Below are 72089 nucleotides of genomic sequence, written 5' to 3' on the forward strand. Positions count from 1 at the left end.
TGAATCACAGAAGATGCTAATAAGACTTGGAGATAATAAGCAGATACAAGTCAAAGGCAAAGGCACAATTGCCATGGGGACTAACGATGGTAAAGTAAAATTGCTTTACAATGTCTATTTTGTTCCTAGTTTGGCACATAGTTTGTTAAGTGTCGGGCAATTGATGGTGGGTGGCTATGCTATTGTATTTGATAACGAAGCTTGTGTTATTTCTGACAAAGATTCTGGACAATCTATTGTTAGTGTGCAAATGACAGAAAATAAGATGTTTCCACTGACTATCTCTAATATGGGAAACCAAGCTTTTATTGCTAGGGAAGATAATGAATCCAAGATGTGGCACTTGAGATATGGGCATCTCAACATCAAAGGCATGCAACTTTTTAATAAGAAAGGTATGCTTTTTGGATTACCTCAAATTAGTTCTCTTGGTTTATGTGAAGGGTGTATTTATAGAAAACAAATAAGGAAGTCTTTTCCAAGTGGGCAATCATGGACAGCTTTAGAATGCCTTGAGCTAATTTACGCTAATTTATGTGGTCCTATGAGAACTACATCGTTTGGTGAGAGTAAATATTTTTTAATGTTTACTGATGATTTTAGTCGGATGAGTTGGGTATATTTTCTAGTAGACAAGTCAGAGACTTAAAATTTTCAGAAAATTCAAGGCACTTGTGGAAAATCATAATGATAATTTAATAAAGACTCTTCGTACATATCGAAGAGGTGAGTTCTTATCTAAAGAATTTAGTAAATTTTGTGAAGAATATGGTATTCACAGGGAATTAACAACGCCTTATACACAAGAGCAAAATGGTGTAGCCGAATAAAAAAAATCAAACCGTTGTAGAAATGGCTAGAAGTTTGCTGAATATCAGAGGACTTCCAAATCTTTTCTGGACTGAAGCAGTGGCCACATCAGTTTACTTGTTGAATATTTCTCCAACAAGGGTCATTTTGAATCAAACGCCATATGAAGCATGGCGAGTTAGAAAACCATCGGTAAATCACTTAAGAATTTTTTGTTGTATTGCATATGCTTTGATTAACTCTCAATTTCATCAGAAATTTGAGAAGAAATATAAAAAATGCATATTTGTTGGATATTGCAATCAATCAAAAGCATATCGATTGTATAATCCTCTTATTAGAAAATTAATTATAATGAGAGATGTATATTTTGATGAAAAATCAAAGTGGAATTGGAATACACAAGGTGAAAAGACTCCAATTCGCATCCCAATAGAGAACAGAATTCCAACGACAAAAGGTGTTGAATCATCTCCTTTGAAATCACCAACTCTCTCACCATCAAATTCAAGAAGTAGCAATTCATCCTCCTTACAAGAATCTTTTGATGAAGTACCTCCAGCAAAGGTTAGATCTTTAAGAGAAATATATGAGTCAAGTCAATTTGCTCTTTTTGTTATAGATCTTACAACCTTTGAAGAAGCAATAACAAAAGAGGAATGGAGGAATGCAATGAAAGAAGAGTTAATTGCAATCTATAAAAATGAAACATGGGAGATGGTAGATCTACCCAAAGGCAAGAATGTGATTGGTCTCAAGTGGATGTTTAAAACAAAATATCATGCCAATGGAACCATTCATAAACACAAAGCTCGACTTGTTGCAGAAGGGTATTCACAACAACAAGGTATTGATTTCGAAGAAACATTTTCTCCGGTTGCTAGATTTGAAACTGTGAGAATGATCCTAACATTAGCTACACAATTGCATTGTCCTGTTTATCAATTTGATGTTAAATCTGCATTTATGAATGGCGATTTGTAAGAAGAAATTTATGTAGATCAGCCAGAAGGTTTTATAATTGAAGGCAAAGAGACAAAGGTGTACAAATTGAGAAAGACACTTTATGGGTTAAAACAAGCCCCATGAGCATGGTATAGCAAGATTGATGGTTATTTTCGACAACATGGCACTACAACAAAAATGTTAAAAGACAACACCCCTACGACAACGGTTTTAAGAGAAAGCGTTGCATATTTGCTCAAAGACAACAGTTTTTGCCAAAATCGTTGTCTTTGAACTCCCTATTAAATATAAAAGACAATGGTTTTGTGAAAACTGTTGTCATTGAGAGACTTCTTTTTAAAACGACAACACTTATTACAACGGTTTTATAAACCGTTGTCTTTATCCGCGTTTTTAGGGGTTACAACAGTTTTGATAAAACCGTTGTATTTGACTTTGGTCTTTTTTTCCCCTCGCGCGCAGTTTTTGCTTTCCCTCTCTCTGAATATCTTTTTAGCGCCATGTATTCCCCTTCGCGTTCAACCCTAGCCATTTTTCTTTCCCTCTCCTCATACAATCTCTTCACGCCATCCTGTCGACCGATCGCCCGCCTCTACTGGATCTTCCTCCACGACGGTGTCAACAAGAATCCCCCTCCCCTAATGCAAAACCCTATCGCAAACTCCCCCACCAAACCTAAGACATTTGGTGACAGCCAGAGCAGCAGCTGCCTCCTCCAGGAGCACCGCACCCAGTGCCAAGCTGCGGACGTGGATCCTACGGAGGGAGCTCCGCGGAAGGTCCTCGTCGGAGGAGAGATTGTGAGTGCCAACTGGATCGAGGCCGAATACCACTCTGGCGGAGTGGCTTCACCAGGCAGTGGCGTCGGAGGACGAGGGCGGCGGAGGATCTCCAACAACTTCGTGGTGACGGAGACCGCGCCCTTTTTGATGGCTTGCGGCCTCTGCAAGCGCTGCCTCGGCTCCGGACGCGACACCTTCATGTATAGGTATTCCTCAACGTCAACAAAGGGGGGAAATGATTTTTTAAGGTTCACTTTTTTTTTTGTTATTTGGATGTCTCATCATCTCTTGTTCTTATTTTCTGCTATTTTTGATTTTTATCTAACATTTACTTTAAAAAGAAATTTCTGATTTGATTCCCTCCTTGCCATTGTTCGATTCTACTGTTGGGGTTGCAAGGTTGCAAACATAGTCCCATATTGAAAACACATGGAAAAGATCATGGGTTTATAAGAGAAAGATATCTCCATTGGTATGAGGCCTTTTGGGTAGAGCCCAAGAGCAAAACCATGAGGGCTTAGGCCCAAAGTGGACAATATCATACCATTGTGGAGATATCTATATTCTTTTCGATCCTACAATTGGTATCAGAGCCCGGACTGCCAGAAGGTTTAACCGCCGATTGTGCACAAGAGCTATGGTCTGATTGAACCATGTGAGTACAATATTGACCTTGAACAAAGAAAGTGGGGGCTCCTATGTTCGGATCAAGAGGACCAGACACCAGGCAGGAAGTCCTAGTAGGTCGGGTGGACCGAGGGGCAGGAAGTCCTAGTTGCGGCTAGGCAAGGAAGTCCTAGTAGGTCGGGTAGACCGAGGGGCAGGAAGTCCTAGTAGGTCGGGTAGACCGAGGGGCAGGAAGTCCTAGTAGGTCGGGTAGACCGAGGGACAGGAAGACCTGGTGGGTCAAGGATCGGACGTGGGAAGCCCATGGTCCTTTGTTTGAGGGGGGGATTGTTGGGGTTGCAAGGTTGCAAACATAGTCCCATATTGAAAACACATGGAAAAGATCATGGGTTTATAAGAGAAAGATATCTCCATTGGTATGAGGCCTTTTGGGTAGAGCCCAAGAGCAAAACCATGAGGGCTTAGGCCCAAAGTGGACAATATCATACCATTGTGGAGATATCTATATTCTTTTCGATCCTACATCTACTCCATAGGAAATCATGGAGATGATTTTGTGCACATATTTACTTACTGATCATACGCAAACCTGTGTGTATCTTCTTCTACTTTTTCTGATGAATGAAAGCATGTAGATATTTAAGTTCATGCTTACCCCATTGGAAATATTCAAGCTGTTGCAAATGCTCGTCATTTTGCATTATTGTTCAGCTATCTTTTTCAATTTATAGCAGCCAAATCATGTCACAAATCAGTAATTGGCAAGCTGTAAATCTTTGTTCAGACTTAGAAAAATACTGTGAACTACGAGAGATATTGTCTCAAATGTTTCATACTATTCTTTTCACTTTATTTGCTTAAATTGTTTAGATAGAATTGTTTGTTGAAAATGAAAAAAAAAATTGTAGTTGATATTGCTAGTTCATACATACATACAATCAGCATGTATATATAATTTATATTGGAAGAGCTTCTAAATTATCTTGTTTATATCTTTCTTGGATCCTAATCTTTGCTTTTTATTCTTTTTTATTTGATTTCTTCAATGAAACAGTTGAATGTGGAAAAAATTCATCAATATATATTTGGCAAGTTGTCCTTCACTTCAACATCCATAAATTCTGTCATTAATGTTGAGTGATACTGATCTGATCAAACTGTGTTTTGGTTAAGACCTTCATAAAGATACATAGAAACTGTTCTCATAGAATTTTTAAGGGTTTTTTCGATATATTATTCTTGATGATGCCTATTTTTCTTTCTTTGTAGGTTGTTGTATCAACATCCAGAGCATAGGAAATCAAGGGTATTCCTTAACTAATGGAGCAGAAGAACTAGTTTTTTTGTTTTTCTTGTTCCCCTATTGACGCCAAGTAGCCATGAAGGATTTAGACTCGTTGGATGATTATTAATAATTTGTAGCAAGCTAAAACAAATTTTATCAGTGCGAATCGATAATTAAGAGTAATCATATTTAGCGAAAATGACATATTCCTAACTATAGAGTTTTTTCACAGATAACCAAGCAACATAATGAAGATTGTAAAAGTCTCTTAAGATTAATGGGTGTGCCTACTATTGAGGTAAACTAGTCCAGTTTCACTTATTGAATTCTTTATCCTTGCTACAAGAATTTGAACTAACAATGTCACAGTTTTGCTTTCTCTTGCAAACATTTCCTAAAGGAGAAACGAATTTATTAGATTCTCAGAAGTGATGAAAAATCTTGAACATCTAGGAGTAAATTGCAATTTTCCCAATATATATACAGATGGAAAGGAGCACGCTCCTCCACGTGCCGGCTTCCACCGCTGCATGCGTCGTGCCTCTTTCTCGCCCTCCCCACGGCTTCTCTTCCTCGAATACCACCCTCTGTCTCTTCTACGCATCCGTAGCCGAAGCCAGGGATCTCCCGCTGCCGCCATCTACGCGAAGATAAAGCCCGGCAAGCCGCACAAGGCGCGGACGAGGATCGTCACAGGGACGCTCAATTGATCCTGTTTGGAACCAAGAGTGATCATCTTCCAGGCGCGCGGCGGATGGTGACGAACACGAGGGCGGCGCCTTGAAGCTTAAGCTCAGCGTCTTCCGCGACGGTGGAGGCGGTCGAGGAGGGGCGGAGCTGCTCGGCCGCGTCCGGGTTCACGTCCTGCACAGCGAGGAGGCGACATCGCCGGAATAAGCTAGCGCAATCCGAGGTTAAAGTCACTGGTATATGTCTCTCCGCCCATGCAAAAAAAAATTGTTTTTTTTTAGGCTTTTCTTCCTTTCCAAAGCTGCAACTTTCCATAGTTTTGAGAAATTTTCAGGAAAAACACACTACGATCACTCTGCTATGAGTAATTCTTCTCAGTACTCACCAGAAGAAACACATGCCCTGCCTATGGAAATCGTCCCTGATACTCATCATGCCGAAACACCTCCAAACAATAATGGAGACAGATTTCACGACCATTTGGAATCTTCCGAGACACTTTCTGGCGTCGAGAGTTCTACAGATTCGAACCACCTCGATGCCACATTTGAGGATGCTATGAAAACCATGGAAGCAAGGCATCGAACTGCCCTTCCAAAAAATCTTCAAGGAGGTGTTCTTCTCGACCAGACCTATGCAACAGAACCCAAGGATCTTAATTCTCTGCTACACGAGCCTAATTCACAATTCAGAACAGAGCTAGCACAGCATCAGGGAACTACGGACTACGAAGAGAGCTCATGGCGATGGAAACCCAACGACGATCCGTGTTTCTCAAGGTGCGTTACCTACACAAAAGCCGCCGCCAAGTTGGTTAAAGCAGTCGATGTGATAGAGGAACAGGTGTATCTCCTGGCGGATGGGAAGAACTTTGCAATCCTAAATCGGGTCACCACTCCAGATGTTCCATATGGTGATTGTTTTCAAGTCCTTTTGCTATACAAGATCACGCCTGGTCCGGAGTCATCTTTGGGCGAAAAAAGCTCGCGTCTTGTTGTTTCATGGGACATTAATTTTCATAGAAACACAGTCATGAAGAGCGTTATCGAGGGGACTGCTCGACAAGGATTCAAGGAGAGCTACGAGAGCTTTTCTGAGACACTATCACAGTTCATCAAGCCGCTCAGCTCATCGGATCAGTTGTTAGAACCGCTACAGTCGAGCAATCAATCAGACTGCAAACTGTTCTTGAACTACTTCTGTAATTTTACAGTATTTTCCACAGTTTTATTAGGTTCGTATATGCTCTGCCACATTCTCCTATCAAACTTAGAGTTCGATGGCTTAGACCTGCCCGACACATTCTGTGAGATGATCACTGGTGGAGTTCTTGCTCTTCAATTGGAGAGAGTTTTGAAGATGATTTCACACTTCATACGAGCAAGATTAAAGAGAGGTTAATTATCCCTCGTCCTGATTTTCTTCATAGAACATCTTTATATATATATTTTGCAGGGAATGATCATGGACTCGAAGAGCAGGGTGATGGATGGCAGCTCACAATAGCCTTGATCGAAGGATGTAGATTACCATCAGCATCTCCTGGATATCCAGATCCTTATGTGGTGTTTACCTGTAATGGTAGAAGTAGGACGAGCTCAGTTCAGCTTCAAACAGAAAACCCTAAATGGAATGGTTAGCTCGATGTTCTTCGATCCACCATTCGATCTGTAATAATTGCAACTCATACTCATTCAAGAATTGTGCAGAGATACTCGAGTTCAGTGCGATGCAAGAACCACCATCTGTACTTGACGTCAGAGTGTTTAGCTTCGACAGTCCTTTTGATCAAGAAATCCCCATTGGGCATGCAGAAATCAAGTTTCTGAAACAATATTCTTCTGCTGAGCTCGCTGATTGTTGGATTCCACTCGAAGGAAAACTCGCTCGATCTTCTCAGAGCAAATTGCATTTGAGAATATTCGTGGAAAATACTGGAGGAGACGAGATCATTCGCGAGTATTTACAAAAGATGGAAAAGGAAGTTGGAAAGAAAGTAAGCTTTAATCGTATATGCAGAACAGAGTGAGATTAATTATTTTGATCATCTCTTCTTGCACGATTTGTAGATGAACCCTCCATCATCACACAAGAACTCGACATTTCAGAAGCTATTTGGGCTGCCATCGGAGGAATTTCTCATCCATGAATTCTCATGCTGTTTGAAGAGGAAGTTGCCATTGCAGGTTTCGGTTTTTGTCGATGCTGATTAAAACGTCGAACCTTCCATTAATTACTCATCTCATCGTTTGTTCATCGCGCAGGGGAAAAATTTTCTATCTGCCAGGATTTTCGGATTTTACTCCAATCTATTTGGTTATAAAACCAAATTCTTCTTTCTTTGGGAAGACATCGAGTGCATTCAAGTGGTTCCTCCCTCTTTGATGGCGGTTGGCACCTCGGCACTTCTGATCATCTTGAGGAATGGTCGAGGACTCGATGCTCGGCATGGTGCTAAATCGATCGACGATGAAGGGAGGTTAAAGTTTCAGTTCCAATCATACAAATCGTTCGACAGAGCAAGCAGGTTTGCATTTAGAAATCAATGCTGTCCTTGTAATGCTTAACCAATATGTTCTTGGTTTTCAGGACAATCATGGCACTGTGGAGATCAAAAACCTGTGATGAACAGCAACACAAGACAGAAAACGACCAACTAGATCGATTCGTCTATTCTGACAAGAGTGAGAACGAGTCCTTCAGCAATGGGGACTTCGGTTTATCGGCCTCGAGTGGGTAAAGAACACCAAGTTTCAGGGGAGAATCACAAAGTATGTATGTGACGAAGTCACAAAAAGGTCAAGGGAGATCTTGGAGCTAGTCGAGATGGAAAGAGTCTGACAAGTCAGTTTCTTGTGATGAACTCAATCAAACTCATTGATTCCATTTGTTAATTTACGGGATCGATAAATTGTTGTGATTGACATCGAAAGCAATCAGACTTTCTCATACATATGATTCCCAATCATTAGCTAAACTGAAATGAGCAATGCCCCCATGTTCGTATAATTAATATGCTTCTTTGCGTTCAATAATTTTGTAATTGTCAACTTCAAAGTTTAGGTTCTCAGTTCATGATTCCTGTATCCATGTTGGAAAATTCCAAGTCTGTGGGCTGTAAAAGTCAACGGTAGATTGGTCAAGCAAGGAGATAAAGTTTGGTGCCGGAAGAAATGGTCGACGTAATACATGTAGAAGGTGATTCGTTCATCTTAACATCCTCGTTAATTCATCCCTAGATTAATACGGAGAAAGTAAATCATGAATAACTACTAACTATTAGTGCAGGTGATAAGGTATGAGAAGAGGCATGCTTGAACACTCCGAATACTCGATGTAATACAGCAACATACTTTCGATGTAGGATTCTAATCAATCAAGCAAAATAATAATGCTCGTTGACTTAGACCAAGTTGGCGCCTCAACACCTTCAAGGAGAAGATAAGTTACAGATAACTACTAGCTATTAATGTAAGTAATAAGGTATGAGAGGAGGCATGCTTGGACATATCGAATACTCGATGTAATATAGCAACATACTTTAGATGCAGAATTCTAATCAATCAAGCAAAATAATAATGCTCGTTGACTTAGACCAAGTTGGCGCCTCAGCTCCTTCAAGGAAGAGATAAATTACGAATGACTAGTAGACTTAGAATAGTAATTGATGAAGATATTTATCTCAACTATGTCCTAACCATTAAATCGTGCCAAGAAAACTCATTGACTTAGACCAAGATGAAGTAGAATGCGATAGTAGAAAAAAAAATTTCCAGACTTCACATCTTACTCTGAATATTTGTGAATATCCTAAGAGTTTGACATATCCGTGCTTCTCAAATTTACTTGATCAATCTAATAATAGGGGCGAAAACCCCATATTTTTTATAATTTTTTTTTTCAATTCAACACAAACCGTCATTCTTTATTAATCATGCCTAGATAATCAGCCAAGAAGTTGCCATTAATCTTAAATAATTTTAAATTTTAACCACATTCCTATTCAGTAGGATAGGTCCTCCATTGCCGAACTAATTTGATCTAAACTCAAATACATGAATTAATAAAGAATAATCCTGTGTACGAAATTCTCGTCATACGAGATTTCGAGGAAGGATCCATTATACGCAGTTTTATTTTATTTTTTACAAGAGATTATTTCTAGAATTTGAACTTGTGATTTTTTGATCACATGATAATAATTTTATCGTTGCACCAAGATTATCCTTCAAATACATGAATTAATAATAATAAAAAATTTGAAGTCGACTTTAAAATATAAATATGTAAATTAGTAATCGGACTCCAAAATTCTATGTCATTGCCCCGTGGCTCTTAATTTTCTCAAACCTTTGGAATTTATTAAAGTGTTTTTCCGGAATTTCATTTTGTCATTTCTTTATCATTTTGTTTGGCGGATTAGTCCATGGATTTGGTCAACTATGTAAGTCCTCATTTAGTGGGCGTAAGAATTCTAAGGAGAATGATACCCAAAAGATTCTAAGATAACATTTTAAAATATCTATTAAAATAAAAATAACAGCTTGACTGCTTGACTTATCTTTTTTTTAAATAATAATAAAAATAAAAATAAACAAATAAATACTATTTACTAAATTTATTTGCCGGCTTTTAATGCGTCAAGGGCTATAGAGAAGTTCCAAGTGTATTGACGGATGAAACGCTTTGATCTCTTCGATGCAGGCAAAGACTCGACGCAGTCAAGTGGCGACTGCGTCGGCCCATAAATGCGGCGTGCTCCGCTGCGACGACGCTTCGACGACACGATCGAACTCGGAGCGAGAAGTCACGAGCGGTTCCTCCTCCTCCTCTGCCCTGGCGATCATCTTCTCCGCCGCCTTAATTCGACCTCCAAACGCCGGTTCTTTCGCGTCCGATTTTTGCACGAGTTCCTGCGGTTATTTCCGCGAATGCCTTGCGGGTGCGTTCTTGGACCTTTGCTGGCTTGGTAACAGGTAAAAAAAAGGGAGTTTTTTTTCGCTTTGGGAGAAGACTAAGCGGCGTGGGGAGAGAGAGGAGAACATGCCCAGTCGCCCACCTTCCAAACGGCTATAATTAGTGGTTTGTGGTGTTGCTCACTGGAGTTAATATTATTAGAGAGAGAGAGAGAAGAAAAGGAATATCCTGCGCGGAGAGGAGGGAGGTGCTGCCGGCGATCGAACTGATCGGCACTCTATAAGCAGCTGCGTGGTCCAATCTATTCAAGAAACATCTTGGAGGAGGCGAAAAGGCGGATCTTTCCGGGGGGGAAATTTGCTCTCCTTGCTGAACTGTGCTTTCTTCAGTATGCCGGAGGTCGGCTGTCCTTATTGCTCCAAGAAGACGGATGATATTTGCGGGAGCGTCTGCGGCGGGGTAATACTCTTTCCTGATATCTAGGTTTCGCAGATCTAAACCTCCTCTTCTCCTTTTTCAAAATTGGATTTTTTTTTCTTTCCTTTCCTTCTCTCTCGCAATTTAGGTCATTGGATCTCCTGCGATACGTATTCTAGATCGAAAAAGCTTACTTGTATGTTGCTTGGGCTTCTTGAATGCGTGCCGCCGACCAATTTCACAAAATTAGGGATCTGTGTGGCTTTTTTATTGATTGAGTTCCTAATTGTTCATAGCATTCTCATCGACTCTACAATTTGTTTGCTTTGTTGCAGGCTTCGAAAGCAGCTCTGAGCATGTCGCGGCTCCGGTGCGCCCTCCGGGGCTTTGATCTCAAGGCATTGTTGCTTCTCTTCGTCGGTGTTCCCATTCTCTTGTTCATCATCTACGCCCATGGCCAAAAGATCACCTACTTCCTCCGCCCGCTTTGGGAGGCCCCTCCGAAACCCTTCAAGATGATGCCCCATTACCACCACGAGAATGCCTCCATGGAGAGCCTCTGCAAGCTCCACGGTTGGGGCGTCCGGGAAATGCCGAGGCGTGTCTTCGATGCTGTCTTGTTCAGTAACGAACTCGACATCCTTGAAATCCGGTGGAACGAGCTCAGCCCCTACGTGTCGGAGTTCATTCTCCTCGAGTCCAATTCGACGTTCACCGGCCTGATGAAGCCCCTTGTTTTCGCAAAGAATCGACGCCGCTTCAAGTTCGCAGAGTCGCGGTTGACCTATGGAACCGTCAGCGGCCGATTTGTGAAAGGAGAAAATCCTTTTGTGGAAGAGTCTTACCAGAGAGTTGCATTGGATCAGCTCATCAGGATCGCCGGCATCAGTGATGACGACCTTCTCATCATGTCTGATGTCGACGAGATTCCTAGTGGTCATACGATCAACCTACTCAGGTGGTGCAATGAGATCCCTGAGAAGCTTCATCTCCAGCTCCGTAACTACCTTTACTCTTTCGAGTTCCACCTCGACGACGACAGTTGGAGAGCTTCAATTCATCGTTACAAATCCGGGAAGACCAGATATGCCCATTTCCGGCAATCAGACGACTTGTTAGCTGATTCAGGATGGCACTGCAGCTTCTGCTTCCGGCACATTAGTGAATTCACCTTCAAAATGAAGGCATACAGCCATGTTGATCGCATTAGATTCGCATATTACTTGAATCCTGCAAGAATTCAAGATGTCATATGCCACGGAGCAGATCTTTTTGACATGCTTCCTGAGGAGTATACGTTCCAGAAGATGATTGCCAAATTGGGCCCAATTCCTAGTTCATACTCTGCCATTGATCTTCCCGGTTATCTAATTCGAAATGCCGAGAAATTCAGCTTCCTCCTTCCGGGAAACTGCAAAAGACAGCAGCGTGGCTAAGCGAGAATTCGGGGCGGCATTTGCATTTGGTGAGTTGTTGCAGAAAAGCAAGCACCGTCCAGAAACACTCGGAGATTTCGGTGTTGACTGAATGAGTTCAGTCTATTGTAACTAAGCATGGAGATTGTATGTGATCTGAAGCCTCATTTTTGTAGGATCAAAATGAGTGACATTAATTCTGGAGATTCATTTCAGTTGGAATCCATTATTTCATGCATTATTCTTCTGTTCAACTGACCTTTAAACACTGATTTGTAACATACTGTTTGGTTGGAATTTGATGCTGGTTTTCTCCTGCATTTTTCTGATTTTTTTCTTGGAAGACAGATTAATAAAGTGGCAGAGATGAGCATTATAGAAATGTCCCCCATTCTGCTTACTTTAATGGTTGTAATTGGAAAGCCAAAAATGCTTATCAAGTGCCTGCACCATGTGCAATGGTCCCTTTGACAGATTATCAAGATACCTTTTGTTCGGCATGTTTCTTCTTTTTTAAAAAAAAAATTGTTTTGATTTATTTCGAATGGCCTGTCTGGAAACAGAAAAATGGATGAATTATGAACAAGCTTTATTATTTAAAAATAATAAACAATTAATTATACAAACTGCAAATAATTGATCATATTTTTAGTTAATAATAAATGTAATACATGATATTATTATATTACAATATACTTACTAATCTAATACTAATATTTAATTAAAATTTATAAAATTGGTGCCCACACAATGCAAAGCATGAGTCTGTCCAAGATAAAACCATTACATTGATCACTCCTACCAGCTCAACCATCATTTAAAATTTATTCCAACAAGAACTTAGAATGTTTCTAATTAATTAGGTTAATATCTGAATTAGCTTTTTGTGCCTAACAAGTAGTTCATAAAGAAGTCATGTGGCCTTCTCATAATTAAAATAAATATACTAGAATGAAATTGGGCTGTTACAATGAAATGTTAAATGACTGATACAAAACAGTTCAACGTTACACCAACTCCTTTGACAACAAGCCATCATGGAGACGCCATCCATCAGGTTCCTTTCTAAACATTTCATGTTCTAAATATTGTTCTAGTTTTTTGACGACTTCAACAATCTTCCTATCTCCTTTTTCCTTGAGTCTGACCGCAGGCAAATAGCTTCGAGAAATAACATCAAGCATCTTCTTGAATTGATATTTGTATTTCCTGTACAAAGCAAAGCCTGCCATCTGCTACCATAGGCTGATTTATTAGCCCGTGAAGTTATGGTAATACGCATAAATAGAAGTTAATATGAAGTCTACTAACCTTCAAGAAAGCTTCCAAAGCATAAGCTGTGGATTTGTTTGCGGGCAAGGCATTCAGAAACCTCGCAAGCCACGACCATCCTTTCCCTAAGCCATGAGGATTTCTGATACCCTCAATCTGTGTCTTCAGAATAAAAGATGTTTCAATTAACATGAGATGCATTGTATCTATGTGAATCGGGAAAGACAGCATCTTGATACAGTTATTTTAATGGGTGAGAAGCATTAAGCATGTAAGAAAAAAGTATATATATATATATATATATATATATATATATATATATATATATATCAGCAATCAGAACTAATTTAGCAGGCATTGAGTTGTTATTACCTCTCTCTACGGTTAAAAGTTATTGTGGATTTCAGAACATGTACATCAAATAAACATACAAACAGCAGCCAGATTAAGAGATGAATGTAAACCTGAATTATGGCAGCATAAAGCTTCATATAAGATTGGACACGGTTCAGGTAACTCTCGGAGCTTTCAATTTTTCCATCTTTTTCATGGTAACCAATCATCTTCCAGTAGTCATCGTTCTGTGATGCTTGCTGGAATTAAGTGAAAAAGTTGAGCAAATGAAAAGGAGATACATTTTCCAAGCAAGATCATAAAGACTGCATCTAGTACAATTTGCACACGCTATAAAAATAATTCGATATGTGGCACATCTCACAACCATCAATAGCTCATCTTGTTTTAATGAACTTCACTGTGCCGCAATGAATAATAAATTTCACAAAAAACAAAATATTAAAACAATGGGGTTTCTATATAGTCCGGAAAAAGCTACATCCTTTCAAAAAGTGTTGTATCAAAAAGAGTCTAAACTGCACTTCAAATGAACTGAAAAAACTTGTAGGTATCAGGGTCCACTCTCCAGATTGCAGTACAATAAATAAATGTGGGCACACAATTTATAAATATTATGATAAAAGGCAAGGCTTTTAAGTACTAAGAGTGCATCATACATACCCCATTGAAAAATTTCTAATGAAGATTAAAACAATACCAAGGAGTTATCTATTGTCTAAACTAGAAAAACAAGGCAAACAAGATTCATAGAGTGCACAATCAATTGTTCAGAAGGAAATAACAAACTTACATCTGATGGTTGCAAATATTTTGGAACGGTATAGATGCAAACTTTATGAAACTCAGCCACCAGAAAATCCATCACATCTGGAATCTGGGAGAAACATCAGACCAAATAGATTAAAGATAAAAACAGGAACGAATTTTAATGAAGGGAATTAATAAAAAATGTATTAGATTAAACCAGTATCAGTTAACCAAAACTAGTAAAAGCTAGCTACAAAAAACTACAATGGTTCATACGGCGGTTTACATGGTCAGATACTATTCTTTAGTGAAACTAATTACAAACATTTAGGCAAAAACCCAACTCATATAATTTGATGGTGTAAATTTCATACTCTACATGAAAATGAATATAAAGTTGAATGAAACTGATTTTATTGTTCAGCAAAAAAAGTATAATAGTACAGAGGCATGCACTCTGGGGCATCAATGAATATAGAGAATATAATCACACTAGCAACTAGCACATGAAAAGGAAAGTCGTGTACCAACCTTTGATGTAACTAAAAGAATGACACGCCCACATGCAAAAACAGTGCTGTCAAAAGTTCCAGTTGAGTCTTCGCACCATGCAATCACCTAAAATTTAACATTGTTAAAATGACAAGACAAACATAATGCCAGAAGCCTAGAAGTATGATTTTTAATTCCAATCAGTAGGATCAGACACAATGTTAAAGATTTAATCACCAAAAGACCTCAATCACCCTGAGGCAGAACTAAGAAACAATAATCTCATGCAGAGACCAGAGAGGTGAAAATACACATTATTAAACTGAAAGATAATTGACATGGAAAGATTAGTGTCCATTTCAAAGATTCAAACCATACAAAACTGGAAATATTTCAGGAAAGAAATATTTATAACTAAAAGAAGTCTATCAAACTAGAAATAATTCTCCTATTCTCTAGAAAAGACAATTGCTAAAGTAAAAAAAAAACTACCTAAATTAACTTGTTTTCCTCAGGATCTATCAATATAAAGTTTTACAAACTCTAAAATTTTAAATAACTAAATTCTTCTTAATTTGCATCATTCTTTCTCCACAAAGGAAAACTCAATACAAATGAGTTGTCAACAACTTTACTAGGTTGTCATTTCCAAGTGTAAGGAACAATTACATCACCAGTTTGGTTCATTATAGTTTCTTCATTATCTTTCTTTAGTCATCCCTTCCAATGAGTGAGAAGTGTATCTTCTTTCTCCTTTTAGTTCTTAGGGAATTGAACATTGGATTTCTTGTCATCTTCCTTTTCAATCCTCTCTTCTGATGAAAAAGAAGAATATCGAAATTTATCATGAGGCAAGAATGGTGTCTGCAACACGATAACTAAATGTATGAAAACATTTATGCACAATGACTACAATGAATGAGCGATCATTATTAAGGGTTTGTGGACCTTGTTGACAACAGCAGAAGTTATGGTTATCAACATATGTTGAGGTGAAGCAGCTTAACTTTGTTGTGGGTAACAAGCATTGATGTGGAAATATTATAGCAGTTGCACTTGGGAGAGGTGACGACATTCAACCAATCCAACTTACGTATGTGTATGGCAGGTGAATAATGTATGTGTGTGAGCTGTATCCATTTGGGCAGTCAATAAAACAATTGAAGGGATGACTTGTACCAAATTTGAGCAGTGATTATAAGGTCTAATTATTGGTAATTACGCACAACTTGAAGACTAGCTCCCAAGAGGGATTTACTATAAAAAGTGCGAGTGCCAATGAAAAGGCTAACCAGAACCATGGGTGCACCTGTTTTGCAAACATAGTTGCAGAAATGGAGCTGGGACAGCCTGGAATATCCGTCGAGAGAATGTTAACAAGTGCATCTTTTTTTGTTCTGTGCACAATAAAAACAAAAGTTATATTGAGACATAAGGTTAGATAGGAAAATGAAATGAAGGCAACCGAATAAGATAGATGCTAACAACCAATTTATGTAACACACTAGGGCTCCAACAATAGTAGCACGATGGGAGAATGTAGAGTGATGAAGTATAATACAGTGGTCATAAAAGTTTTTAAAATGGAAAATATACAGGTATGGGGTATCCATGATTGAAAATGAAGACACTGAAGTTCATGGAGTCTAAGGGGAGCTTGCAACAGCAAGAAGCATCCAAACCATGTTATAACTGGGTCAAGCCTAAATGAAAAATGAATATCGTGAGTCAACTTTAAGGTTGCTCAGTAATTCTGATGATCCATATGTATAAGAATTTAAGAAAAATGCATTCCATTTCCATATGATATAGCATTTCCACTTTGATTCCAACCTCTCTTTCAAGTACAACATTAATAAGCCCAACTTTACAGTATCAAATTAGATACAAATATACAATTATCCCAAACTTTCATGGGATTATCAACTAACACTGTCAAGGAATGCTGCTATTTTTATACTTTCATGTAAGTGTTGCAAGCAGGAATATGCCGACAAGAAGCTCCCGTGGGTCCACCCTCTAAATCCCTAAAAATTGGCCAAATGAAATACTTATGGCATACCAGCTCAAGCAAACAACTGCCACTAAGATCTATCATCCCAACTGCTTAAGTCACTGGCTTATAGCCATCCTGCAGAACACCAAAAGTCACAAACCATATGGCCCAAATCAAGAAGCTCCAGGAGAGTTCAGACAAGCCCAGAGTGCATGGATAAACCAAGGTGCATTTTGACTTCTTTATCAATCATCAAAAACTATGTTAAACCACTTCAGGCAGTTTATGTCAAATCTTTATTTTGATAACCATTTGACTTTCTTACCTGAATCAACAAATGAATCTCAAAAGGCACACTTGAAAATCAAAATATGGTCCTGGCTTACACGTCTCCATAACATAATATCACCATGTACATTGGGGTCACAAAGACAGACTAACTTAAAGGTTCACATCATGTACAATCATAGAATGGTTTGGACATGTCAACCTATTTATATCTTGCATATAAATGGTATACATTATGCGGTTTGATGTATGTGACTCATTAACTATTATTATAATTCAAATCCTTGGTATATATATAAGGGACAAGATTCATGTAGCCAACTTCAAATAGTGGGGACAAGCGCAACTTGCTGTTGTTGATGATAATGACTTTATTTGTTGGATTTAAAAATGAATGTTCCTACAATCTCTAATGCTTGTACACAATAATTTGATATATATTATATCTAATTTTATAAATTAAAATGTTAAATTTACATGAGTTGCAAGTTAATGTTTATATTATAATAAAATTAAATAATCAGGTTGGCTCATGTCAAATAACAACCCAGAATTAAATAGGTTAGGAAGGCCGTCAGACCACTAGCAAATTAAACATGTCAAATTTTTATTTAACAAGATGAGCTAAATGTGGCATGTTCAAGTCTGGCTCACCTGCAAGTCATGTCAGGACAAGCCACTAAAACAATTTGCCATACCAAGTAGATAAAAAAAGGATTAGGAAATAGGATGCTTTAGTGTTGAGAGAGACTCAAAAGGAATAGGAACTAAGAGCTAGACAGTTCCAATGTCAAGAAACAGTGATGAGATTGAAGGGAGAACATTTATTTACCCACCGACAGTGGGTGATCCACCAATACCTTATCATATGTAAGCAAGCTCACCATAAGAAAAAGCCTACACGGTCAGTCTAACAGATAAACCAATAAAATATATTACGTACACCAATAGAAGAACAAAGAAACAGCTGCTCAATATATGCATGCATACATACTAGCAATATATTCTTAGTTAATAACTCTACTTGTGTAATTTACTAATACCAAAGAAAAATATAATTTAAAATTGTCAAGTATTTCATATTTTATTCTTCAGATTCTTTGAGCATTCCTATGTTGTCTTACCAATCCCTTCAAAATAGCAATTCAAATTCACAAAGCCTTTTTATTTTTGGTTTTATAATCAGTGTCCTCAGCTTCCTGCCTGATGTATCAATCCAAAAGCATTTTCAAAGGAATTAGTGACATTTCATATGCACACTTCTGAATAAAAATTATTATTGATTTTGTCCTTTAACTCTAGACGATCAATCAGATTCCATACTTATTAGCACTATTCATGGTTTATTTTTCAACCCTACAGATTCTATACTTATTAGCACTATTCAAGGTTTATTTTCAACCCTACAGCTTATTATGTAAGGTTTTGTAAAGAACCAAAATATTTAGTGATTATGTCTAGATCCTTCCATGCTATACTCCAAATGCTTCCAGCTTACCAGAACAAAACTCCTAAAATTTTCTTTTAAAATTGTAGAATACGAACGACCCACGCGTAAAGCAGCTACCAGTAATGTAGTTAACTGAAGAAAATGCAATGCAAGAGGGAAAAAAAACAGCTCAATAAACCAGAGGTTTCCTTTACCTGACATTCTCTACAGTTCCAGTTAATTGCTTTAGGATTTTAGAGATCTGCCTCCCACGTCTATCAAGTTCCTACCATAAGAATAAACACAAGATATCCATTATATCATATATTTCTGTGAAGACAGAAAGTGCATGTGATCATAGACTTTCAAAATGTGAAACCAAGTCAAGCAGTAAAGTAGAATAAAACTAAAGCATCACATCACATTGTTGAACCATTGTTAATTTAATAGATAGTTATAGGATACCTTCTGAGAAGGAAGATTAGGGTTCTCAATCACTTCATTATAAATTTTTAGTCTTTTGATTTCTGCTTTCAGTGCAGCATCAGTTGCCAAAACCTTGATCCCTGCCATCATAATTTGATCATGTGACAACAAACTTCCAATGAAATTAGTTCAGACATTCACCAAATACAGAAAATTGTTCAAAACTAATAGTCTAATACAATAGGTAAATGAAACAGCAATCTAACATTATAGCATTATCATTTTTGCAAGATCAGTTAACATCACCAGCAGCAATAATATTGGTTTTTTATGGCAAAGCAAGATCAGTTATCACAAAATTACAAACTGATACAGCATATATCCATTTCCAAACAATATTCTCATTTCAATGAAAAGTAAAGATAAATTATGTTTAATTCAAAAAATAAATTGGGTAAAATTACACTGTTCTAATCCAAGATACATCCTCACTAATTTAACAACAAAAAGTGAAAGAAACCACCACAATGGTCCAATGTAGGCATATAGCTAATAATAAATGTAAGACAGATTCTATCTAGCAAGAAAAGAATCAAGAACATAACATCGGTAGGAGCTTCTGCTTCATGTCTTAGCTACTGATCAAATTTGCCTAACAAGGTTAACAACAGTTTGAGAGGATACTCTTGTCACAGATATTGTCATCTTAGCAACCATCTCTTAGATACCAAATGTACCATTTTCTTAAGAGTTGCAAAGATTTCACACAGTGAACTGCAAACTAATAAATTCATCAGGCATAATTTATCAAAGAAATAAGTTACCATCTGTCAGCAGTGGCTCTTTTGGCATTTTTGGAAGTGAAGTTGTATCCTTTGTATTTGTATTATCATCGTCCGTAGATTTCTTTCTTGCATCTTCAGAAGCAGCAGCTTCCCTAATACTGACAGTTTCTGTTTCAGCAGATTCTTTGGCTGCTCTTTGTGCAGCCTCCATAGTTGTCCTTTCTGCTTCTTCAGCCAGTTTTGCAGCCTTCAGTTTTGCCTGAATAAAAATTGAGTCTGCCAATTATTCCACATCTAAGATTCAAAGCCCTTATATCTTTAGAAAAACATGCTAAATTCTTAGCTATCACACCACAGCTTTTAGATGTTAGACTATGTTCTACAGATGTGCCATAATTTACTGTGAAGATGTAATACTGAAGTACAGCAATAATAATGTCATGAGCGAGTCTACCATCATGAAGTTTGAGTGCTTATGGCATTGTTAGCTGGCACCAATTGTTGCTTAACTACTTTGCCTACCTTTGCAGCGGATGGAAATTCTACAAAAGAAGAATACAAGCAGGAAATAAACACAGTTGGCACCAGTGTTGAAAATGTCGTTCCGTGCTGGGCGGAACGGGTGAAACTTACCTTTCTGCCCGCGCACCGAAATCGAAACCAATATAGCTACAATTTCGTGGGATGTCATCGCGTGCACGCGACAGAGGAATCACGCGCGCTCGTCGTCGTGCGGCAATCAGGCATGCTCGTCGCGCGACAAAAGGCCTGTCGCGATTCCATCGCAACCGGCGCTGCTGGAGGAGTCGCGGGACTCCTCCATATGCACCGGAGGAGTCGCGGGACTCCTCCAATGGCGGTGGAGGCCTCGCGGGACTCCTCCAACGGCGGCAGAGGAGTCACGCAACTCCTCTGACGGCCCCGGAGGAGTCCTGCGACTCCTCCAGTGGCGCCTGAGGCGTCCCCCGTGACTCTCCGGCACTGCCGGAGGAGCGTGCAACGATTTCTCAAATTTAGGTTTTAAAAATTAAATATTTTGATTTAATTAATTCAAACATTTCCTAAGATAAGTGTGATATTTCGAAGAGGCTTTTATAAAGCCTAATTAAATTATCTCAATAAAATATAAATATATCTAAATTTTTTTTAAAAATAAATTTTATTAATTAATATTCTGAAAATTAATTTTACTAATTTAAATTTTATTTAAAAATTCTAAAAAATAAAAATTATAATAAATGAGATTAATATTCTGATATTTTTAAATTATTTTATATTTTTTCAGTTTTACTATTTAATTAATATTTTAATTTTTTTAATCATTTTAAATATATATTATTTAAAATAATAACTAATTTAAATAAATAAATAGTTAATTTATACAATTATTATACCTAACATAGTATTTTTTAATTAATTTATATACTTATTATAGAAAAAATATAGAATCAATTTAAAATTTAGATTCATGAATATTAGGATGTTTAACTTTTTTCACTTTTAAAATTATTATTTCCTGAACATATAAAACATATATTTTAATCTTAGAATGTCTCTACTAAACTATTAGGAAATATTATATGCCCTTTATTTAAGAAATTTTGATAAAGGTCTGTTAAGTTTATGATTCATAATAAAACACTTATAATCTTCTACCCCTATGATCATTCTAAATTGAAATAGTTGAATTATTATTATTAGAAAATTATTTCAAGTTTAAATTAAAAAATACCGAAATCTTGTCGGCACGGCATGATACGATACCGAAACCGTATCGTTCCGATCTGAGACCGAAACTTCGACACGAGTCGAGATTTTAAACCTTAGTTGGCACTAGCATGATTCCATCTGTAATGGCTATACCAATTAACCACCAAACAAATTGTGTTGTGTTTTCCCGTTTATGAATGTTATAGTGATATTTAACAAAGAATTTGATTGTGGATTATGGTGTTAGCCAGATTTTGAGATAAAATACCACTCCCCAAAAAAATCCTCCCTGGGATCTCCCCTTGGGAGGAGGTAGTCAGGTGGTTACTGAGAAAATTTAGTATTTTGAGAACTAGGGATCCGAGTACTTGGATGGAAGATGTGAGGAAAAGGATCACAAAAATAAATCTTACTATTTTGGAAAAACAAAAGAAACCTAATGCATCTGCAAAACAATAATTAAACTACTAAAACTTCATTTAAAAAAAACAAACCTCAGCTTCTGCTTTAACTTTTTCTCGGCGATGTTTTTCTTCAATAAGGGCCCTTTTTTTGGCTTCTTCAAAAGCAGCATCATCCCTTAATCTCCTTTCTTCAATTAGGGATCTTTGTTCGTGATCCCTTTGAACAGCAGACAAGTGACTATCAAGCATTTCAGCACTAAAACAAATTGAACTAATTAGCTGAGGCCAAAAGTTTAAGGACTGCATTCCCATACTCGGAGTCCCGATAGTTAAGAAAACAAAAATTAGTGAGCTCTAGAAGTTTCATATTTGCCACCCAATCAAGGGAAGGAAACATAACACAAACAGGCAACAGAGATTATTCTTGGCTCTGGGATAACAAAAATCCACCTAACAACACAATAAGCTCGGCAAGGTACCCTACAAATCAGTGTGTTAATTTAAAACTGAACATGCCAACTGTTTGATTTCAGGGCAAACTTCTGTTATCATAATCAGACATGAGCAAGACTTCCAATTGGAATTGATTCTAAAATCTAAGATAACTCAAATCCAACCTAAACAAATATAAAAAAATTTAAGCCTGCTTAATAGTCATTTGGATTGAATTTAAATAAACTTTATCCAACAGGGTATTTTGCGACAGGTCCAGATTAGAATGAGCTAGATATGAAATCCTATGTAAGCATCATAATTCATATAGCTAACATAGTAAAATAAGCACTTACTTGAGGAAAATTAACACTAGTAATAAGTTAATAGAACGTCAGTTTTCCATTTATAAGGCAATCATCAAAGAAGAGTGTTGTGCAGACCACAAAGTGAGGTATATATCGCAATAGCAACCTTCTTCCTCTGGTTCATATAAGGCTTGCTATGTAATAGGCAATTTGCTCTTTATTCCCAAATGTTAAAGTGTGTATATGAATGGAGGACATGAAATTTACAAAAGAGAATCAATGTTCAGCGCTATTAAACTACAAAAATTTCCTTTTTGCAGAAATTTAACAGAAATTGGTACAAGATTTGTGTTATCTAGAGGAAAAGATTCATACAATAAAACCGAATTCAAATTCATAACTTCAAGAACCTGACAAAATTATGATCTGTACTGAAGGATAAGAGTAGTTTTGTTTAATACAATAAGATTATTCTATAGAAATTTGCACTGATGGAATTTCAATAAGAAGTCAGCCCAACTATATTAAGAATTAGGTCCAGAACCTGTCAGGATTTATGGACCTTGTATATCATTTATAAGAAAAGATGAATGCATTGTAAGAGTGCATATTGTAGAAGGTAAAAACAGGCGTTATAAAAAAAATAAATGGTTTTGACTGCAAAAACATGCAACAAGTGTGATACTGACTACAAATTATTAACCCATACCAATTTATAAAAAAGTATCAATTAGCATCAAAACGGGAAAAAAAAAAAGATGGAAAGAAATTATACATTTTTCTTTGATATTGTCTGTCGAGCTTTCTATCCATCTCCTGTTTTACTTCTACATATTTTGAAATCTGGGTCATGGCAGAAGCTGATCTGTTGATTTCACTTCTCTGAGATGCAACCAAGTCTGCTAACTTGGACCTAAGTTCCTCCTAATATCTTAATCATCAGGATCAAATGATAATTAAACAATAGAAATATGATCTATATCAACATTTACTGGACTACAATGCCTACTGGTTATCCCCTTGCAAAGAAAGGTTGTATATGATGTATCAGAAAGCAAAAAAAAGCTTGCTGCGAATAAAAAGGCTGGAGACTGTTAGACAATTCATTTATTAGAAGACTAACATGACAGATTCAAGAACTGGAATCATCTCATTATGAGCTAGATGGTTATTTGATCTAGTTTATCTCTGACTTAATAGAAATTAAAAAAATTAACATAGTAGGAGGAAAAATGACTTTTATCTAAAAATAATAATAATTGAGGAATAATTATTTCGAAGGATTGAAATAAAATATGATTGATCATACTAGCATAAGGCTTGAAGAAAGATTTAGGACAAAAACGTCAAGGACTAAACTTATACAGCTATACGACATTTTAAAATAAAATATCACAACTTGATTCAAATAATGAGGGTGAGGACTGAGGAATATGATGCCTGCAATGAATTCAACAAGAATTATGCTTCCTACCAAATACTCAAGTATGCACATCAAATTTAAGTTGTTTAGATACTTGATGTTGTCTTTATTAATGAACTTCAAAAATAGTGGCCCAAATGCACTTTGCAGTTTTATTTATTATTTAGTAGCCTAGTGGGTGCATTTTTTTAATACATTTTTTATTTGATAAAATTCTCAACAAATATTTTATGATGACAATGATTCTGTTCAACTAAGTTGAATTTATTGTGGATTCAGATGGAACATATACACTATTTAGTAACTCAACCACACATCACCTGAACTTGTTTTAAAACCATGATAAGTGGCTCTAAGTTGAAAAGTGGAATAGATGAGGGATGCCAAAATGCCATTTAACCCAAAAAAATATAGAGAGAGAGAAGGATATTCATTTGACAAAGAGTTTATTCACACTTTTACTGCATGAATATACACTAGAAAACACTTTTCTATAGGATTTCTATTGTTTGAGTACTTGGTCCCATGAGATGTAGGTTTTTGGTAATTTATGACCTCTTACATGATCACCTGCTACAAGGATTAACTATCACTTCGCGACATTAAAAAGCATCCTAATAGCATATTCTGACACAAAACAATGCAACAATTCAGCACTTTTAACAGAAACAATTTCCTCAAAGAACACCTTGAGGGCAGCAATTGATCTTGGGGATTTTGTGATGTCATCATTCACAGTTACAGAATGTGATATGTTAGAACAGCAAACTTTGGGAAGGGAAATAATGGGAAATCACTTTTGAAGCCTAGAAGCAACATGTAAGCTATCTACGCTACAAATTGTTGGAGCTTCATTCCATTAGCGTATATGTGACAATAGCATGCCAAACTGGATAAAGTTTGGATTAGTGCAACTCATCATGCCAAATTGAATAAAGTTTGGATAAGTTAAATTCTTTGTACATATAACATATAGTAGCTGGTTTTCTGTATAAGCACAATACAAGAGACGCAATGTAATTGCATATACTAGGAAGCATGGCTAAAGGCATGGCAACTCATGAAGACACATAAGAATCCTTATATAAAGAGAACTTCTCCAGAAGTTTGGTTAACTATATTCTAAATAATTTATTATTTGAATTCTGGAAAATAGGAATGACATAAAACACACACTTGGTGAGTTTAATAATGAAGATGTGAGCTTCATGTGATTAGTTCAGTTGTCAAGAATCAAGATAGAAAGCTAAAAGTTGTAGATGCAAGTTATGAACTGATCAAACCTTAAGTCTTAGCTGACTCTGCCGTTCAAGCTCCAAAAAGATGCTTTTTTCAAGGTTTTGTTTGTCCATGGCATAAGATTTAGTTGTTTCAAATGACAAATCATCGACAGATCCTTCAAAGTCACTAAGATAAAGAAAGAATTTTAGTGAATGCTCCTACAGTAGATTGGCAAACTGCATGCAAAAGTGTGAAGTAGCAAAGACTGGAAGATAATCAACAAAGCATTATTGCACTGTAAGTCTTAATGTATATAGGTAACATAAATAATTCAAATGAAATGTGGTCAATCTGTGTATTATTAATCAGCCTACTTTATCAGCTTTCGTCTGACCGGAATTTTATTTGAAGCACAATATTGCATCAACATTTTCAAGAAATGCCTAAAATTATAATGATATTCTTACCCTTAAGACTAATGCAACTTGAAAAGCAGTGGAGAAAAAAACATTCCACTACAAAAAAAGAAGAGCATAATTTCCAGTTGCCATTATAATGATGAAGCGGAGTGAAATTGCTTTTGGAATGAGTTTGATGGCCGTGCAAATGAGGTGAAGAACTTCCAAATGAATATTTGGGCAAGTCTGAGGCATAGCATCACATGTACTGAAGGTAGAGAGAAAGGAAGGTGGAAGCTGAGAGAAAATTCATAAGTAGACTGAGATAAATGATGAAGTTTTAACCAAGAACATGAACCCAAACAAGATTTGGGTAGCATAAATAAAAGATTCAATTTGTGGACAAGGGTGAAACTATATGGACAAGAAGAAAGGGGAAAAAAAGAATTTGAAGAAGGAGAACAAGTAGGAAACGAAAGAAGAAGAGTATACATAGAGCTCGGCTGGAATAGTTGGAAGAAGAGGAGAAGAAGAGACCAGGAGGAACTAACAAGGAAGACAAAGAGGAAAAGAAAAGAATTGAGAAAGGATTGAGGATCTGCTAGTAAGAAGAACAGGCGAACACAGGCAACTCTCATACTCGTATCAAATTGATGAAGAAGGCAAAGTGAAAGAAGTTGGAAAAGAAGAGACAAATCCAAATATAGTAATTCAACCGTTAGATTAACTCTTAAACATTTATTGGATGTTTTTAGTCATGATAGAAAGACATTAGACAAACTAAGCCAACTGCAAAACAAAGAAAATATCCTTGAATAGATGCATTAATAAATTGCATTTACTATTTAATTAAATTCCAACTTCATTGAGTGAGAATGTTGAGATGTTCCCATGTTTGATAGCATTTTACCCAATTTTCTTGCACAGGCCTACAGCTTAACGTTATGCAAACCCACTAGATGCAAATTCCGAAGAAAACAGTGAAAGGTAAATCAACTGAATGTTTTTTTTTCTTGGTCATAAAATCAACTAAATCTCTTGGATCAAGCACAGCTTTCCAATTATAAAAAATGATTCTATCATATGCACTTTTCCCATTTGGAAAATGCTTTCAGACAATTTAATCTTATTGCTGCTGGAATAGAATCTTTGACGAAGCCAAGCCTCAATTTAGACATCTTTAATTCCTCCTATTCCTTCAATTTTTTTCAGCAACAATCAACGAGTAGAAATATGGAAAAGACATCATATGGAGAATAAATGATTCACAAAATCCAGGAGATAACAATTATTCTCAAAAAGTGCTAAAAACATAGGTGCTTCTCCATTCTGTGTTCTTGGAGAAAAAGGCTTTTCCTGATTTAATACCCTTTCACTTTTATAGAGATTTAGATTCAAGAAAAAAGAAACTTGCAAAAATGAGTATAGTTATGAAAATTAGAAAGAAATAACAATAAAACGTCCTTAACCTGAACAAGACTGAGCCCAGGTTCCCCGTATTGAAGATTGTCATTTACTAATCTAAACATCACTGCAGCAATAACATATAAACGGAGAAAGCCACGATTTAAACTTGCAAGACTTTTATATTCATAGCAACATATATGTTGCCACATAGAGATGCTATAATTGTGAATGCAAAGTTAATATAAATTGATATTGGTTACCCCAAGGCAAAAAATACCGAGGCACTGTACATGTTGAGAAAATATCTTTTGTTTTCCAAGTGGTCAGAATTCTAAAGATTCTTCTCCTACCATGTGAAAGCAATCACAATGGTGAAGTAAGATTCTTCTCATGCTCATCTTAATAATCAACTCAATCACATTTGAAGGGAAATGAGGATAAGAAATTTAATAATTAGTAGCTAGTAGTTTGTTGGAACTCTTGGTTTGTTGTTAATTGTTATTGTAGTAGAAGCAATCTGTGTTATGTGGGATGTTTACTCCAAGGTTCAAAGTAGTCTAATGATTACAATTTGAAGACAATTTCTCCTACTTTCATCCAGAAGATAGTCATGAATCCACAAGCATTTTCCATTTGGAGCACCCAAAAAGGCAACAATTGAGACATTTTTTTGATTCCACATCTCTACTGAAGCCTTTTGTCAAAGCAATACCAATGTTAGTACTGTGAGGAAATGATCATGTTCCTTTTGTATCAAAAAATCAGTAATAATGCAGAAAATAAAATCTTGCACGAGTAAAACTAAACAAGAAAACTACAAAAGGTACCTTGAATCAAAATCAGGACAAGTCATCCTCCACCCAGCTACCTGGTCACTTTCACACCTCGTCTTATCCAACATGTGCATTTCACTTTCTTGCAGTAATACTCTAAATCAAAGAAAGTAATGCATCAGATTATAATGTACCTTATTGACCCAAGTTTGATTATTGCCTCAACAATGAGTACCTTTCAAGCTGCTTTAGAGGTGATGGTATCTTAGAAGATGAAAATCCAAGCTTCAGCTCTAATGCTTGGAGCCCTGCTACAAAATCATCCATCGTCCATTGTTGATCAGGATCAACTGAAGCAACCACAAGAGAGCTCTTGCTGCATGGTGGCTCAAGCTGAATGTAATCCCTACAATAAGAAGAAAAAAATCAAAAGAGGAAAAGAACCCTGACCCAGGCAGAACAAGAGAAAGAAGATGAGGAAGAATAAGCGAGGTGGTGAGACTCACGAGTGGGTAGGGTTGATGGCAGAACCCTTCACAGGATCCCATTTCATCTTTGTGATGGCAATAGTGATGGTGACAGATGTGAGCGGCTGTAGAGAAGATTGAACTTTTACACCCTTCACAGTAATTGAAAAGGCAGGCATTAGTAACTTTGAAGAAAACAGCCACCAGGTGACAAGGAACAAGCAACATTTCCAAACCCCACATTGGTTGATCAAGTCCTGGATTGACCTCAAGGTCTACCAATCCAATTGGTGATAACATATTGACAAACAATGCCTCGATTATTTTGTTTAGAAATTATACAAATTAATTTTTAAAAACGAGCATATGAAAAGGCAGAACAACAAACAATGAAAACTAACCGATTATTACTTAGGAATACCACGTGTCACGCCCCAAGGGTATACTTGTCCGCCAAACCGGACAGTACCCTCTAGTGATAATATAAGAAACAATTGATATTGAACCAAAAAAACTCCATCAATGCAACATGAAGGTCTATAAATGCCTAATATGCTAATGCATGTATGCATGATCATGTGCACGTATTGAAACTACAAAAGGTAAACATAATATTTTAACAAAACTCCAATATTTGATACGAGAATAGAAATCCAACCAACAATGGAAAAGAAACATCAAATCAATTCGAAGCAAATCCAGTCAACAATATCGAGTGGGACCAACAGCCAGGACCACGACACATCCTCTACCTCCTAACCTAGAAATCAAAGGAAAACAATGGGTAGTAAGTACAAATTACTCAGCGGGCAAAAGACGGATAGTGCATAATACTAAAGTGCAATAAAGTCAAAGGGAGTAGTCTCAAGCGATAACAACATTACCATCTACTAACTTGATGTGTATGACTCAACATGAAATCATTAAACTGTAAATGGGTCAACCCAAACCACATAGGCTGACAGGCGAACCACGCCATCACTGCCTGTCGCATGAGAACTCAAGGTACCTATATAAAGCTATTGACTGCATGTAAACCACACTACCATGACATGTCTTGTACGATGTGCTACTGACTGCAGGCAAACCACGCTACCACAACCTGTCTCTTGGGCAGTCAAGGTACACAAACAAACTACTGACTGCGGGCGAACCACGCTACCAAGACGTGTCTCGTGGGCAAGGTACAAAAACAATGTAACAAGTACCATAAATAATAAACAATCACATCCAAGAGTAAAACTCCACTAGCTACGCTATGGTCCGATAACATCATGTATATAAAAAATATCATGCATGAATAACAATAAGACTATGTAGATATCAAATAGATTCAAGTAAGGTGAAGCAATCAAAGGTCAAGTTTGAGAAATAATATTAGAGTAGATATCAAAATAAAAATAACTACTATACAATCAATATAAATAACAGTACTCATACAGTATGGTCAAAGAAACTACAGAGGTCAAGGAAGAACTGCCCACCTCTAAACATAGAATGTCCTAACCATCTTTAAGTCAGGGTCTACTTCGATCTCGAATCCTACGAGTTCAGGATACAAAGCAAACTAAGTACTAGAATAATCCTAGTAATTCCAATTGATCAGCATAAGTTAATCATTTATTCCCTTTTCTAGTAATTGTTTAACCTCTTAATTGATCGGTTAAGAATCTATTAATCAACCTTTCAATTTACTCGACCGATTAAATATATAATAAATTTATCATTCTATTAATTAATAAATTTTAATCCAACTATTAATTGATTAATTAATCAATCTTAATTAATTAATCAGAACCCTAATTAAGTAATCAAATAACCAACAATTAATACTATGTCATCTAATCAATTTACCAATTAATTGATTAAATCTATTATTAACTAAGTATTAAACAAATAATATTGATTAATTATCTAGATAAACTTGTTCAACTATCTAATTAATCAACCAAACCTACATCAACTAATTTAATCAATCATTAATTCATTAATTAACCAATAATTAAAAACTCCAAGTTAACTTACTGTTATCTCTCTTCTCCTTCTTCTTCGGCGGCGTTTCCGCCGGCTGTGGCGTAGTCGGTCGAGCTGCTGGTGACCACAACAATAGCGTCAACAGCGACAGCTACAGCCGTTGCTCATGGCACAGTCGTGGGGCGCGCGACGGCTCTCGGCCGCAACAAACACGGCCGGAGGAGAGAATTGCGGCACCGGCGTCGGCTGCTCGAGTGGCCGGAGCTGTGGCGCCGGCGACGGCCCACCTCAGCCGACCGTATCCCACAGTCCGGAACGGGAAAGGCTGGAGGTGGTTGGCGCGGCGCCGACGACGGCGTCGAGTGGCCGAGGCAGGGCTTCGAAGATGAGGAGCCGGGTGGCCGAGGCAGTGCTTCGAAGATGAGAGGGAGAAGGAGAGCGAGAGGCGGCGGAAGTTTTAGATTTGGGGAAATTAATGGAACTTAGCTTAATTATCTCAATCAATTCCTCCTCCTCTTTTCAAATTTCAATATGTTAACCACGGGGACGGACTACGGAGACGTTTAGGATGACCCAACGTACCTTCACGAACCCTAACTAAAATGAAGCAATGAAATATTGCTAATGCTAGCTTCGCTAAATAAATCTAAAAAATTCTGATAAATCAAGAAAATTCCAATAATTTTTATATCATTATATATTTTTATATCTTTCTTATTTATCAATTTATTAATAGAATTTGTTCCTAAACTAACTTAATTAGCTCCAATTGTAATAGTATTAATAATAATAATAATAATATATATATATATAACTAATATCCTACGAGCCTACTTAGTGTGCAGTTGTGCTCGCTCGGGGTGCTGGTTTAAATCTAAGAGTCTGAATCTCAATATGGATTGAATCCAAGCAGCTGGGTAATATAGTGTTTTTTTAATTTTTGTTTTACTCTTTACCTCTAGATTCAGGCTTCTCTAATAGGTTATAATGCTCTTAAAAAAATTTAAAATTTTACCTCTAGAATTTAACTTCCCAATTGAGCTATACTGTCTAACTTAAAAATAAAAATGATAAAATTTTAGGCATTTACGAGGTATAATAATATATTTGAGATTTATATTTGAGTAAATGATAATTTTTAAAAAATAAAAAAATGTAATTGGGCGTCCGAATTCAATCCAGGCACCTTGACGAGCATCGCGCCCGAGGTGAGCAATCGGTTTAGATCGAACCGATTAAATCGAAAACCGAACTGACCGAACTTTTTCTAAACCAACCAAACCGACCGAACTTTTCAAAAAAAACGAACCGACCGAACTAATAAAACATCGGTTAAATATGGTTTTCGACCAAAATAATTGAATTTTTCAGTTTGGTTTGATTTGGTTTAATTTATAATATCAGTTCGATATGGTTCTGATTTAGTTTGGTTCTGGTTTGATTTGGTTGAACTCATAATATCGATTTAACTGAATTTCAATTTTCAAAATCGAAACCGATATTTCTAGGAAAAAAATAATTTCCAAATTAACTAAATCAAACTTTTAACTTCAGTCGGTTCGGTCAGTTAATTCGATTTAACCGAACTTTTGCTCACCCCTCGCGGGTAGCCATGCAAGTGAATATTGCGCAAGGTATCAAAACTTTTATATGGTCCCACGTATATGTTAGGGTTACAAGGTTGCAAATATAGTCCCACGTTGAAAACATATGAGAAAGATCATGGGTTTATAAAAAAGGAAATTTGAAGTCTTCGTTCTTCGAACTTCGGAGTAGTCTTTTGGTGTCGTCAGAGCCTTTTCGGAGTAGCGTACAAATATGAAAGTCGTAGCAAATGTTGTTTTCAATCTACTAGACGAAGGCTGCTTTTATAGCCTCTTCCAAGCGCCTGGATCCCCTCCTGGGCACCTGGACTATGCTAACATGGCAAGCTCTCGTTGAAACTTCATCCACGAAGTTTATCTACCTTCAGACACTTGGACCATTGACGTGGGTTCGGTCATTCATCGTGCTTCAACTCATCTTCTGGATGAATTTTCTGGTTCGGATGCCCGGACCACTCTTTTTCAACCTTCTCTTTCCTGCAAAAAAATGGTTAGTTAAAGCAACCAAAACATATTTATCCTACAAAACAAAGTTAGCATAATAAGATAGTATGTAGTAATAATTAGATCCTGTCTCTCCGAGATCAAGATCTAGTTAATGTTGTTAGAGTGTACACTAAAAGCCTAGCTTTTGTAAATATTTATTTATGAAATAAAAGAATCACATTGGTCAAATGTCTACATTTTATTTGTTAAGTGTAGTTGTTCAATTAATTTATAATGTAGATAACATGGTGAGTGGTGTCACACACAGAAGATCATGTTATCAGTTTTTTATAAATTATAAACAGTTGCTCACGACTAAGATGGAAAGGAACAAACCATTGGAATAGTCGTAGTGTAATTAGGTATTAGTTTATCTTGACTAATAAATTACACTAGTACACTCTAAGTGTATTGAGTAGGATCATTTTAGGTAAGTTGACTTAATAAAAGAACTAGACCTTAGTTATTATGGAAGTGTGTGCTCTTAATCCTAATATAATAACAAGCATATATATTTAGTATTTATTTCTTTAACTTATCAAAGGGTGAGATTTAGCTTGATAAATCAATAGGCCCGATAAGTTGGGAAATGATATTACTTATAGTGTGTGTTGTTGATTATAGAAGGAAACTGTGTCCTAGTAATCTAGGTTGAGAATATCCCCAAGATGAACTCATAAGGATTGTCATGTTAAACCCTGCAGGTGGACTTAGTCCCACATGACAATGAGGTTGAGTGATACTACTCTTGGAGCTAGATATTAATTAAGTGAGTTATCAGTAACTTACTTAATTAGTGGACATTTGTTATCTTAAATATAGAGAGACTAACACACTCATGATAAGAAGGAGCCCATAATGTAATTTGGGATTGGTGCGGTAGTGCAATATAATAATAACTCTCTAGTGGAATTAGCTATTATTGATGAACTTGAGTTGTGTGTTCGAGGCAAACACGGGATACTCAAGCTCATCAGAAGGTCAAAACCAATTTCTCCTCTAGGTCCTTGTTGTAGCATCATTAAAGCCTCAAGTCCATCCAAATAAAAGTCCTTCTTGGTGTCCAAGAGAGGGTCGACCCAAGGCTTGGTGACCAAGCCAAGGGTTGGCCACCATCTTCTCTTAAGGGGTCGGCCCCTTGCTTAGTGCCCAAGCAAGAAGGGGCCGACCATATTAATTCAAAAGTGAAGGGGTGTTTTGAATTTTTAAAATATTCTCTTTGTAGAAAACTATAAGTTTTAAAAAAGAAATTTTAAAATGAAAAACTTTCCTTATTTGAATTATGAATTAGGCCACATGGTTTAATAAAGAGTTTTAAAAGTTTTAAAACTTCTCTTTTTTAACCATCCTCATGGTTTTAGAAAAAGGAAGAGAAGTTCTAAAATTAAAATTTCCTATTTTTGTAACCATGTTAAAAAAGGAAATTTTTAGAAGAGAAGTTTTAAATTTTAAAACATGGTTTTAATTTTTAAAACTTTCCTTTTTTAACATCCACTTTAAGAGAGTTTGTAAAATTTTATAAAAGAATTTCTTCTTTTATAAAATTTTATAAAAAATATTTTTCCTTCTTGATGATGTGGCTGGCCACCCTTGCTTGGTGCCCAAGCAAGGGGCCGACCAATCAAGTTAAATCAATCCATGTTTGATGATTGAATCAATCAAGAGGAAAGAAAAGAAAAATAAAAAGGAAAAAAGAGGAAGATTTTAATTTTTGTAAAAAGTCTTTCCTTATTTGCCTTTGACAAGTAATATAAAAGAAGGGGAGAGGAGGCCTCATGATATAACAATTCTTATTCTCTTGTTGGTGATCCTCTTGTGGTCGACCCTCTCTCCCTCTCTTTTCCCTTTGCTCTCTTTTGCTCATTGGTGGTGGTGGTGGCCGAAACATAGAGAAGAAGGAGAAGCTCTTTGGGTGGTGTTCATCTTGGAGGTTTGTCGCCCACACGACGTCAAAGGCGAGGCGAGGAATACGGTAGAAGATCTCAAGGTCATTAGCATACAAAGAGAAGGTATAACTAGTAATCTTCTTCCGCATCATGCTAGTTATTTTTCTGTATATGAATTCCAAACATAAGAGGCATTAGATTCTAATTTTTCAAATTTGTTATTCGAGTTTGTGTTTTTTGTTTTTCGAATTTGTGATTCGATTGTTCCTTTTGGTTAAACCTAGAGTTATATAAGGAAATTAAATATTAGCTTTTCTTAAAAGGCTTTGTCTAGGAAGTGGTGGTTGCTCCCATATCCAAGAAGGCCTAGTGCCTCGCCATGTTTAACCTGGAAGTCAATTTTGGAAATTAATATTTAATTAAATTTATAACATAGATGGATTTGGATCAATCGTGTTAAGTTCCGCTTGCGATCCAAGTCTAAACCATTAAGAACAGATAAGTTAAATTTGGAATCAATAATATTAAGTTCCGTTTGTGATTCCTAATTAACTTCTAAAGAACACAATAGGTTATTTAGGAAAGGTTCGATACTTGTACAAAATTTTTATACAGTGGAACCGGTACGATCTTCCTAGGATTAACCAACAAATGTCTCAGCTTAGGTTTTCGAAATGAACCTAAGCTGGACCAACGCCTACTATTCCCTCAACTGAGAACACGTTCTCATTGGATCTCTCCTCTAGTTGCTTATCTTTACTTACCAACTGCAGTCACTTGGCTTGCCTTTGACCCACCAAGTCTTCTCGCTAGGTGTCAGGTCCCCTATGTTGGATCGAGACGCGCTACAGGGGGGGTGAATAGCGCTCGTGGCTATTTTGTACGTATCGGAATCAAAAACAGCATTAGAGTATTTAAAGCAGCGGAATTAAAAACAAACAAACACACAGAGAGAGACACGAGAGATTTTACTTCGTTCGGAGCCTAAGGCGACTCCTACTCGAAGGCCCGCGATCCTTGATCGCTTTCCGTGGGCAACAACTATAAGCTCGATAAAAGGATTACAAGATGAAGTACAAGTAAATGGAAAAACTAGTTATACCGACGATAAGAGTAGAATTTTAAAGCTTCGGGTCGTCGGAGACTTGTAGCAGCACTTCCGGGCGTCTTTCGGAGCAGCACGTTGAAGAGAGAAGACTTGGAATACGTTGTTTTGAAGTGCTGGTCGAAACCCCCTTATAAAGGGTGTTCAAGGCGCCTTGAAGGCTGTTCAAGGCGCCTCCATGCTGCCTGGTCTTCCGCATGGATCAAACCTGACCTGGTCGAATTTCATCCATTCAAGGTGCCTTAAACCTCACTCAAGGTGCCTTCCAAGGCGCCTTCTGCCTTCTTCAAGGCGCCTCCAATGGTGCTTCGCAGCCAGCTCATCCTTTGCACCCGAGGCGCCTCCAAGCTCCATGGAGGCGCCTCGGACATTGTTCATCCGAGGCTTTAGGTTGCTCCTTTGCACCTGCAAGATACGTTAGTCCCAAACACTATCCTGCAACACAAAGTTAGCACAATAAATATGATAAATGAAGTATAGACAGTCTTCGGACTGTCCGGGTCTGACTTCGGATTTCCAACCGGAAACCCTAGGTCGACCCGACGCCTACTGTTCCCTCTACGGGGAACGCGTCCTCACCTACTCTACTCAGGAGATTTACCTGTTGCCAGTGCGATCCTCCAGATCGACTGGACTTTTGCTCAGCACTCGATACTTCCGGACTTTCTGCTGGACATCCGCTTCCCGGCTAGTCCAGACTTTCACCTGGTTCGCAACACCAGGACTTTTCACCTAGGGTTACCACCCCCTAGGACTTTTTGCCTGAAGTCATCGACCTGCCAAGACTTTCCGCATAGGGTTACCACCCCCTATGACCTAGGGTACCACCCCCTAGGGTTTTCCCTTTGCCTAACCGCAGCTAGGACTTTTCTCCACCTAGGGTTACCATCCCCTAGGACCTAGGGTTACCACCCCCTAGGGTTTTCACCTGCCTAACCGCAGTTAGGACTTTCCTGAAATACTCATTCAACATGTTAGATAACAGAGAATCTTAACTTTGAATCCCTTTGCCATTAGCAAAACTTAGGTTCGATCGTCGGATGCTTCCTGCACCAACACCCTAGACCCAACCGGGCTTCTTGCCATATATCGGGTCTAGCAAATCTATTTGGATTTTGCCCGGCAATTGGGCCTCGCGGACCTAACTAATTTCAATCTGGTGGCAGGTCCTCCAAACCTATTAACTTCTGCACACTTGGTAAAGCAATTAGATCACAAACACTCTAACTTTAATCCACTTATTATTCATCAAAACCTGAGTTAGATCATTAGTGCAAATTGCACCAACAAGATTTTCTCTCTAGGGTTCAGACTTTTTTTTATGTTATAGTGTCCAATATAAAAAAATTAAGTGCTCACGGGGTATAATATATATATTAAGGTGGTTTCAGATTTAAAATTTAAGATTTTTTTTTTTAAAATGAGGTGCCTGGATTAAATCCAAGCGACTAAAAATTAAAAAAAATGAATCGAGACGCCTTAATTAATTCTAGAACTTATCACACACACACACACAGATATATATATATATATATATATATATATATATATATATATATATATATATATATATATATCCATGGACTAGTTTCCCAATCATATATCCAATTCATCTCTCTCTGATCAGCTCTGCCATTCATATACTCCAGCTCACCCCCACTCCTGTTGGTTAGTCCTAGGAAAACATACCGGTTCTACTGTACAAAAATTTTTGTACAAGTGTCGAACCTTTCCTTATATAACCTATTGTGTTCTTTAGAAGTTAAATTAGGAATCGCAGACGGAACTTAACATCATTGATTCCAAATTTAACTTATCTGTTCTTAATGGTTTAGATTTAATCGCAAGCGGAACTTAACACTATTGATTCAAATCTACCTAAGTTATTAATTCCATAAATATTAATTTCCAAAATTGGCTTCCAGGACTGCATGGCGAGGCACATGACCTTCTTGGATATGGGAGCAACCACCACCGCCTTGGCAAAACCTTTTAAGGAAAGCTAATATTTATTTCTTTAAATAACTCTAGGTTAACCAAAAAGAACAATCGAATCACAAATTTAAAAAAGAAGAAAACACAAACTTGGAAAACTATTTCGAAAAACTAGATCTAATTGCCTCTTGTATTTAGAATTCTTACAAAGAAAATAACTAGTATGATGCGGAAGAAAATTACTAGTTATACCTTCTCTTTGTAAGCTAATAACCTCGAGATCTTCTGCCATATTCCTCGCCTCGCCTTGGACGTCGTGTGGGCGACGATCCTCCAAGATGAACACCACCCAAAAGAGTCCTTCCTCTTCCTCTAGAATTCGGCCACCACCACCACCAAGGAGAAGAGAGCAAAGGGAAAGGGAGAAGGGAGAGGGTCGGCCACCAAGAGATCTCCACGCAAGAGAATAATAGTTGTGTCTCATGAAGCCCCCTCACCCCTTCTTTTATATTACTTGCCCAAGGCAAATAAGGAAAAACTTTTTACAAAAATAAAATCATCCAAGAGTTTTTCCTTTTCCCTTTTTATTTTTTCTTTTCTTTCCTCTTGATTGAATCAATCACCAAATTTAATTTTGTGATGATTTTAAATAATTTAATATGGCCGGCCACTTGCTTGGGCACCAAGCAAGGTGGCGGCCACCTCATCAAGGGGAAAAAGGAATTTTATTTTTATAAAATTTTACAAGAAAAACTCTTATAAAATTTTACAAGCTCTCTTTCCTAAAGTAGGAGTTAAAAAAAGAAAAGTTCTAAAAATTAAAACCATGTTTTAAAATTTAAAACTTCTCTTACAAAATTTCCTTTTTTAACATGATGATAGAAAATTTTAATTTTAAAACTTATCTTCTTTTTTTTCTTAAACCATGAGAATGGTTAAAAAGGGAAAGTTTTAAAACTTTTAAAACTCTATTAAAACATGTGGCCTAATTCAAATAAGGAAAGTTTTAAAAATTAAAATCTCTCTTTTAAAACTTATAGTTTTCTACAAAGAGAAGATTTTAAAAATTCAAAACACCCCTCCTATTTGAATTAATCTTGGCCGGCCCCTACAAGCTTGGTCACCAAGCAATAGGGTCGGCCCCTATAAGAGGATGTGGCCGGCCATTGCTTGGTCACCAAGCAATGGTCCGACCCCCTTCTTGGACACCAAGAAGAGTCTTACATTTGGATGGACTTGAGGCTATAATGAGGCTACGACAGGGACCTAGAGGAGAAATTGGTTTTGGCCTTTTGATGAGCTTGAGTATCCCGTGCTCGCCCCGAATACACAACTCAAGTCCATCGATAATAACTCATTCCACTAGAGAGTTATTACCGCACTACCGCACCAATCCTAAATTACATTATGAGCTCCTTCTTATCATGAGTGTGTTAGTCTCCCTGTGTTTAAGATTATGAATGTCCACTAATTAAGTAAGTTACTGACAACTCACTTAATTAATATCTAGCTCCAAGAGTAGTACCACTCAACTTCATTGTCATGTCAGACTAGGTCCTCCTGCAGGGTTTAACATGGCAATCCTTATGAGCTCCTCTTGGGGACATTTTCAACCTAGATAACTAGGACACAGATTCCTTCTATAATCAACAACACACACTATAAGTAATATCATTTCCCAACTTATCGGTTATATTGATTTATCGAACTAAACCTCACCCTTTGATAAGTCAAAGAAATAAATATTAAATATATGTGCTTGTTATTATATTATGATTAAGAGTACACACTTCCAAAATAACTAAGGTCTAGTTCTTTTACTAAGTTAGTACAAAAAAAACTTACCTAAAATGGTCCTACTCAATACACTTAGAGTGTACCAGTGTAATTTATTAATCAAGATAAACTAATACTTAATTACACTATGACTATTCCGATGGTTTGTTCCTTTCCACCTTAGTCGTGAGCAACTGTTTATAATTTATAAAGAACTGACAACATGATCTTCTGAGTGTGACACCACACTCTATGTTATCTACTATATAAATTAATTGAACAATTACAAATAAATACAGATATTGACCAATGTGATTCTTTTATTTCAACAAATAAATGTTTATAAAAGCTAGGCTTTTAGTATACACTCTAACAACTCCGACTCAACTTCTCTCCCAAGCAAGTATTTAGATGCTTAGCACATTGACTGGCATGATACACGTAGCAACATGGTAGACGTAGTTTGTTTCCATTAGATCTTTTACAGTACAAAAGTGATTTTATTTCTTGATATGATGATGGGATACCTTCTTTACTAGGACATGACGTCTTTTCAAAAGCTCATCATCTATTGATCAGTTGATGTGATATTACATTCCTTTATGTTATAAAGAATACGTGTACATAGGAGACTAATTTGAATATTAGAGTGGATGAGTCGGGTATCCTTGGTCATCCATCTAACTCTCTATTTCCCTTCTTTCTTTTAATAGCCATGTAGGCATCATTGATCAGAAACTTTCTTCTACCTTCAACTCCCTCTTCGTAGCTTTCCTTCTGCTTATGGCGACTTGGTCAACATCAGGGACAACTCACCGGTCTGAAACATTAAATTTGGCATTGTGGAACATATACATGACCAAATTTGGCATCGTGGAACGTATACCTGATCTAGAACGTTAAAATGGTTGATGCTAGAAAACTCTCTTCCATCACCATGACCTTGAAGGATTTTGGCAAACATAATATCATCACAGTGCAGGAGTAAGAAATCAAAATTTTGTAGGTGTGATTCTCGTTTAACAATTGCGTTAGAAGCCCATGAGTCTTCATCCCAACAAGATCCTTATTCTCTAGAGTAGGGATGACAATGGGACGGGTTCAAGTCGAGTTTAGTCAATCCTAGAACTTGCCTTACCAAAAAAAAATGGACTCGAACCCATATTCATCTCACCTAATTTTCAACCTACCTCGTCCCAACCCCACTCAAAACCCGACGGGTCTATAGCAGGTTGGACCCACCAATCTACTAAGCTTAAAAAAATAAGATACAAGTCAACAATAAGTTATTATTATTATATATTTTATATTATATAATATAAATATAAAACATAAATATTATTATATATATACGGGGCGGATTCAGGCCGAATTTATTGAAACTCGTAATCCATCGCGACACCGCTTCTAAACTCGGTCAACGAGTTTAGACCTGCCCCGTAACCTGTTTGACCAGATTTAAACCTGCCCCGAATGGGACGGGTTTAATATGGGATCAAATTTAAATCTGACCCATTGTCATCCCTACTCTAGAGCCTTGGTCGATCATCTAGTTTCTTCTTATATACTTTCCCTGACTCTATGGATACCTGGAAGTCGAGGGATTGATATTATTCTCTCTTCAACTCCTCGGACACTTGAGAGTCGCGAGATCGATATTACTCTTTTTCTCCTTGACTGTGTAGATAGTTGGGAGTTGAGGGATCAAACTATTATCTCCTCTTGCGGGATCGATATTACTACTCTCTTCCCAACTCCGTGGTCATTTGGTAGTCAAGGGATTGAGTTATTATCTCTAGGCTAGTGGCAGGATCACCTCAAAACTTCCCATCAGGTTCTTGTGCATATAGTTCTATCCTTCGAATATGAATTGTTGATCTTTTTCGCAGCATTGCCACAACCATCAACCAAGTCACTCGAGCCTCTCCGCCAAGTGTAAAAGACTGAGTATCTGTTCCCACGCCGCCAAAGACTGAGTGTGTGTTCTCATGCCGCAAAAGACTAAGTGTGTGTTTTCATGCTGCCAAAGACCGAGTGTATGCCCTCATGCATGAAACATGTTCCGACGCCACAAAAGACCGAGTGTGTGTTCTCACACCACCAAAAACTGAGTGTATGTTCTAATGTGTGTATTTTATATAGGATTTTTGACGTATCTTTTGACATATTGTGTATGTATATATTTCACGATGTCATCTCTTTATGCTTCATTTTGATACTTTGCTATTTTGGAAAACTGTGTTTGTGTATTTTCTGATAGGGCACAAAAATGAGCAAAAATGAAAATTGAAGATCAATGGATTGAAGTTCACAACCTACCACGGGTGCTTGTGCTAATCAGCACGGGTCGTGCTTCAATCTAAAAACCAGTCCAGTGCCCACGCTAGCGAGTACGACCCATGCTCCAATCAGCCGAGCTAGCCATGAGTGCTCATGTCCAATGGCACAACTCATGGACAATGCTCCTCTACTTTAGTCAAACCTGACACATGCGCTCATGCCTGTCCGAATGGGTCGTGCTTGTAATAGAACTAATTACACTAATACAGTAATCTATAATTGCACCAATAAATGACGAGCATGCAATAATCGTTAATAACAGTAAGGGTTAAGAAATTGTGTATCTCCGGTCGAAGCGTCAGACGTGCCGACTGTCTTTAGAGAATTTATTGCCGCCCACGGTGCAGAGGCTCTCCGGCAAAATCCTCCCAAGATCCGACAACCGCTCGCGTCGCTCGTAGGTGCACTCTAAAATGAGCACCGCACTCGGACTCAACCTCAGATCGCGAACCAAGCCTCAGAACAACTCGGAAAGAAGGAAGAAGAAGTAGAAAGCAAGGAAGAAGGAATGCTTTGCTTTCTGGAGTGAGTTGAGAAGGAAGTGAGGAAGTGTATTTATACACTTGAAGCAGTGCAGAGGAAGAGACGCACACTTTGCTTATGCTTCCTCTTCTCACGCGCGGATGCGCTGGATGCGTTGCTTCGCATCCTCACGCGACGCGGACAGAACCGAAGCGCTGCTTCGCTTCCTCACGTGGACCAAACCAGGTGTGAACCAAACCGGCTAACAAAATGAACCGGGTGAACCAAACCAGACTGGCAAAAATGAACCGGGCCGCCCGCAAGCGCGAGGCCCACGAGCTGGGGATTTGCACCCCCCTGCGCGCGATGATCGCGTGCGTCGCGCTAGGTTTATGGATTTCCGGTTCGAACCCCCTGAAACCACCTAATTTGGGCTTAACCCGCGCATACGTGTAGGTCCTCCTTAACTTGACTAAGCTAGCATGGAAGCCTTCCATATATAAAGGCTTCTAAGCTTCTTTAGCTTAGCAATGTGGGACTAAATGGAATTGAATTAAAAATCCCAACAATCCCCCACTAATTCAAATTATTTTAGTCAAAAACAAAGATATGTTCTGAGGTTTGGTTGCAATGAGCTTTCAGTGAAAATACCTTCCGGTTTGAATTTTCACCTAAGTACATCAATCTTATTCACATAGGTTTGAAGAGAACAGAGTCTTGATCTTAAACCTTTTATATGTGAAGATCAATTGGTAACAACTCATCACTGGCGATGGTTGAATCCTTCTGGGTTGGTGCATTACGGCCATGCCACCGAATCTTGTTTCATAAGTGCTAAGGAGAGTTGCCTAGACCCCCCACACTGCGGCCTCACAGTTACACTTACATAGGTGAGTTCTCCAAGGATGTACTGCAAGCATCCTGTCATTAAGACCTTGAACTCATTAAGAGCTCCTAAGCTCATCCTTACTAGCAGTCAAGCATCTATCCAGGGAAGAGACTATGAGATTACATCTCAATCAATTTGATGCTTACGTTTCACCCTTATAGCTTGTTTGTACCACATTGAACCTATTTTTTGGGATCTCCAATCAGATAGGTTGGGTTGCCGCTATAGATGAAACCAGGACAGGCCTCAGTCTCATTCCCTTACTGGATCTCTTGATTTTCTCAGAATCAAGTCCTTTAGTGAGTGGATCAGCAATATTGTCTTTTCAACTTACAAAGTCCAATGACACCACTCCAAGAGACACTAGCTCACGAATTGACTTCAATCTTATTCGTACATGTCTCTTCTGTTTCTGGTTATACTTGGAGCTTCTAATCTGAGCTATTGTTGTTTGATTATCACAGTGCACTGAAATAGAAGGTATTGGCTTCATCATCAAGGGAATTTCAGAAAGAAGACCCTTAAGCCAATCAGCTTCAGTTATTGTGGTATCCAAAGCACACAATTCTGCCTCAGATGTAGACTGGGTTATAATTGTCTGTTTAACAGACCTCCAAGCAACTGCACCGCCTCCAAGTGTAAAGACATAACCAGTAACGCCTTTATACTCAGCAGTGTCAGCTATCCAACTAGTATCACTATATCCCTCCAGGACTGCAGGAAATCTCCCATACCACAAGCCCAAGGATATAGTGCCTTTCATATATCTGAGTATTCTGTCTAATGCATCCCAATGCGTTCTGTCCGGACAGTTGGTAAACCTGCTCAATTTCGTTATAGCAAAAGAAATATCAGGTCTAGAACAATTAGCTAAATACATTAGACTACCTATTATTTGTGAGTATCTTAATTGAGACACTGCCACACCACTATTATTCTTGTGGAGAGTTTTTGAAGGGTCATATGGTGTGACAACAGATTTAACTTGGCTATAGCCATATTTCTCTAATACTTTCTCAATATAGAGTGACTGAGAAATTGCTATTCCATCAGTTGATCGAGTCAACTTCAGCCCTAAAATCATATCATCACAACCCATATCCTTCATATCAAACTTACCACTTAAGAGGGTCTTAGTCTCTTTTATAATAGAAAGGTTAGTTCCAAACAGTAGAATATCATCTACATATAAGCATAGGATAATACAATTATCACCTTTCATTTTAGCATATACACATTTATCAGAGTCATTCACTTCAAAGCCAAATGATAGCATAGCTCTATTAAATTTTTCGTGCCACTGCTTTGGGGCTTGCTTCAAACCATAAAGAGATTTGACTAACCTACAAACTTTGTTCTCATTTCCAGAAACTACATATCCCTCAGGTTGATCCATATATATCTCTTCTTCAAGATCTCCATTAAGGAATGCCGTTTTGACATCCATTTGATAGATCTCAAGATGATATATGGACGCCAATGCTATTAACACTCGGATTGTAGTAATTCTTGTAACAGGAGAATAAGTGTCAAAATAGTCAATCCCTTCTTTCTGTTTGAATCCCTTAGCAACTAGACGGACTTTGAATTTATCTACTGACCCATCAGGTTTTAGTTTTCTTTTAAACACCCATTTACATCCTATAGTGTTACACCCAGGAGGTAAATCTACCAACTCCCAAGTGGCATTAGAGATAATAGAGTCCATTTCACTTTTAATGGCCTCTTTCCAGTGCTTAGCTTCAGGAGAAGTCATAGCATCTCTATATGTCACAGGGTCACCTTCTATATTATAGGTGATAAAGTCCTGGCCTAAATCTGTAGACACACGTTGCCTCTTGCTCCTTCTCGGTTCTGTATACTCACTAGATTCATCTAGTCTAGAGTGACTTGAGGAAGGTGTACCCACTACGGATAATGGGACCTCTACGGAAGAAGGCTCATTTCTAGTAGGAATACTAGATTGAGGTGTTCTCGTCTTCATAGGAAATATATCCTCAAAAAATGTAGCATCACGAAGTTCTATAATAGTATTTGCATCTATTCCAAGAATTTCTGATTTAATAATCAGGAACCTATATGCAATACTATTTTGAGCATAACCCAAGAAGATACCATCTACGGTCTTTGGACCAAGTTTTTTCCTTCTGTGTTCAGGTACTAGTACCTTTGCCAGACACCCACACACTTTAAGGTATTTCAAACTTGTCCTTCGGCCTTTCTAAAGCTCATATGGGGTTTTATCCCTTGACTTCATTGAGACTCTATTTAGCACATGTCATGCAGTATATAGAGCCTCCCCTCACATAAAGTTGGGTTACCCAGAACTGCCTAACATGGAATTAATCATATCTTCAAGGGTTCAATTTTTTCATTCTGCTATACCGTTAGATTGAGGACTATATAGAGCAGTTACCTCATGGATTATACCTGTATCTTGACAAAATTTTTGAAACAAGTTCGAGGTAAATTCTCCACCCCTATCAGACCTTAACCTCTTAATAGTTTTATCGGTTTGATTCTCAGCTTCAGATTTAAAAAACATAAATTTATCCAAAGCTTCATCCTTGGTTTTTAGCAAATAAACATAACAATAACGAGAGTGATCATCAATGAAGGTAATGAAATACCTTTTATGGTCTCTCGTTATTACACCGTTAAACTCATAACAGTCAGTATAAATCAATTCTAAAATATCAGAATTTTTATCAACTGATTTGAAGGGTTTACGGGGTTGTTTATATTGCATATGGCATGCTTAGGGATCATGTCAAGATTCATCATCCTTTTTACGGTATTAAAATTGACATGTCCTAATCTGTCATGCCACAGATCATAAGACTCAATGTTATATGAACAACCAATATCAGAAGTTTTATTTAAAGTAGCATTTTCTACATGAGTTTAAATAAACCTTCATTAAGGTAACATTTTCCAATAAAGGTTCCTAAATGTAATATTACAACTTTATTACATTTGAAGTTCAACTCATAACCAGCACGGACTAACTTTGATCCGCTAATCAAATTCCAACGGACCGCTGGAACATGATGCACCTCATGCAGTGACAGGACTTTTCCAGAGGTGAACCTCAGGTCAACTTGTCCTATCCCAAACACCCTGGCTGTAAAATGGTTCCCCATGGTCACGGAAGTGCCTTCAATTACCTGATAAGTAAGGAAGGCAGAGTGATCAGCACAACAGTGTATATTAGCACCTGTATCAACTAACCATTCATTGAGTTGATAGTGTTGGTGCAAACTAGGTCAAGGTTGACCTGGGTGACCCGACTCGATTTGACCTGACTCGAGGTATATTTTGATGTTTGACAAGAATGGAGAAGTTATATTTTGATGTTTGACAAGAATAGGAACTTGGGGAATTGTGGGTGCAACCTTTGGTCAAGGTTGACCTGGTTGACCCGACTTGAGTTGACCTGATTCGGGAAAAGTCCAAGTATGGAGACTTGGCACGGAAAGGTCCAAGCAGGGAGCTTGGCACGGGAAAAGTCCAAGTATGGAGACTTGGCACGGAAAAGTCCAAGCAGGGAGCTTGGCACGGGAAAAGTCCAAGTATGGAGACTTGGCACGGAAAAGTCCAAGCAGGGAACTTGGCACGGGAAAAGTCCAAGTATGGAGACTTGGCACGGAAAAGTCGGAGAGGGCTCGGTAGCTCGTTCTCTGGACTGGATAGAGTCGGAGAGGGCTCGGTAGCTCGTTCTCCAGACTAGGTCAGAGAGGGCTCGGTAGCTCGTTCTCCGGACTAGGTCAGAGAGGGCTCGGTAGCTCGTTCTCTGGACTGGATGGAGTCGGAGAGGGCTCGGTAGCTTGTTCTCTGGACTAGGTCAGAGAGGGTTCGGTAGCTCGTTCTCTGGACCGAACGTAGAGTCGGAGAGGGCTCGGTAGCTCGTTCTCCGGACTAGGTCAGAGAGGGCTCGGTAGCTCGTTCTCTGGACCGAACGTAGAGTCGGAGAGGGCTCGGTAGCTCGTTCTCCGGACTAGGTCAGAGAGGGCTCAGTAGCTCGTTCTCTGGACCGGACGTGGGAGTCGGAGAGGGCTCGGTAGCTCGTTCTCCGGACTAGGTAAGAGAGGGCTCGGTAGCTCGTTCTCTGGACCAGGAAGACGTTAGGGTTTAGGGCTGGGAAGCTCTAAAACCAACAGAGCCATTGGATCGGTCATTGGCCGTCTGACGATGATATTGTCGGATCGGTCACCGATCCGGATGTCTATAGTTATCGCCGGTCTCGTGACCGATCGGTAACCACATAACTACGTGGGTTATCTCGATCGGTGACCGATCGATGAAGCGAGACAACGGGGATCAATAGGGGATCGGTGCGGGACCGATCCACCTATGGCATGATCGATCCCACGCCGATCGGGAATCGGCAACCCTCACCGTGAAGAGTTGGGATCGATCAGGGACCGATCGAAGCCTCGATCGGTCCACAGACCGATCAGGGATGTCATGGACCGATCAGGCTATGGCCTGATCGGTCCAGGCCTAGCCGTTGAGATACAACGGCTAGATTTCTGTCTTCTTCGCAGGTTCAAGTTATATAACGAGGTGGAGGGCCTCTACAGAGCCATTGCGTCTTCTTCTTCTTCTTCTTCCTCCTGGCGATCTGAGCTTTGTTGAGCTCTCTACTGCTGAAGCTTCGTGTGAGCTTCCCTCGGCTGGGTCTCCAACAACAGTTGCTGCTGTGGTTGGCATCCGTGAAGTTGCTGCTTCATCAACAGTCGACGAGAAGACAAGCAAACTAGTGTTTTTTCATTCATATTGTTCTTGACTTCTTGCTATATCTTTGTACTCCGATCTTGCTGTTGCAAGAGAGATTGTGGCGAGGTTTCTCCACCCAGAAGGAGTTTTTATTAGCCAGTTTTCCGGGGTCTCATCCACCGACGGATTGATAGGATTCGTCCACCTTACAGACATGCCAAGGAGTAGGAGTATCATCTCCGAACCTCGTTATATCGTCGCGTTTGAGGTTTGATATTCTTCCGTTTCGTTTCTATCTTTTATTTCCGCTGCGCTAACTCAAATTATAGGAAGAAACGAGAATTTGGGGTCGGCTATTCACCCCCCCCCCCTCTCTAGCCATCCGAAGGTCCTAACAAGTGGTATCAGAGCCAGGTTGCTCTTCGTCAGATTAACACCCGGGGGAGCACGAGCTAGAGAATGGATCAACTTGGAGAAGACGTCACGATTCCACCCTTCTACGATCGCGACGACTTCGCGTATTGGAAGGTAAGAATGAAGTATTTTCTTATGACTAACCTTGTAAATTGGAATTGTGTACAAGTAGATTTTATTCCTCCGATGGATAAAGAAGGAGAACCTCTCGAGAAGAAGAAGTGGACGAAGGAACAAATCCACCAATCCATAATCAACGATGAGGTAACGAAAATCTTTGAATTTTCATTACCTAATGATATCTTGTGTAAGATAGGTAGATACAACAATGCCAAGGAGTTATGGAACAACTTGGCTAAGTTCCATGAGGAGAGCTCCAATTCAAGTCATGAAGAAGAGTCAATTGAGCCAAGTAGCTCACATCATGGAGGTATGGAATTAGAAGTTGAGGGCTACTCAACATCTAAGGAAGAAGAGGAGGAGAGTTCTTCTTCAAGACTGGAGCAAGAAGAAGAAGCCTCTACCTCCGGAAGGGATGAAGGAGAGAGCTTATATCCATCCTCAACCCTAGGTAACTCAAGCAACTTAATTTCAAGTAAATTACATATAATGTGCTTTGAGTGTAGGGAATATGAGCATTACAAAAGTAGATGTCCAAAGAGGATTAGGAAGACTCCACCGGCACCAAAAGTCAAGGAAGCCGGAGTCCCGATACGCAAAGGCAAGGAGCATGTGGTGTGTTTCCAATGCAAGCAAAGGGGACATTATAGGAGTCAATGTCCAAGGGGGAGGCAACCTCACAAGGACAAGAGACCAAGCACATCTATAGGGGGAGCTAAGGCAAACCCTAAGGTATCCTTTAAGGCACATTCTTGCAATTCTAATAAGACACATGCTAGTAGTTTTATTGCAATTGTCAATAGTGATAAGCATGATAACTATAGAAACCGATACATGTCCTTAGGTGCCAAACATGTTAGCCTAGATAACGACAATGCTAGAAATGTCAACCCTAGAGTTAACTCATCTAAGGTTAAGGAAAACCTAGATAGGAATCCCAAAACAACTAGACATATGCCTAGGAATACCTCAAAGAAAAATGGAAAATTAAAGCTTGAGGTATTAAAGAAGGAAAATCAAGTCTTGAGGTCAAGACTTGACACTTTAGAAAAGGCTCTTAAGAATTTGGAGAAGTCAACTCTAGGGTCTAAGGGTCAAAAATCAAAGCCCAAGGACATGAGAGGTTTGGGTCACAAACCTAAGTCTCAAGTGGTCAAGCCCGCTTACCATAATGTTCCATTCGATTATGGAACAAGACCTAGGGCTAAGAAGACCATCACCAAGGTCACAAGGGGAGTCACCCCTAGAGTTGATTTTGATGAGTCCCAAATGACCAATGCCTTAAAGCCTAGGAGGGTCATTAAGAGGGTTGCTAGGGAAGTCATCCCTAGTGAATATTTAGTGAACCCAATGAGCTCAAATAGGTATTGGGTTCCTAGGAGCGTGATCCCTTCACGCTAGACGGTTTAGGGTGTACTAACCTTAATTGGATAGGTAGTTAACCTACTCATGGCAAAAGGTGGCATTTTAGGAATTTTCAAGGTGTAATCAAGCCTTGAAAATGAAATTAAAAATATTCCTAAGGTGATTAGGATGTGCCAACCACATTTGAGGAGTTTTCTAGGATCAATCTAATTGGCACATAGTGATCTAAAATTCTTTAGTATATGATTTTAGGTCTATTACACTTAGGAATATAGAATTTATGGCAAAATGATCAAAATTATCAAAAATGGCAACTAAGGCTAGAATTAGGTATTTTCTATACCTTTATATGTTATTTGCCATACATTGTTTGTCATATGCCATGTCATGACATCATATTTATTATCATTTGAAATGTCATGATAATGTTTAGGTTAGTTATATGTCATGCCTTATTTAAGTTTCATATTTTATGCCATGACATCATGACATTGGCACATGTTTCCACTTATGATATTATTTTATGTCATGTCATCATCTCTTGCATTGATGATCAATTAAATTGATTTAAGGATAGAAACACAATTTGATATGGAGATCTAATTGTTGTTTAGAAAATGCATGAGAACTTAGCTTAAGATGACCTAAACCCATATCTCACATCAAAATTGACTTGGATGTGTTTGATACACCTTAGATGTGTGTGAGATATTAGGATTATGAGTTAGGATCAAGGTGCATAGTTCTTGTACCTAGATGAGCCTAATTCGAATTTGAGGATCATAGGGAAAACTTGTGTACAAGGCATGTACATTTAGCCCTAAGATTGTGGTCCTAAATTGAATGGTTTAAGATCATTTCAAAATTGATTTTAAAAACCTTGATGAAGCTTTTCTAGTGATAGCATTCATCATTGAGCAAGTTGATACAAAGATGGATTAACCTTGAGCTATTTCAAAGTATTTCAAACTTTGTATCAAGATTAAAAAATGGGAGTTATTTTCATAGAAAACTATTTTTCCATGATAATATATGTTATGAGGAATGTATCCTCAAAATTTTACAATTTTTGAAATTTTCTGTAATTTTTTAGGGGTTTCTGAATTTCGGGAGAAAAATCAGAAATTCTTATCAGAGAATTGTGGACCGATCATAGAGGATTCTGATCGGTCCAGGGAAGTCTGGATCGGTCACTGGACCGATCCAGGGGAGTGTGGATCGATCTGGTGACTGATCCAGTGAAGTCCTGATCGGTCTGGTGACCGATCAGAGCGTGCCAAAATGCTGATTTTTCGACTGTTGTCTGAAATTTCAGCTATGGAAGTTGGTGTTTTAGATTTCTAAAGGGTTGAAACTCTCCAAGACATTGTTGGTACAATGGTCAAGGAGGAGTTGATCTTTAGGGGGAGTTTTACCTATTGGTCAAGGGGGAGTTGACTTTTAGGGGGAGTTTTTACTCGTCAAGATTTCTGAGGATAAGTGATCTGGGATTATCACTGAGTTGATTGTTGATTTTAGTATCAAGGGGGAAATTAAGGGTTTCAATGAAAGGTATGAGACTTTCATTAGAAAGAAACTCTTGACCTTGATTCACTCCTTTTTAATGTGTGTCAAAAAGGGGGAGAATGTCCAGAGAATGTTCAAGGAAGAACATTGGAGTTTGGGGAGAATGTTCAGAGAATGTTCAAGGAAGAACATTGGAGAACTATTGGAAAACCTAAGTTAGGTTATCGGGTTAACCTAACTTGATTATGGTTTTTGTCAAACATCAAAAAGGGGGAGATTGTTGGTGCAACCTTAGGTCAAGGTTGACCTGGGTGACCCGACTCAAGTTGACCTGACTCGAGGTATATTTTGATGTTTGACAAGAATGGAGAAGTTATATTTTGATGTTTGACAAGAATAGGAACTTGGGGAATTGTGGGTGCAACCTTTGGTCAAGGTTGACCTGGTTGACCCGACTTGAGTTGACCTGATTCGGGAAAAGTCCAAGTATGGAGACTTGGCACGGAAAGGTCCAAGCAGGGAGCTTGGCACGGGAAAAGTCCAAGTATGGAGACTTGGCACGGAAAAATCCAAGCAGGGAGCTTGGCACGGGAAAAGTCCAAGTATGGAGACTTGCCACGGAAAAGTCGGAGAGGGCTCGGTAGCTCGTTCTCTGGACTATATAGAGTCGGAGAGGGCTCGGTAGCTCGTTCTCCAGACTAGGTCAGAGAGGGCTCGGTAGCTCGTTCTCCGGACTAGGTCAGAGAGAGCTCGGTAGCTCGTTCTCTGGACTGAATGGAGTCGGAGAGGGCTTGGTAGCTCGTTCTCCGGACTAAGTCAGAGAGGGCTCGGTAGCTCGTTCTCTGGACCGAACGTAGAGTCGGAGAGGGCTCGGTAGCTCGTTCTCCAGACTAGGTCAGAGAGGGCTCAGTAGCTCGTTCTCTGGACCGAACGTAGAGTCGGAGAGGGCTCGGTAGCTCGTTCTCCAGACTAGGTCAGAGAGGGCTCGGTAGCTCGTTCTCTAGACCGGACGTGGGAGTTGGAGAGGGCTCGGTAGCTCGTTCTCCGGACTAGGTAAGAGAGGGCTCGGTAGCTCGTTCTCTGGACCAGGAAGACATTAGGGTTTAGGGTTGGGAAGCTCTAAAACCAACAGAGGCATTGGATCGGTCTGTTGACCGATCCAGTGATACTTTGGCTGTCTGGATCGGTCTGTCGACCGATCCAGTGATACCTTAGTTATCTGATCGGTCTCGTGACCGATCAGTAACCACACAGTAGCTTTCTGTGGGTTATCTGATCGGTCTGGTGACCGATCAGTAAGAAGCGAGACAACGGGGGATCGGTCTGTGGACCGATCCACCTATGGCCTGATCGGTCCACAGACCGATCAGGAATCGGCAACCCCTCACTGTGAAGAGTTGGGATCGGTCTGGGGACCGATCAGACTAGGGCCTGATCGGTCCACAGACCGATCAGGGATGTCCTGGACCGATCAGGCTATGGCCTGATCGGTCCAGGCCTAGCCGTTGAGATACAACGGCTAGATTTCTGTCTTCTTCGTAGGTTCAAGTTATATAACGAGGTGGAGGGCCTCTACAGAGCCATTGCGTCTTCTTCTTCTTCTTCTTCCTCCTGGCGATCTGAGCTTTGTTGAGCTCTCTACTGCTGAAGCTTCGTGTGAGCTTCCCTCGGCTGGGTCTCCAACAACAGTTGCTACTGTGGTTGGCATCCGTGAAGTTGCTGCTTCATCAACAGTCGACGAGAAGGCAAGCAAACTAGTGTTTTTACATTCATATTGTTCTTGACTTCTTGCTATATCTTTGTACTCCGATCTTGCTGTTGCAAGAGAGATTGTGGCGAGGTTTCTCCACCCAGAAGGAGTTTTTATTAGCCGATTTTCCGGGGTCTCATCCACCGACGGATTGATAGGATTCGTCCACCTTACGGACATGCCGAGGAGTAGGAGTATCATCTCCGAACCTCGTTATATCGTCGCGTTTGAGGTTTGATATTCTTCCGTTTCATTTCTATCTTTTATTTCCGCTGCGCTAACTTAAATTATAGGAAGAAACGAGAATTTGGGGTCGTCTATTCACACCCCCCTTTCTAACCATCCGAAGGTCCTAACAAGTGGTATCAGAGCCAGGTTGCTCTTCGTCGGATTAACACCCGAGGGAGCACGAGCTAGAGAATGGATCAACTTGGAGAAGACGTCACGATTCCACCCTTCTACGATCGCGACGACTTCGCGTATTGGAAGGTAAGAATGAAGTATTTTCTTATGACTAACCTAGTAAATTGTAATTGTGTACAAGTAGGTTTTATTCCTCCGATAGATAAAGAAGGAGAACCTCTCGAGAAGAAGAAGTGGAGGAAAGAACAAATCCACCAATCCATAATCAACGATGAGGTAACGAAAATCTTTGAATTTTCATTACCTAATGATATCTTGTGTAAGATAGGTAGATACAACAATGCCAAGGAGTTGTGGAATAACTTGGCTAAGTTCCATGAGGAGAGCTCCAATTCAAGTCATGAAGAGGAGTCAAGTGAGCCAAGTAGCTCACATCATGGAGGTATGGAATTAGAAGTTGAGGGCTACTCAACATCTAAGGAAGAAGAGGAGGAGAGTTCTTCTTCAATACTGGAGCAAGAAGAAGAAGCCTCTGTTGGTTGCTACTTGGAAAACCTAGAGGTTCCACTGTACAAAAATTTTGTACAAAGGTCTGAACCTTTTCCTAGCTACCATGTGTTCTTTTAAATTAAATTTTGGATCGCCTGCGGAACTTAATCTATTCGTTCTTTTAGGTTTTGACTTGGGTCTCCTGCGGAACTTAACACGTTCGACCCAAATCACTTTAAGTTATTAATTCCATTAAATATTAATTTCCATAATTGGTTCCCAGTACTGACGTGGCGAGGTACATGACCTTCTTGGATATGGGAGCAACCACCACCGACTAGACAAAACCTTTTATGGAAAGCTAATATTTAATTTCCTAAAATAACTTTAGGTTAACCGAAAAGAACAATCAAATCACAAGGAAAAGAAAAAAAACAAAGAACACAATATCGAAAACAAATTTGAAACACTAGAATCGTATGCCTCTTGTATTTGGTATTATTTCTAAAAATAACTAGTATGATGCGGAAAGAAAAATTACTAGTTATACCTTTTAGAAAGACCTCTTGATCTTCTACCGTATTCCTCTTCTAACCTCGAACATTGTGTGGGCAACGATCTTCCGAGATGAGAAACCACCAAAGCACCTTCTTTTCCTTTCTTCAAATTTCGGCCAAGCACAAAGCTTCCAAAAGATGAAGATCTTTTCCACCAACCAAACTCCAAGGGATGTAAGCTTTCTCTCCTTCTTCCTCAAGCTAGATCCGGCCACCAATTAAAACTCCATGAGCATGAAGAGGTTCGGCCACAAAGAGAAGAAGAAGAGAAGAAGAAAGGGTCGGCCACACCACCAAGGAAAAGAGGGAGAAAAATAGAATAGAGTCCTTAGCCTTGAAGCCTCCTCTACCCCCTCTTTTATAATCCTTGGTCTTGGCAAATAAGGAAAATTTAATAAAAACTTCCTTAATTCTTTTGCCATTGAAAAGGAAAATTTATTTAATTAAAAACAATTTTTCTTTTCAATTTTGCAATGGCCGGCCACACCAAGAAATCTCCAAGCAAATAAAATTTTAAACACCAATTAAAACTTCCTTATTTGCTTCCGGAAATTTATAAAAATTTCTCAATAATTTTTATCCCTTCATGATTGGTTTATAAAAAGGAAATTTCTTTTAAACATGTGGATAAAAAGAAAGTTATCTCTATAAATTAAAATCTCTTTTAATCTACAAATAAGGAAAGATATCAAATCTTTTCTTAATCTTTTGTAGAAACTTATAAAAGAGAATATTTAATTTTAAACTCTCTTTTAAATCATGAACATGATTAAAAAGGAAAGTTTTCTTAAAATTTAAAATCCTCCTTTAAACAACAAATATGGAAAGATTTCAAATTTTAAACTCTCTTTTAAACATGTAGATGATTTACAAATAAGGAAAGTTTTTACCAAAAATTAAAACCATCCTTTTAAACTACAAATAAGGAAAGAGATTAATCTCTTCTCTTAATCTTTTGTAGAAAGCTATAAAAGGAAATTTTTAATTTTTAAACTCTCTTTTAAAATCATGATATCCACATAAGAAATAATTTTAATAAAAATCCTTTTTAATATTCTAGTGGCCGGCCACCTAAGCTTGGGACCCAAGCTTTGGTCGGCCACCTACATGACTCATCCACTTGATCTTGGCCGGCCCTAGCTTGGGTTCCAAGCAAGTTTGGCTGACCCCATTGGATGGGTAAGAAGGTGGGTATGCAGTGGGTATAAATCTCTATATACTAGAGGCTACGATAGGGACCGAGAGGAGAAATTGGTTTTGGTCTCCCGATGAAATTAAGCATCCCGTGTTCGCCCCGAACACACAACTTAATTTCATCAATAATAATTCATTCCACTAAAGAACTATTATTGAACTACCGCACCAATCCCAAATTACATTTTGGGCTCCTTCTTATTATGAGTGTGTTAGTCTCCTTGTGTTTAAGATAACAAATATCCACTAATTAAGTAAGTTACTGACAACTCACTTAATTAATATCTAGCTCCAAGAGTAGTACCACTCAACTTCATCGTCATGTCGGACTAAGTCCACCTGCAGGGTTTAACATGACAATCCTTATGAGCTCCTCTTGGGGACATTCTAAACCCAGATTACTAGGACACAGTTTCCTTCTATAATCAACAACACACACTATAAGTGATATCATTTCCCAACTTATCAGGCTTATTGATTCATCGAACTAAATCTCACCCATTGATAAATTAAAGAAATAAATATCAAATATATGTGCTTGTTATTATATTAGGATTAAGAGCACACACTTCCATAATAACTGAGGTCTTTGTCCCTTTATAAAGTCAGTATAAAAGAAACGACCTCTAATGGTCCTACTCAATACACTCTTAGTGTACTAGTGTAATTATATAGTTAAGATAAACTAACACCTAATTACACTACGACCTTCCAATGGTTTGTTCCTTTCCATCATGGTCGTGAGCTACTGTTTATAATTTATAAGGTACTGATAACATGATCTTCTGTGTGTGGCACCACACACCATGTTATCTACAATATAAATTAATTGAACAACTACATTTATCACAAATGTAGATATTTGACCAATGTGATTCTTATTTCTAGATAAATATTTATATCAAAAGCTAGGCTTTTAGTATACACTCTAACAGCCTCTACCTCCGGAAGGGATGAAAGAGAGAGCTTATATCCATCCTCAACCCTAGGTAACTCAAGCAACTTAATTTCAAGTAAATTACATATAATGTGCTTTGAGTGTAGGGAATATTGGCATTACAAAAGTAGATGTCCAAAGAGGATTAGGAAGACTCCACCGGCACCAAAAGTCAAGGAAGCCGGAGTCCCGATACGCAAAGGCAAGGAGCACGTGGTGTGTTTCCAATGCAAGCAAAGGGGACATTATAGGAGTCAATGTCCAAGGGGGAGGCAACCTCACAAGGACAAGAGACCAAGCACATCTATAGGGGGAGCTAAGGCAAACCCTAAGGTATCCTTTAAGGCACATTCTTGCAATTCTAATAAGACACATGCTAGTAGTTTTATTGCAATTGTCAATAGTGATAAGCATGATAACTATAGAAACCGATACATGTCCTTAGGTGCCAAACATGTTAGCCTAGATAACGACAATGCTAGAAATGCCAACCCTAGAGTTAACTCATCTAAGGTTAAGGAAAACCTAGATAGGAATCCCAAAACAACTAGACATATGCCTAGGAATACCTCAAAGAAAAATGGAAAATTAAAGCTTGAGGTATTAAAGAAGGAAAATCAAGTCTTGAGGTCAAGACTTGACACTTTAGAAAAGGCTCTTAAGAATTTGGAGAAGTTAACTCTAGGGTCTAAGGGTCAAAAATCATAGCCCAAGGACATGAGAGGTTTGGGTCACAAACCTAAGTCTCAAGTGGTCAAGCCCGCTTACCATAATGTTCCATTCGATTATGGAACAAGACCTAGGGCTAAGAAGACCATCACCAAGGTCACAAGGGGAGTCACCCCTAGAGTTGATTTTGATGAGTCCCATATGACCAAGGCCTTAAAGCCTAGGAGGGTCATTAGGAGGGTTGCTAGGGAAGTCATCCCTAGTGAATATTTAGTGAACCCAATGAGCTCAAATATGTATTGGATTCCTAGGAGCGTGATCCCTTCACGCTAGACGGTTTAGGGTGTGCCAACCTTAATTAGATAGGTAGTTAACCTACTCATGGCAAAAGGTGACATTTTAGGAATTTTCAAGGTGTAATCAAGCCTTGAAAATGAAATTAAAAATATTCCTAAGGTGATTAGGATGTGCCAACCACATTTGAGGAGTTTTCTAGGATCAATCTAATTGGCACATAGTGATCTAAAATTCTTTAGTATATGATTTTAGGTTTATTACACTTAGGAATATAGAATTTATGGCAAAATGATCAAAATTATCAAAAATGGCAACTAAGGCTCTCTACTGCTGAAGCTTCGTGTGAGCTTCCCTCGGCTGGGTCTCCAACAACAGTTGCTGCTGTGGTTGGCATCCGTGAAGTTGCTGCTTCATTAACAGTCGATGAGAAGGCAAGCAAACTAGTGTTTTTACATTCATATTATTCTTGACTTCTTGCTATATCTTTGTACTCCGATCTTGTTGTTGCAAGAGAGATTGTGGCGAGGTTTCTCCACCCAGAAGGAGTTTTTATTAGCCGATTTTCTGGGGTCTCATCCACCGACGGATTGATAGGATTCATCCACCTTACGGACACGCCGAGGAGTAGGAGTATCATCTTCGAACCTCGTTATATCGTCGCGTTTGAGGTTTGATATTCTTCCATTTCGTTTCTATCTTTTATTTCTGCTGCGCTAACTCAAATTATAGGAAGAAACGAGAATTTGGGGTCGGCTATTCACACCCCCCCCTCTCTAGCCATCCGAAGGTCCTAACAGATAGATCAAGTTTAGTTCGGGTTTGAAGGTAACAAACCTATCGCTGGTGTGGTCACTAGCAGTCACGACATTTACTTGTGCCTTGGTGTTGGACGTATTGCTTTGGTTTTTCTCCTTGTCCTTTCGCTTAGGGCAGAATTTGGCATAATGTCCAACCTGTCCACATGCCCAACAAGGCTTAGGTTTGGTTCCAGTTTTCTTTTGAACCTTTGGGTTGGGTTTCATCTTGTTTTTCATTTTCTGTTTTTTGAATTTCTTCTTGTCAGATGAGACTACTACATTCGCCTTTGGAATAAAATCCATAGGCATTCTTATATCATCATTTTTATGTTGCTTCCGACGTTCTTCTTCGATATTTAAGGCAATCATCAAATCTTCGAGAGAGATTTTACCTCTCCGATGTTTAAGAGTCATGCCAAAATCTTCCCAACTCGGAGGCAATTTTTCGATGATTGACAAGACTTGAAATTTTTCAGGTAATGACATATCTCCTTCAGCAAGACCATGAATTTGGACTTGGAATTCATGTGTCTGCTCTATCACAGATTTGCCTTCAACCATTTTGAAGTTTAGGAATTTTGCCACAGTGTACTTTTCTAAACCAGAATCTTCAGAGTTGTATTTTTTATCCAAAGATTTCCACAGCTCTTTAGCTGAAGCGGTTGAATAGTACACATCAAATAGTGCGTCTGAGAGGGCAGATAGGATTCTCCCATGGCAGAGATAATCCCTTTGCTTAAACCTCTCTAAGACAGCACTATGGGCAGGTTCCTCTTCATTGGGTGAAGGAGGGTCTGTTTCTATATAATGAGAATAGCCCTAGCGTAGTAAGCCAAAATTTCATTCGTTGTTGCCAACGTCTGAAGTTTTGCCCGAAAAATCTTTCGGGTCGAGCGCAAGCCTCATTAGACCCCGTTACCCTATCGTTCATCATGTTTATTGATGCTACAATAAATTCTCTAAAATTGTAATAGAACTAATTACGCTAATACAGTAATCTATAATTGCACCAATAAATGACGAGCATGCAATAATCGTTAATAACAGTAAGGGTTAAGAAATTGTGTATCTCCGGTCGAAGCGTCAGACGTGCCAACTGTCTTTAGAGAATTTATTGCCGCCCACGGTGCAGAGGCTCTCCGACAAAATCCTCCCAAGATCCGACAACTGCTCACGTCGCTCGTAGGTGCACTCCAAAACGAGCACCACACTCGGACTCAACCTCAGATCGCGAACCAAGCCTCAGAACAACTCGGAAAGAAGGAAGAAGAAGTAGAAAGCAAGGAAGAAGGAATGCTTTGCTTTCTGGAATGAGTTGAGAAGGAAGTGAGGAAGTGTATTTATACACTTGAAGCAGTGCAGAGGAAGAGACACACACTTTGCTTATGCTTCCTCTTCTCACGCGCGGATGCGCTGGATGCGTTGCTTCGCATCCTCACGCGACGTGGACAGAACCGAAGCATTGCTTCGCTTCCTCACGCGGACCAAACCAGGTGTGAACCAAACCGGCTAACAAAAATGAACCGGGTGAACCAAACTGGACTGGCAAAAATGAACCGGGCCGCCCGTAAGCGCGAGGCCCATGAGCTGGGGATTTGCACCCCCCCCCCCTGCGCGCGATGATCGCGTGCGTCGCGCCAGGTTTATGGATTTCCGGTTCGAATCCCCTGAAATCACCTGATTTGGGCTTAGCCCGCGCATGCGTGTAGGTCCTCCTTAACTTGACTAAGCTAGCATGGAAGCCTTCCATATATAAAGGCTTTTAAGCTTCTTTAGCTTAGCAATGTGGGACTAAAGGGAATTGAATTAAAAATCCCAACAGTGCTATGTTCGACCAACTCTCTTGTGCAGTCATTGTGCCCGACACAGGTGCCCATGCTGGCTGACATGGCTTGTGTCGAGCACTAAACCTTTATCTATAAAAGATTGATCTCATCCACTTAAGAGGGGATCCCGATTTGGAGTCACCCTAGAGTTCCAAGATGACTTGAAGAGATGATCTAGAAGGGATCCGACACCGTCTACGCTTAAAAGATAGATCAAGAGCATCAAGAGGAGAAATCCTACGACAAGCCTAAGCTTTTCTTCTCGATTTATGAATTTCTAAACTTGTATCTAACTTGTCACCATTTGAATATGATTTCTAGGCCTGTTCAACCGGTCGGTTAACCAGTTTACCCGTTTATCGGTTCCGATTAATTTCAATTTAGCACATTTTAAATGAAATTGGTTAACTGATCGATATTCTTACCGGTTCTAGTTGAACCGATTCCGGTCAGTTAACCGATTCCAACTGAGAATCGATAATAGAAAGTGTTTTTGATTGAGCCAAGTGCAATGCTAAGTTATAGTTTATAATCAGAGCAAGCAAAGTGTAATGCCTGGTTGCAGATCCAACAAAATTATTTTCTTCTACTTTGATCTCAAATACTCTTGGGTATGCTACATAAGTGGAAACGATATCAAAATACACACAACACACATTTGACCATAAAACTATTTTTTTATAATGTAAAATAGATTTTTAGTCTGTTGGTTCCTGATTTTACCGGTTTATCAATTAACTGGCAAAAAAATATTAAATCGAGAATCGACCGGTAAATCGGTAAAAATAAGTTAAAACCGGTTAATCATTAAACCAGAACCAATAAGCTATCGGTTCTGATCCGATTTTTGATTTTCTGATTTTTTTTTTCACAATTCTAATGATTTATGGTTGTAACTCCATATCTATAGAGTGAATTCTTAATTCTAGGATCGGAGATTAGTCCTTTGTGATGTTAACACTCTTTTGATTGTTGTATTAATGCTTGATCTTTCTTATTCAATGATGAGTTGATTTATGGTTCGGATCTACTATATAAGCACGATCTTGATGTTAAAAGCATGAGATTCGTATTTCATGAGGATTTGGGGATAAATTGAAAGGAGAACTCAATCCTCCGACCCGTAAAAAATTGAGACGTAGAGAGTCAACTACGCAAGCAGACCGATATGTCGCGAGGAGCAATGAGCTATCGTTAATCTTAATGGATCGATTCTAATTCAGCCTCACAAAAGCAGGAGAAAGGTTATTTGGGGTTCGTAGGATCTCGTGACAAGATCTCCTTAGGAAAGTGATCCATAATTTCAACCTCTTCGAAAGTTAGTGATGAATTAGAATTGATATGTCGATGTAGTTCCAAAAGTTTACATTGTATACATAGGATAGTCTACGTACATAAACTAACATTGAGAATAGAAAATCAAACGTAGATCAAGTGTTTACTAACATAGTAGTGAAATCAAAGTCCTAGAATTGTCTTCACCAATCAATTTCTTTCGATTTGCTTTGTTTTTCTATTGTCTTCTTGATCAAGTCTTCTCTCTCTTTTCTCTTCACTCTAGTCTTTTGATTTTCTTGTTCTTGACTCTCTACATTAGTTATTAGTCTAGACAATTAAATTTAGTTATTAAGCTAGTACTCGATCATCAGTGCTAATGAGTTCGACATCTTTATTACTTAACGACATCTCTGTGCACTTACGGATTTATCACATCATGTTCCCACACAGGAAAACGTGTTCTCACACCACATAAAATTGAGTGTGTGTTCCTAGGCCACCAAAGACAAGTGCATGTTTTCACATCGTCCAAGAGTGAGTGTGTGTTTCCATGCTGCCAATGACTATGACGGCTCGTCCGACATAAAGACTAGTCGCTTGCTCGACACAAAGACTATTAGCGTTACGATAGGCTCGTAACCCCTAGCCATGTGATAGCGATTGTCTTACAACATACATGGATATCCTAGCCTTGCACTAGTGACTCCTTCCCCAACTCCTCAATCGGGAGACACTCGGCCTTGCTATAGGCTCGGAGCTCCTAACTCCACGCTAGTTATTCACCTTATGACAGGTTTGAAGATTCTATCCCCAACTTTTCAATCGGAAGTCATTTGCCTCGTGACTAGACCCGACCGTGGCCCGGATCCGACCTGGCCCGAGTTCGGCCCGGACTGGGTCTAGCCCTGATCGGGTTCGACCCGAACCCAGTCTGGGCCATAAATCGGGTAACGAGCCCATTGCCCGTTGACCCGGTTCGTCAACCCAAACTAGAACCGGCCCGGCAGGTTGCCGGGCATGTTCCGGTTCCTTAAGTAAAAAATCAGCGGACCGCCGATTAGCCACCGGTTCGGCCCGCCAATTCACCAATTTTTTTTTTGCCCATTGGAACCGCCTTGGTGGCTCCTAGTCGTTGAGAGAGGGTGGGGATTTTTTTAATTGCTAAAATCATTTTACCTTTTTTTTTATCAATAACTATAATTTAGTATCTGTTACTATCCAAACTCTATAAATAAAAAGTTCATTTCATCATTTTCACACATATCTTCTCTACTCTTAATCTCAATTTCGTATTCTCTATACGTTTTCGTCTTCATTTCTACGCACTTTTATTTTCAATTTTCAATTACATAGGAAGGAGGTTATGGAGGTGCATCATCTCGAGCTCGGAAGGGAAAGGAAATAGTGAATTTGAGTGAGGACCTCAACATTCAATCCACCGATGATAAAATCGAGCACCTTTCGAATTCAACACTCATAACACAAGGAAGTACTGATGCAAGTACTTTTAAAGTTCAGAAAATTCCTCCTTTAATTTTTTTTTATATTCCGTCTAAAGAATTGCGTGCAAAATGTAAGCACTACAATGCTTCCTACAAATTCCAAGCCGGCGGCGGCTATGAGTCGTTGAAATGACATGTAGAAACGAAGCACCCGACATAATATGGACTCGACCATTTTCAAACACAATTATCTAGATTTTCTTCAACTAGCGGTAGTACTGATTTTGACTTATTTTTATATTCAGATAATAAATTAAGAGAATCATTAGCTAAATTTATTTGTGTAGAACATCTTTCTTTGAGTTTTGGATATGATCCGGCGGTAAGGACAGGGGACCCCCTTTGAGAGGAGTCAACGCCACATGGAGGTCAAAAGTCAAACGGCCGATCAGAGAAGAGTAGGGTCAACCGGCCGAACAGTTCCAAGCGGAATCCAAGACAACCCGACGAGGAGTTGGGTTTCCGACGCTCATGGTGAACAGAGTCGTCGGGCCGAGCGTCCTTCCGCTCGGCTGAGGCATAAAGCAATGCTGTGAAAGAGGTCTCAGCCGAGCACGTGACCGAGCATCTTCCCGGTCGGACTGATGCCTGCTGAGCAGAAGGACGCTCGGCGCGAGGAAAGAGGAGACAAAAGGACAAGGGAACATTGGGGAACATCTTCTGACAACAGGCATGTTCAACGATCAAGCCATACGCAGAATCTTACGACAGAAGGTTCTGCCGTCCCATCAGAGAGGTGCTCGGACTGTAGCAGTATGGTGTCAAGCATACTCCTCTGGCAAGCCCATACTAAGGTATGGTAAAGGACACGTGTACGCCTCGGTAGGAGTGCATATGCCTCCCCACAGCTCTATATAAGAGCCCTCAAACTTCGACGGAGGTACGCGATCACGCGATCTCACATCTTCGAAGCCACTATCATTTTCCTCTTGCCTGACTTGAGCGTCGGAGGGTCGTCGCCGGGAATCCCTTCCCGGCACGACTTCTTTGCAGGTTCGCCGGAGATCCGTAATGCCGGTCAGAGATCCACGTCATCAGTTCGGAGAGCGCCACGTGCCCAGCGTCCATCGATTCAGCGTTCGGACAGGATCAGGATATAATTGTACATTTGAAGATTTTTGTAAAGAATATCTTAATTTATATGTTAAACGTGTTCACTTACTCGTACAATTAAAAAATTAGTAAAATAAGGAAAAAAAAATTTTAATTGATGAATTTAGTAAATTAGATAATAAAGTTTCTTTATGTTCTGATATTTGGAGTGATTATTGGTAAACACATTCGTATATGGGGGTGACTTGTCATTGGATCGATAACTCTTGGAACCTCCAAAAAATATTGTTAGCTTATTGAGTTTTTGATGAATTATATAATGCTCATAACATCACACAATTATTATGTTTAATTTTAGAAGAATATGGATTAACACATAAAATATTTTTAATATCATTAGATAATACAAGTTCCAATACCGCTTATATAGATGATCTAAAATTTGTTTGTCAATCTATTATTGGTGATTTATTTTTTCATATTTGTTGTATAAGCCATATTTTAAATTTATGTGTTTAAAATGGATTAAAAATTTTTAAAAATTATATTAAACTAATTTTAATTGTAATTTATTATTTATGGTTACATCCAAATAATGAGGTAGGTTTTGTAAAACTAATAGAATGAGGCCTAAAAATTTCCACTTGATGTTCTAACACGTTGAAATTCAACATACTAATTATTACAAGATTCATTTCAATATAAAGAATTATTATGTTCTCTTTTTTTGCATAAAATACTAATATTAATATATATTTATTTTCATAACAATAGAATATTTGTAATAGTATTTGTGAAATTTTAAAAGTATTTAATGATGCAATCGAATAACTTTTCAGTGTTTATTATTCCATTACTCAATTAGTTTATAATATAATATTATGTTTAAATGAAATGTTAATAATAAATTTTTATCTTCTTGCATATTAGCTATAAAAACTAAATGGGAAAATATTTTTATTTTATTTCTAAAATTTATTTAATTATATTATTTTAGATCCTAGATTTAAATTAAAAGTTTTATTATAAATGTTAACTTTATATTATGATGCTTTAGTTTCAATTAAAGATTCTTTTCTTCTCTTGATCTAATTAATATTATATATAATATTAAAATTTATTTATATGATATTTATAATCAATATTATGTAAAATATGGAACGTAAACTAATATTTCTGAAATACAACAAACTACTAGTAGTAATTTAAAATTTACAAAAGCATAACTTTTGTTAAAAGAATAGATGAAACGTCCACGAGGATCCTCAAGTTCCACGCAGGAGCTTAATAATTATTTTAGTTCTTTTGATTTTAATGAAGTAGATAACGAAAATTCGATATTTTAAAGTGGTGGTCACAGAAAGCTTGAAGTTTTTCTGTCCTCTCCATGATCACAAAAGAAATTTTACCTTGTCTAGTATCAACTGTTGCTGTGGAGTAAACGTTCAGCACCGACGACAACATATTAGATGAACGACAATCAACTTTGTCTCCCAACTCATTAGAAGCCCAAGCATTACTTGATGATTGACCATAGCCAAGAAAAGAATCTAAGGAATGCAACTTTCAGATGGTGAAGTTGAAGATTTTGATATCGAAGGAACGAATACAACAGGAACGGAAAATGGAAGTGAGTAATAATGCCACTTTCAAATGTAAAAGGGTAAAAATATAAAAGAATTACATGAGCTTTGATTCCCTTATACTCTAAGGGGATACGTAAGCAACTTAAATTGGCGCAAGCCCTTTTTTTCAATTAATTTTAAATTTAATTTTTTTAATATAATAATCTTGAATTGTGGTGAATCGTGAATCGGCGGTTCCGAACTGTGAACCTTAATCATCTTGGGTGGTGAAGGTTAAAGGTCGACCTGCCAGAAATCATCGAACTAGCGGTTCCAAACTATCGAACCATTGGTTCCAAACCATGGTCAAGTCAACTCATGATAGGATCAAGGATTTATTCCCCAGCTCCTTAGTCGGAGGTCACTTAACCTTATGACAGACTTGGAGATTTCATACCTGACTCCTTAATCGAATGCCACTCAGCCTTACTATAGGCTCGGAACCCCTAGTCTTGCACTAGTGATTACCTTACGACATGCATAGATATACTAGCTATGCACTAGCGACTCCTTCCCCGACTCCTCAATCGAGAGACACTCGGACTTACTATAGGCTCGGAGCCCCTATCCCCACTCTATTTATTTGCCATACGATAAACTCAGAGATTCTATCCCCACTCCTCAGTCAGAAGTCATTCACCTCACAATAGACTTGGTGATTCCTCCTTCGACTCCTTAGTTGAATTCACTTTGCCTTACAATAAGCTTGGCAACTCTGCTCGACTCCTTAGTCGGTGTCACTTGGCCTTACAACAGACACGAATCAACCTTACAACATGCTCGACAATACTTTCCCGACTCCTTAGTTAGAAGACACACAACCTTACGACAGGCTTGGAGCATCTAGCCTCGTGCTAGCTATCAACCTTATGACAGTTTCGGAGCTCCTAGCCCCATACTAATGATTCATTATACGGCAGGCCAAGAAACTCTTTCACTCATCCCATCACAACATAACAACCCAATTAGTTGGACTTACATCTCCTTCGACTAAACTTGAAGAGGAGGCTTGTGATGTGGGAAATATAGGGAGAGCCACTTGGACGAGGAGTCTTTTGGTACAATTCCCTTTTTTAGGGTTTTGAAAGGCCGTAGGAAGGGGACCCTAGTTTTTTCCCCCTCATGCCACCATCACAATCGGAGACGATCTCCACCTCACTTGCATGATCTCTGACTGTTCCCCGCTCTCTTCTACCTTGATCTCCCTCTCCTTGGCTCACGCGGTTGTCGCCCTACGCCCTTTCCTCTCTCACCATCGGCCAAATTGTCATCTCCTTCCTTGTGCCTAGCCACCAACCACCTCTAGGAGAGGCCATTTTCTTTGACGCGACCATCACTGCTTTAGCCTTAGCCTCAGCCTCAGCCTTAACCGGGGGGAGGGGGGCTTCATCTCCTCCTCCGCCGACCCTCCACTGCATCGTTCTCCTCTCTTGTCACCGTCACTAGGTTCTCTTCGATGACACGAGCTCGACGAGCACGATCCCTTCATAATCGCCACCTGCGACTCTCTCCCCTTCCTCACATTGTTGTCATAGCCACTGCCTCTCACACCTTCTCTCCACGGCGTTGCCCTTCTCCCTCTACACACCTAACCACCTACACTCCACGGAGACTGGGGCTGTAAATGAACTAAGCGTTCGTGAACAAGCTTGGTGTTCAGCTTGATAAGAGCTTGTTTATGTTCGTTCAATATACATAAGATTAATTAAACAAACAAGCTTGAACACATATGTGTTCAACTCGTTAATGTTCGTGGACAATGTTCGTGAACAACGTTCGCGAACAATGTTCACAAACCATATTTATTAATAAAACTCTTTTCAATATGCCAAATAAATAATAAAATAAATAAATTTAAATTATCAATCTTAATAATCAATCAAACAATTAAAAGTTTCAAACAATCAAATAAGCTTGAATTGAGAGCTTGATAACATCTAAATGAACCAAGCTCAAGACAAGCTCGAACCAAGCTCAAGCCAAGCTCGAACCAAGCTCAAGCCAAGCTTGAATTGAGAGCTTGTTATATCTAAATGAACCAAGCTCAAGCCAAGCTTCAAACAAGCTCAAGCTCATAAAAATTAAACCAAGTCAAGCTTGAACACTCATTTCAAAAGCTTGGTTCATTTTAAGCTCGGCTCGGCTCGGCTCGGCTCGACTCGATTATCTTATCAAACAAGCTTGAACATCCCAAAGCTCGGCTTGACTCGGCTTATTTACAGCCCTATTTGTTAGCGTGTATACTAAAAATCTAACTTTTATAAATATTTATTTTGAAATAAAGAATCACATTGGTAAAAAATATTTACATTTATATGCTAAGTGTAGTTGTTCAATTAATTTATATTGTAGATAACATAGTGTGTGGTGTCACACACAGAAGATCATGTTATCAGTTCTTTATAAATTATAAATAGATGCTCACGACTAAGATGGAAATGAACAAACCGTTGTAATAGTCATAGTGTAATTAGGTATTAGTTTATCTTGACTAATAAATTACACTAGTATACTCTAAGTGTATTGAGTATGATCATTTAAGGTAAGTTCTTTTTATACTGACTTAATAAAAGAACAACACCTTAGTTAGTATACAAGTGTGTGCTCTTAATCCTAATATAATAACAAGCACATATATTTAGTATTTATTTCTTTAACTTATCAAAGGGTGAGATTTAGCTCGATAAATCAAAAGGCTCGATAAGTTGGGAAATGATATTACTTATAGTGTGTATTGTTGATTATAGAAGGAAACTGTGTCCTAGTAATCTAGGTTGAGAATGTCCCCAAGAGGAGCTCATAAGGATTGTCATATTAAACCCTGCAGGTGGACTTAGTCCGACATGACGATAAGGTTGAGTGGTACTACTCTTGGACTAAGACTAATAAAATGAGTTGTCAGTAACTCAATTAATTAGTGGGCATTCGATATCTTAAACACAGGGAGATTAACACACTCATGATAAGAAGGAGCCCATAATGTAATTTAGGATTGGTGCAGTAGTGCAATAATAACTCTCTAGTGGAATGAGTTGTTATTGATGAACTTGAGTTGTGTGTTCGAGGCGAACACGGGATACTCAAGCTCGTCGGGAGATCAAAACCAATTTCTCCTCTAGGTCCCTGTCGTAGCCTCATTAATGCCTCATATCCACCCATGAAAAATCCATCTTGGTGTCCAAGAGGGGGCCAACCCAAGGCTTGGTGACCAAGCCAAGGGCCGACCACAATCTTCTCTAAAGGGGTCGGCCATAAGTCTTGCAAAGGGGGTCGACCACATAATTCAAATTATGAGGGGTGTTTTGAATTTTTAAAATCTTCTCTTTGTAGATATCTACAAGTTTTAAAAGAGAGATTTTAAATTATAAAACTTTCCTTATTTGAATTAGTCCTTGGGCAGGTATTATAAAATAAGGGGAGGAGAGGCCTCATGAGACATCAATTCTTAGTCTCTTGCTTGTGCTCCCTCTTGTGGCCAGCCCTCTCCCCTTTCTTTTCCCCTTTCTCTCTTTTATTTCTTTGTGGTGGTGGTGGTGGCCAGATTTTAGAGAAGGAGGAAGAAGCTTTTGGGTGGTGTTCATCTTGGAGGATCGTCGCCCACACGACGTCCAAGAGGAGGCGAGGAATACGACAGAAGATCTCTAGGTTATTAGCATACAAAGAAAAGGTATAACTAGTAATTGTTTTCCGCATCATGCTAGTTTTTCTTTGTATGAATTCCAAACACAAGAGGCATATGATTCTAGAGTTTCGAATTTGTGATTTGAGTTTGTGTTTTTTTTTTGTTTTTCGAATTTGTGATTCGATTGTTCTTTTTGGTTAAACCTAGAGTTATATAAGGAAATTAAATATTAGCTTTCCTTAAAAGGCTTTATCTAGGCGGTGGTGGATGATGTCATACCCAAGAAGGACTAGTGCCTCACCATGCAATCCTGGAAGCCAATTTTGGAAATTAATATTTAATTAAATTTATAACATAGGTGGATTTGGATCAGTAATGTTAAGCAGCGTTTGCGATCCAAATCTAAACCATTAAGAACAGATAAGTTAAATTTGGAATCAATAATGTTAAGTTCCATTTGCGATTCCTAATTTAATTTCTAAAGAATACAATAGGTTATTTAGGAAAGGTTCGACACTTGTATAAAATTTTTGTACAGTGGAGCTGGTATGATCTTCCTAGGACCAACCAACAATTGGTATCATAGCTAGGGTTTGCCTCTGTGTGTTTGGTTTTCAGTTTAATTATGCACATGTCATACATAATTTAGGCAGAGTAATAGTAGGATGTGTTAACTCTATGGTTGCAGGCTCCAACTATTATGACTTACAGATATTGTGTGTGATTGTACCCTTGGACATGTCAAGGGCATTTTTGTGTGTGCATGATTGTATATATTAAATACAGCAGGAGCTGTATTAGTTTTAGGATTTTACATTTTTGTTTCGATCTAGATTACATGTACATTCCTTTGTGGAATATAGGATCGATATATGTAAAATTCTATCTTTATCATGGATCGTATCCTTGCAAGGCGTGGTATTATTGGAGGACCAGAAGCGCAGTGGAAAAAGGAAGCTCGATGTACACGACGGCATGAACCCTAGGGCTGGCAGCACGCAAAAGACAGTGATGGAAAAGGCCATAATAGTTGGAAAATAATTTCCATATTTATTGCTTTTATTTACTGTTATGTGTGTGATGTGTGCTTACTAAGTCAAAATTCCTCACCTTAAATAACTAAGTGGGTGAGGGATTTTTTAATAAATTCCACGGTCTCCATTACTGATTTGTAGGTGATGCAAATAAACTTGCGCGTTGGCTTTGAGTGCCTCCCTCTATATCGGATAAGTTTGTTTGTGGATCACTAGATATAACTTTCATTTTGGATAACTATAGGAAATTAATTAGGAGCGTGTGATCTTCCCCATCGGAAGGGGTATAATCTTATTTAATGGACTAAGTGTCAAGTAATGGTATACACTTAGGCACATCTAATAGTATCCTCCCCATCGGAGTCACTGCTATTATTTGTGTGACCAAAGGAAAACCAACTATTAATTTTATTTGTCATAAAGTTAGGTTGACAAGAATAAAATTAATGGGTAAAACCTCCTCTTACAAATGTTTGATTTTGTATACGTCCACACTATCGTGGCACGCAAAATTCACGGTGATTTGAAGTGTTGGTTAATTTAAATAGTATTGTTTGAGGAATCAATATTATTTTAAATTTAGAGTCTTGACCAAAGTTTATTTTGTGATTCTTAGGATGACTTTCAACCCATTGGCCATCATACTGCAAGAGAACAAACTTACTGGTCCCAATTATATAGATTGGAAAAGAAACCTGGACATTGTCCTAACTGCTGAGGGCTATAAAAAAAGGTAGATCCGCTACCTTAGCGGCCCCCCTAGTGCCAGTCCCACGGATATGGAGGGAGGTTCATGCAGGTACACAGGCCATAGGTGCATGGCGGGGTAAACCCCAGGTCGTCAGTTCCTGAGAATCGACCCCTGACCATTACGCCAGATATACCATGCGCCCACCGTCTGCGCTACGCCCTGGGGGCACTGCTAAGGGCTATAAGTTTGTACTGTCAGAGGAGTGCCCTAATGCGCCTAATGGTGACTCTACCCAAGAGGAGATTGAGAATCATAGGAAATGGGTAAAGGCAGATGAGATGGCGCGGTGTTACATTTTGGCTTCAATGTCAAATGTGCTGCAACATCAGCATCAGGATTTACCAACAGCTTATGATATTATGAACAATCTCAAGGATCTCTTTGGTCACCAGGATCGGGCCGCTAGGCAAGAAGCTATAAGAAAGTTAAATGACAGCCACCATGACAGAGGGGACTCCCGTAAGGGATCATATCCTAAAGATGATGACTTATTTAAACGAAATACAAATCCTTGGAGGAGAAATTGATGTGGAAACCCAGATCGATATGATTCTCTAAACACTACCCAGAAGTTTTGAGTATTTCCGCCTGAACTATAATATGAATAAAAGGATGTATTCATTGGCGAAACTGTTGACAGAACTTCAGGCAGCAGAAGGGCTATTTCGTCACAATTCTCAAATTCACTATGCTAAAAATGGTTCTACTTCTAAGTCGAAAGACAAGAAGAAGAAGAAACAAGTTGTTTCAGCAAAGAAGGTAAATTACCTCAAGGTACAGGACAAAAAGCTGGTATGAAGAAGCCGAAGGGCAAGTGCTTCATCTGCAAACAGTCAGGACATTGGAAGGCAAACTGTTCTCGTAGGAAAGAGAACAATAAAGGTATATCTCATACTTTAGTAGTTGAAACATGTTTAGCGGTGTTATCTACCAGCATTTGGTGTGTTGATACGGGAGCCACTGATCATGTCTGTAACTCTTTGCAGGGGTTCCAGGAAACCCGACGACTATTTAAAGGAGAGATAATCGTCTACATGGGCAATACTACTAAGGTGGCGGCTGTTGTAGTGGGAGACGTCTACTTATCTTTTGATTAGGAATAGAAGTTTGGTTTTAAGAAATTATCTTTATGTACCCAGTTTTAGAAAGAATTTAATTTCAGTTTCTAAACTGTATTTGGATGGATATTCTGTTTCTTTTAATAACAATGTGGTTATAAAGAGAAATAGGGTTATTATCTGTTCTGGTGCATTGGTTAGTAATTTATATACTTTAAATCCAATTTCTTCCACAAAGCAACAAATGGAAATTAATAACAGATCTTCTAATTCTAATAAGAGAAAAGAACCTTCGGAGATGAACCAAATATATCTTTGGCATCTAAGGCTTGGTCATATTAACTTAAGTAGAATTCAAAGGCTTATAGCTGATGGACTCTTGGGTTCATTAGTGGTGGAAAACTTTCCAACTTGTGAATCTTGCTTGGAAGGTAAAATGACCAAGAGACCTTTTAAGGCCAA

General features: G+C 38.6%; 3 protein-coding genes across 5 annotated transcripts; 2 read left to right on the plus strand and 1 right to left on the minus strand.

Annotated features, from left to right (window-relative positions):
• The first annotated feature begins 5520 nt into the window (after positions 1–5520).
• LOC121996338 (C2 and GRAM domain-containing protein At1g03370-like) lies at positions 5521–10140 on the plus strand. Its single transcript, XM_042550275.1, has 8 exons — positions 5521–6556; positions 6616–6795; positions 6870–7156; positions 7230–7346; positions 7425–7687; positions 7750–7896; positions 8224–8266; positions 9865–10140. The coding sequence occupies exons 1-8, from the start codon at positions 5521–5523 to the stop codon at positions 10138–10140; spliced, it is 2349 nt and encodes a 782-aa protein (XP_042406209.1).
• On the plus strand, positions 9805–12229 carry LOC122017225 (beta-1,4-mannosyl-glycoprotein 4-beta-N-acetylglucosaminyltransferase-like). Its single transcript, XM_042574785.1, has 2 exons — positions 9805–10536; positions 10830–12229. The coding sequence occupies exons 1-2, from the start codon at positions 10468–10470 to the stop codon at positions 11928–11930; spliced, it is 1170 nt and encodes a 389-aa protein (XP_042430719.1). The 5' UTR covers positions 9805–10467; the 3' UTR covers positions 11931–12229.
• Positions 12230–12832: 603 nt separating this feature from the next.
• Positions 12833–30827, minus strand: LOC122017232 (protein GLE1-like). Of its 3 annotated transcripts, none has more exons than XM_042574810.1 (16): positions 30270–30827; positions 28284–28396; positions 28013–28183; positions 27832–27933; positions 25262–25385; positions 23331–23479; positions 21906–22032; positions 19741–19960; positions 18956–19056; positions 18706–18776; positions 16087–16174; positions 14817–14903; positions 14329–14412; positions 13646–13774; positions 13221–13343; positions 12833–13141 (listed from the first exon to the last, which is right to left on the minus strand). In XM_042574810.1, the coding sequence occupies exons 2-16, from the start codon at positions 28328–28330 to the stop codon at positions 12917–12919; spliced, it is 1848 nt and encodes a 615-aa protein (XP_042430744.1). In that variant the 5' UTR covers positions 28331–28396; positions 30270–30827; the 3' UTR covers positions 12833–12916. The 3 variants fall into 3 exon arrangements, with proteins under 3 accessions (XP_042430744.1, XP_042430738.1, XP_042430731.1); XM_042574804.1 differs by having other exon boundaries at positions 13221–13337; positions 21906–22071; XM_042574797.1 differs by having other exon boundaries at positions 21906–22071.
• Positions 30828–72089: the final 41262 nt, after the last annotated feature.

This window comes from Zingiber officinale, chromosome 1A (assembly GCF_018446385.1).
Source record: "Zingiber officinale cultivar Zhangliang chromosome 1A, Zo_v1.1, whole genome shotgun sequence".
Lineage (NCBI taxonomy): Eukaryota > Viridiplantae > Streptophyta > Magnoliopsida > Zingiberales > Zingiberaceae > Zingiber > Zingiber officinale.

Excerpts from the sequence above, each read along its gene's own strand:
- LOC122017232 (XM_042574797.1), bottom strand. The coding sequence starts at position 28,330 with ATGAAATGGGATCCTGTGAAGGGTTCTGCCATCAACCCTACCCACTC. Across the intron at positions 22,072-23,330 it reads AGACAATATCAAAGAAAAAT|TGCTGAAATGCTTGATAGTC; the intron begins GTATAATTTCTT and ends AATTTGTTTTAG. Across the intron at positions 16,175-18,705 it reads GGAACTGTAGAGAATGTCAG|AACAAAAAAAGATGCACTTG; the intron begins GTAAAGGAAACC and ends TATTGTGCACAG.
- LOC121996338 (XM_042550275.1), top strand. The coding sequence starts at position 5,521 with ATGAGTAATTCTTCTCAGTACTCACCAGAAGAAACACATGCCCTGCCT. Across the intron at positions 7,157-7,229 it reads AAAAGGAAGTTGGAAAGAAA|ATGAACCCTCCATCATCACA; the intron begins GTAAGCTTTAAT and ends CACGATTTGTAG. Across the intron at positions 8,267-9,864 it reads TCCATGTTGGAAAATTCCAA|GCAAAGACTCGACGCAGTCA; the intron begins GTCTGTGGGCTG and ends TCTTCGATGCAG.
- LOC122017225 (XM_042574785.1), top strand. The coding sequence starts at position 10,468 with ATGCCGGAGGTCGGCTGTCCTTATTGCTCCAAGAAGACGGATGATATT. Across the intron at positions 10,537-10,829 it reads GCGGGAGCGTCTGCGGCGGG|GCTTCGAAAGCAGCTCTGAG; the intron begins GTAATACTCTTT and ends GCTTTGTTGCAG.